Genomic DNA, 72,089 nt, shown 5'->3' with positions numbered 1-72,089 from the left:
TATGATAAATACTAACGAACTAATATTAAATAAAAGGACTTTCTAACTGGAGTTACTTACAGTGGGTTCAATTAATGTCTCCTCATCTTAATATTATTTAATATTTACATGATTTTTTTCCTCCAGAGAGGTTTTTTCATACTTCTTCGTCTTTGCACAGCTGTTTCCTCTATTTAGAATGGTCCTTCCCACTTAGTAAATTACTCAACCTTCAAAATCCAGCATAAATGAATGTCCCAACCCCTCCAAAGCCACCTTTGCTTGCCTCTTTCTGGCCTTGCTCTCCTGGCCCAGGAGAATAGCTGGCTTCCTTTTTATCCACAGCGTCTTGTGGCACCTCCACTGTGGCCCTTGTCCAACTGCGCTTCAGAGTTTTCCTCAAGTGCCTGTTTCCCTCACTGGTCTGAGAGCTCCCTGAAGGCAGGTACCATGTCTTTATCATCTTCAAATCCCCAAACCAGCCCATCCCTGTCACACAGCAGGCTTGAGGAATGATGAATTTTATTAGGTTAGACCATGTGAAATTGCCATTTTTATAGGTCACAAATAATCAAATACCAGCAATTTCATATGATTTGACCTATTCTTGTAAGTATTTTTGGTGTCTTTCTCTATGAAGCTCATTGTGTAATTAATCCTAGGGAAATTCCTGCAGGATACTATGAGAAATCATGATAATCATTTTATAGGTGGTTCAGTAGGTCAGTGACAGAAGTGGAGCTGGAACTAGATGTTCTTAAGGTCATATCCCTCATCTTAGGGTCCACAGTACTAGACTCATGGAATTCTAGAGTGAGAAGTAAATTCAGAGGGTCACCTGCCTGGCAGCTCCAGGCAGTGGGACACATAAATCACCCTTAAATGGTTCTCTGTCTTTCCTATCATTTGTGCAAAGTTGAAGATGATATGCTCTCTTGCAATAATAATTTAATATTTCCCTCTCACACCCTCGCCAGGCAGTCCATTTCTAACCCATCTTTCTCTTGCTGCAATATGTCAATTTCCGACTTTACAGAGATAAAAGCAGCTTCAATGTACCCAGCTTATAATAACCCTCCTACTACTTATTACAGCCACTTGTCCTCCCCTCAGTTTTATTTTACTTCTGAAAAAAGTCCCTTCTCTTCTAAACTCTATTCATAGGCTCTTCACATCATTTTAATCAAAAGATTTCAGGATCTTCTAAAACAATATTTCCTAGTTTCATTAGACCATGTTAAAAATGGAATATCCATTAACATCCTCCTGACCTAATGTTCAGTGGAGTGAAATTTGGGAAACAGGGCTCTGTGATGTTCACACATTCCTTTTTAAATGTTAAGATGAAAAATTAGATGTGACTTCCTAGTAAAGACGTCACTTGTATCACCTACAGTACAAAGATGATTTCCCAGCCTTTGCAAGGTCATAATTCTGTTTACATACTTATTATTGCAATAGTCTCTTAAACTGCAGGCTCATAATGTCACCTCATACTTAGAACATACTTGTGCTTTTATAGTCTTGAGTAATAATTGAGCTTTCATTCCCTGTCTTGCATAATGACTAAGTTTGGATTTTATTTATTGCATATGCTATCTTGATTGGGTTCTATCATCTATTTTTTTCTCTAAATTGTTCTCATCATTTAAAAATTCCATCCATCTGAAGTCTTAGCAACCACCTCTGTCTTGTCACCTGCACTCCCCCAACCCTCAGAATTGAAATGTTTGTACCTTTTTGTCTTTGCACAGCTGTTTCCTCTGTCTAAAGTAGTCCTTTTCATTGTGCAAATTGTATTACGTTGCTTTCAAATATACCACCTTTGAAGTTTTTTATTTTATTTAGAAATATTAAATAGCTTGGGAGGGAAGTTCCCTGATAAATTTCAGCAGGCATTTAATCATACTCGCTACCTGATTAACCCTGTGCTAGGTACTGTGACAGCTTTCAAAGCTCATGGTTATCTCATCTTGGTGAAGGGGTAGTTCATACTTATAAGTAGTTCACTAACATTGGAAGGTATTATACAATCAAACGCCTAGAGGAATAATAAAAAAGTAAGTGTCATGCAGGTCATAAGAAAAAAGCTATCAAGTTTAGACTTGATCTATGAGATGAAAGATTAGGAGGATTTAGGCGTTCAAAAAGAATGAAGAGGTGATGAGATGAAGTGCAGAAGTAACAGCAGGTGCAAATATCATCTATCTCTATTGTCCATATGGATGGGTAAACAATTGGCACATAGGTCAGTTACAGCCCCTATTACTCTATACTTGTACTAGCTGTATGTAAGTCTGGCATCCTCACTGCTTTATGACTACAATGATGGCAGAGACCATAATGTCCTTATCTACCTAGTGATTTTAAGGGTGCCTGGCCTGTAGTACATGCTCAGTAAACATATGTTTAAATTTTTAAAGGAAAATTGGTTTGAATGAAAAAGCAAGTTAATATAGGGAATAGTGAGTGAATTCAGATTATTGAGGCCTCTGAAAGGCACCTGGGCAATTTCAGCTTCCTTGGGTGGGAGCCACTGGAGTCCCGCATGGGAGTGACAAGATAATGGGATATTTGGGGAATTTATCTGGCAATAGTGTTCAGAACGAATTAAAAGAGAAAGGGAAAAATGAAGGAATAAAGGCATTGTCTAATCCTCCACCCATCACTCTATCTCTCACCCTCCCATCTCATGCTTCTAGAAAGATCTTTGGCATTTTGTTATCTTCATATCCCATTCACTCCTCAGCTCCTTCAAAATTCTCTGCTGTTCCCACTTCACAGCATTTAACTACTCAATCTCTGCAGTATTTAACATCATTAACATTTATCCTTTAAAAATAGTTCTTTTTTATTACATAATTATTGTAACAAATTTAAACAATACTTAAAATGCAAAGAAGCAAGTAAAACGTACCCAAATCTCCTCTTCCAAAGATAATCACCATTAACACTTTGGTGAACATTCTTCCAAACATCTCTCTAGTCTATGCATACATGCACAAGCAGATGGCTCTGTGCATAGAGATTTACATAAATTGCATCATATAATACTCATTTCTTGCAGTAACTTGCATTGCTTTTCCTAAACAATAAATATAAATGTCAATAAGCATAAGCCTGTGTAACTTTTGATAGGGGCATTGTGCTCTAATGAGTCCATAGCATTATTTATATTACAAGTTCTCCAGAGGATGAATGTTAAAAGTTTGTTTCCAGTTTTTACTATTCTAAACAATATTTCAGGAAACACTTTTATGCATTTATCCTTTTGCCATCTGTATTGTATTATTATTATTATTGAGACAGAGTCTTGCTCTGTGGTCCAGGCTAGAATGCAATGGCATGATCTTGGCTCACTGAGACCTCTGACTCCCGAGTTCAAGTGATTCTCCTGCCTCGGCCTCCTGAGTAGCTGGGATTACAAGCGTGTGCCACCATGCCTGGCTAATTTTTGTATTTTTAGTAAAGGCAGGGTTTCACCATGTTGGCCAGGCTGGTCTCGAACTCCCGACCTTGTGATCCGCCAGCCTTGACCTCCCAAAGTGCTGGGATTACAGGTGTGAGTCACTGCACTCGGCCGTATTGTATTATTTTTAATAAGCCCACTTCTTCTTTAAATTCTGTTATACACTACACATTCTTATAACCTGTCTCTGTTTTGTCCATTGGCTCTAATTTTTCCTGGTCCTCCCACCTCTCTGAGGTTTCTTCTCAGATTTCTTCATGGATTCTTTCCCTGGCCCTGGCTTACCCTTTAAACATTCATATGTAATTGATTATCCTTTGCACATTCTTGCCCTTGTTCTATGTCCTTTTCCCAAACAATCTCATTTACTCTCATAGTTTAACAACTGCATCTAGATGGATAACTACCATTTCCATTTCAGGTAAGATGTCAGGATCTTCATTGCTGACAGCTTTCCTGAAATTCAGATAGATATCTGCTAGCTGCTGCACCCAGATATCCCAGGTAAATCAGTGTATTTGGTGGATTTACTCTTCTCTCAAACCTACTCCAATCCCTGTACACTCAGCCATTTAGATGTCTCATACAAAAGCTTGGGGTTCATTTCTTATTCCTTCTTCTCTCATTGCTCTATGTCCAATCAATCATCAAGTTTGTGAATTCTCTCTCCTAAAAATATTATGAAATGTCTTAAGATTTTCTCAGGAAGCTACTGGAAGATGTGCTGTACCAAAACAAGGGGGTAAACCAAAGAAAGGAAGACATGGTAACCAGGATACAGGGACACCCAAGACAGGAAGCAGAAGAAAGAAACACCCAAGATGACAGGGAAGAAAGTTCCAAGGCAACAGGTGCTCAGCCAGCCCAGGCAGGAACCTGTCTAGGTGGAGCAGGATGATAGAGGACTCTTGGAGGGATGTTGTCAAAAAGAAGGTGTAAGGTGTTTGAATGTACTGGGAGATGTTATTACAGTTTGGCAAAATTTGGGGGATTAAGTGGTGCTTTATAGAAAAATATATATATATACATGGCTCAACTCTGACTAATAATTCCATAATCATAATTATGATACTGTCAACATGGAATATTGACTTAATTGACAACATAGATATAACTATACTGGAATGATGGAATTTTTAAAAAGTGTTTTGTGTATGTGGGGGCGGGGGGAGGCAAGGTTTCTAAGGGGGGCTAATTCCCATCTTCTATTTTAGGATATGAGCTTTTTTATGTTTCATTTTCTAAAAATGAAAAATAAAGAAATGGGACTTAAAGAAAATAATCAAAAGAGTAGACTAGCGTTGCATCAAAGAAGAGGGGAACGGGTGAGAAGAAATGGGAGGGGCAACTCTTGTTTCTCATCATAAGCCCAGTAGTACTATTTTATTTGCTTTCTTAAAGTATGTACAGTTGGCCCTCCATATCAGCAGGTTCCACGTTCGTGAATTCAACCAACTGCAGACCGCAAATATTTGGGAAAAAAGTTATACCGAACATACACAGACTTTTTCCTTATCATTATTTTCTAAACAATATAATATAAAAATTATTTACATAGGATTGATATTATATTGCATATTATAAGTAATCTAGAGTTGATTTAAAACATATGGGGGGATGTGCAAAAGTTATATGCAAATACTATGCCATTTATATCAGGGACTTGAGCATCTGTAAATTTTTGTATTTAAGTGAGGTCCTGGAAACACTTCTCCACAGATACCTAGGGACGACTATATATACATTACTTTGATTTTAAAAAACAAAAAGAAAGAAAAGTTGAGGCTGGGTATGGTGGTTCACACCTGTAATCCCAGCACTTTGGGAGGCCGAGGCGGGTGCATCACTTGGGGTCAGGAGTTCGAGACCAGCCTGGCCAACATGATAAAACCCTGTCTCTACTAAAAATATAAATATTAGCTGGGCGTGGTGGCAGGCGCCTGTAATCCCAGCTACTCAAGAGACTGAAGCAAGAGAATCCCTTGAATCCGGGAGGTGGAGGTTGCAGTGAGCCAAGATCATGCCATTGCAGGCCAGCCTGGGCCACAAGAGTGAAACTCCATCTCACAAAAAAAAACAAAAAGAAAGAAAGAGAAAGAAAAGAAAAGTTGAGAAGAACCCAAATATCCAGCAATAAACAGACAAAAAATATGTCCTTCAAACAATGGAATATAGGTCACTGTTTAAAAAACAAGGTAGATATGTGGAAAAAATAGAAAATTGTCCAAAATATATTGAAAAATTAAAAAAACAAAGTCCCAAAAGGTAATAACATTACTTTCAAAATAAATCAAATTAGAATAGTAACAAAACCATTATGATTTATGCAAAATTTCACGTTTCATGTTACATAGTTTAGTAATGTTAGAATTTTTTATAAAGAAAAGTTTTTTTTTTCTGGTTACAAAATGATAATAAACGGATATTTCTCATATGTACCACGTCCCCTTCATTCCTAATACTTCTGCCTTTTTTAAAGCCCTTACTTAAGTGGCTTATTGACAGCCCCAGAATAAAGTCCAAGCTCATTAGGATGGTATTTAAGACTTTCCAGGAAGGGCTCCTTACTGTCATGTCTGGTCTGGGCCTTGGCCGCTTTCTACCTCACCCTCAGGAGCTTCTTGCACACTCACTGTGTGTCACTCTTGTGCTCTCCCTACCCTGCCCAGGTGACCCTTTTCTGCACCATCGTCCCTCCACAGACCCCTCCCTCCACCCTCCGCCTCCACCAGAGTCTAAGTATCAACTGGAGGCAGTCTAGGTATCCTCTGCTTCAGGAAGCTTCCCCTTCCCCCTGAGCTGGGTTGGAGTCCCACCTCCAAACTCCCCAAAAGCAGTTTGTGAATGACCTATCATAAGACTTACTACATTGTTCAGATGTGATTATTGTTTGCACTAGCCTCCTGTCACTAAACTGTTAACTCCAAAAGCATGGAGGCTGTGATTTACTCATTGCTACATCATCAGAGCCTAGCATAGAGTCTAGCACTAATGAACGTTCAATATATGCTTAAGTTAACTGAATGATTCAGGCACAAGTTGATTAGAATTTGTTTTGTACCCACTAGGGTTAAACATTACTATCAATCTCTGCTTTAAGTAATGTGATATTTCGAAAAATGTCTGTGCACTGGCCATCTCTAATCCAGGATATGGAAGAATGGAAAAAGAGCAGGTACCACTGTCTTCCTGCCAACCTTTGTGTGAATGTAGCAGCAATCACGCACCAAATGGTGGAGAGTGTGTGAGCAGGCCACTCGTGACAGCAAGTGACAATGCTCCCTGCTCATTGCCTATCACTTTCCTGAGTCTGAGACCCTCTCCTTATGTCATCTTTGCCACACAGGCGTGCCTCAGAAGGCTGACTTTACCTGTCTGTCAAGCTGATCGTTTAACCAGTTCTGAGTCAACTCCATGGCATTCAGATTCAGCACTGATAGATTTAACATGTGGTAGAGCCAACATCCTTGCTGAAGTCGAAGCAGATTTCATCTATAACCATAGTTCTTCAAACCCCACAAGTCTGGACTCATATGGGGTTTCATCAATAGTAATGATCCCAGTTTTACCAGGCAAAATCCGAGTTCCTCTTACGATCTGCCCCTACCAACCTCATCTCATACAGGTCTCTCCCTTTCTCACTCTTCTGCATCCATATCAGCCTCTCTCCTTGTTTCACAGTGATTGCTAGAACCACATCCTAGAGCTTTGATATTTATAAATATCAAATATCCTACTTTTGAGAATATTTCTCATGTTGTATCTTCTTGATAGAAATAGAATGTACTCATTCAGTAAAATAAGTAAGCACTAGGTTTAAAGTAAACCATTAATAAAAATGAATACCTGTAAGTCACTCCAAAATAATGAGGATAGAAGTTAGACTTTAAAAAATCGACCCTGCTTTGTTGATTTGATTTTTGAACCATGTAAATATTTTAGGTAATTATAAAACAAATTTTAAAACCCCGATTCCCATAAATAAAAGTAAACCATACAGACAGGAAATTGTCCAAGTAGTTTTGAACACAGTAACTTTGTCATATACATCCTTAGTGAAACATACCCTACTGACAAAAATAATTCCAGAAATAAAATATGAAACTGTTTCCAGTATTCTTATTATTGGCACTAGAGTTAGTATTCCTATTCTGAAACTGTTATATGTGTATTGTGGGGTTTGGTTTTTTTTTAAGAGTAATTATACTGGTATAATTGAGAACAAAAATTTTTTTTTTCTGGTAAAGGAAATACAGATATAAGATTCATGAGGTTGGGCTGGGCGCGGTGGCTCACGCCTGTAATCCCAGCACTTTGGGAGGCCGAGGCGGGTGGATCACTTGAGGTCAGGAGTTCGAGACCAGCCTGGCTAACATAGTGAAACCCCTTCTCTACTAAAAATATAAAAATTAGCCGTGTGGTGGTGGGCACCTGTAATCCCAGCTAATTGGGAGGCTGAGGCAGGAGAATCACATGAACCTGGGAGGTGGAGGTTGCAGTGAGCCAGGATTGTACCACTGCACTCTAGCCTAGGTGACAGAGTGAGACTCTGTCTCAAAAAAAAAAAAAAATTTCATGAGGTTAAGTGAAAACACTATGGTTCTAAATTGAATTGCAAGTACCAATACAAATTCATGATATATTTTATCTTTAAAACGAAAAACACATTTCCTAGCCCTGTCACACTAAAAAGACCTAGAAACTACAGTAATCCAGTGGCAATGAGCTCCCTGAGTAATCAGATTGTGGTCTTTAAATGCCATCTCCCAGTAAGGGAATCACAGTTCTTTGCAGAAATGACTGAAACCAAGCCTGGGATTAAAAAGTACAGGATGAGTCTAAAGTATTTTGTCAGAAGAGATAGCTCAGAATCTATCAATGGCTATCAGGGTCATGTCAAAGCAGCCAACCTCAATAAGAAAATAAGTGCAATGAATTCAAATACATCATGTGCATTTTAAATCATTGAGTTCATGTTATACCGAAAGAAGAAAAATCTTATTATTCACTTTTGGAGGATGCTCAGGAGCCAACTCATTGCTTTGAAAACTGGTAGATAAATAAAAATAATTAAGCATTGATCCTACTTTTCTATAAGAACTATACCTCAGGAAAATTAAATAATTGAGAAAGTACTGTTGTTATGGAACTATTTTAGCTTATAAAGAAGAAATGTTAGTATTAGAATATTCCCATTTTGCAACATCAAGTGAATTGATCTAGTTTATAATAATCATAAAAAGAAGCAACCAGATATTATGTATCATCATATGGAAAAACACAACATTAGTTAGTCCTGCCAAAAGAAAAAATTGAATCTAAATCTGATCAAGTATCTAAATCTAACTACCAATTGATAAGAATTTAGGGAGCAGAGGTCAATGTTATATAAACCACAGGGAAACAATAAGCAAAATCCAAAGTTTGGGAAACTCTACAAAAAATTGTTTTACATCTTCTTTAAGGAAATTTCCAGGAAAAGGAAAAGGAGTTAGAGGAGAAACCTATAGATTAAAGAAGACCCAAGAGACACATAAACTAATCTGTACACTTAAAATCACAATGTATGGATTTTATTTGGATTCCAATCCAAACAAAACTATTTAAAAATTGTTAAGACAATTGGAATACTCTGAACACTATGTAGGTATTGATAACAAGGAACCATTGTTAAATTTTTAAATGTGGAAATATATTATCCTTTGTCTTTTAAAATTATTATCCTTTATCTCTTTTAGAGATACATTGCAAAATATTAGCAGATGAAATTATACGATGTATGGAGCTTGCTTCAAAATAATCCAGAGTAGACATTACGATTAGGGATGTAGGTGCAATACGACTGTAAGCTCCAAGTTGATAACTGTTGAAGCTGAGTGACAGGTATTCTGAAGTTCATTATCCTATTCTCTCTACTTTTTCACACATTTGAAATTTTCCATGATGAAAGCTTTTTTAAAAATAGATAAGTATGTGTCATCAAAAAGGATGAGTCTGGTCTGGAAAAGACATTTTACACCCATGTTCAGAGCAGCATTTTCTTCACAACAGCCAAAGAATGGAAGCAACCCAAATGTCCATCAACAGATGAATAGGTCAACAAAATATGACATATCCTTACAGTAGAATATTAGTCTTAAAAGGAAGGAAATTCTGCCACATGCCTAAACATGGATGAACCCACAGGACATTACGCCAAGTGAAATAAGCCAGACACTGAAGGACAAATATTGTCTGATTCCACCCAGATGAGGTATCTAAAAGAGTCAAACTTGTAGAAACAGAAAGTTGAATATTGGTTGTCAGAAACCAGGAGGAGTGGGCTGAGAGTTATTGTTTAATGGGTACAGGATTTTGGTTTTGCAGGATAAAAAGAGTTCTGGAGATTGGTTGCACAACATTGTGAATGTACTTAATACTACTGAACTGTATACTTAAAAACGGTTAGAATGCTAAATATTACGTTATGTGTATTTTACAATTTAAAATCCCTAATTTTTTAAGTATGTCTGGATCAGCAAGATTCTAGGAGAACGGGTATGATCAAAGGAAGACATTATACAGATAAGGTAGTCTTGGTATCACAAAACAGAGAAATAAACTTAGATGGAGTTGGATATTAAGGGAGAGGATAAACATTGGAAACCCATGGAAATGCAGTTGAGTTAAGGGAGAAAAAAGGATGATAAGGAACCACTGGTCTCCAGAAGAGCCTGGATCCTATAGATGCCTGTGCTGGTGTGTATGAATACCAGAGTACATGAGCCATCCATATCCCAGGCTCCATATTGCCTCCCTGTATCGATAGTGTATTGCCTGGACAGAGCTCATTCTCCTAAGGCCCTTTGTAGGTTGACATGAACTTGTGGTCACTGAGGCAGCATGATACCTTGATTCTTCTCCCAGTCTCTCACTTTCATTCCCAAGTGTCCAGACTCCCCAGAAAGTAGACTAGGAAAGACAAGACGTTAAAAATTGCCTTTAAAGCTGATGGGTTAATTTTGACATCTTCACTTGGAGAGGTACATGAACTTTAAGACTTAAATTTACCCCAGAAACTGATAAATAAAGCTTTATACATAAATACTTTAGTATCTTTTCAAAACATCAAGCATTCTGCTAAAATATAATAAAGTATTAAGGCCAGGAAAGGGGTACTTTATATAATTGGGAAAAGCAGACTATTATGAAACACCCATTAACATTTTTAAGATTGATGCATAGTAAATTTTTATACAATGTAATTAAACAGAAAAAATAATGCAGATTAAGCATTAGTACTAAAAAGGATGTCAGCACTCTTTGCAAAAACATTATGGTGTACTCTCTGTTCAGAACAAGTATTTAAAACTAATGAACAAATATGCATTCAAAAAGATTTGGTAGCAAAGAAAATTAAAAATGGATTCTGAATTATTTCTATTCTAGATCATCTGTTCCAGCACCCTAATGAAGTTAAATAGTGCAACTAAAATTGTAATTCTAGTTAGATCACTGAATTTTTTTTAAGTATACCTATGCTGCCATAGTAGTTAATTGGGCTGAAAAAGAAGGGGTTGACTAAGGAATGCTGAGAAATGAACAGAATTACAAAAAAAAAAAATACTGTCTTACGTAGCCTTTTCCAGGCTATGTCTGCATATTCTTAATATGTTTTTAATGAAATATCTTTATTATCATTAGTTCATCTTTAGCCCAAATCTCTACATCTAAGGTATTTTATTGTCGGTTCCAGGACTATGAGAGGCTACAGAATGGTAAAGACCATTCAAGGGGCTGGCTAGAGGTGGGGCAGGGGGCACAGGATGGGCCTAGGATAGGGACAAATTCTAATATCAAAGCAGAGTCAAGGGTGTGAATATATTCTATCAATGCAAGTGACAGCAGAGGATCAGGAACCACTTTCAGGGTCCCTTCTTTGTATTCCCCTGGCACCCTTAACAAACCTCAAACATTGCCCTAGTAGATGCTTTATCACAATGATTAATTTATTTCTCTATTGTCTTCTAAATGCTTCTTTAAAATTGCCCGTCTTGACTTTTTTGACTTTGCTATGCAAGCCCCGGATGGTGTCTAATATGAAGTAGGTATTTAATAATTGCTCTTAGGTATCTAGTTAAAAGATGGAATTAATAGTACGTAGTTATCTTCCAAGTCTATTGTCTTAGTCTTGATTTTTATCGTGAACTCAAGATCCATATTTCCAGTTGGGTGTTGGACAGCCCTGCTTGCATACCCCAAAGAGATTTTAAACAGATCCAAAGTCATTCACCATCCTCTCTCCCCACCCCCAGGACCTGGCAAACCTGTTCTTTCTCCCATTCTTCCTATTCCTTTGCTGAAGCAAGTGTTTAGGATTAAACAAATCAGAGAAGTTTACAGCAGATAGCAGATGCTCATGAAAGAAATGTATTTTTCTGGCCTTCAATCTGAACACTTTTAATACTGAAGTGATGGAGACCTCAACAATAATCTCAAACATCGCTAAGAAAATGAGGTGGGTATGTGTGGATTTGCTCCCTTGGCATTCCTTTCCACAGGGACCTGCCCTATCCAAGCCCTCTGAGGTTCTATAGGGGCTGCCAGTTGCAGATCTTCACTCCTCTTGATCGCATTGCCCATTCAGAATCTCGCTTCCTGGAACCAGCACATTGAGCAGAGACAGTAGGCGGTTGGAGCCAAGTCACTCAATAACGAAGTATTTCTCTCAAATTCCAAGAGCTGGCCTGAGTACTGCTCTTTCCAAGGTCACGGGTATCCTTCCTCCTTAAATCTGTGAACCCTCAGGGATTCTTTCAATCAACACTTTTTTATTGTGTCAGAGTCTGTTTCTATAACCTAAAATCAAAGAATTCTGATACAAAGGAAAACATACTCAAATATGTGCACTGATATTTTAAATTGTTTTCCAAATAGCTAAAGAAAGAGAGATGTGGAAGTTTTATAATGAAACCCAGGATTTGAGACTCTAAAAGGAAATAGCAGGTCTTAGAAAGAGAGGAGGATTCAAGGGAGTAAAATCCTGCCTTCATTCTCATTATCTCTCTCTCTCTCTCTCTCTCTCTCTCTCTCTCGCATGCACACATGCACACACTCTAGATGAGAAGGAAAGAGAAATATCTGTTGTAACCATTGTGGATATCAAAGAGTTTGGGAGGAGTCCTTATTTTTAAAAGACATGCAAAAACTAGAAGAAGGGACTCAGAATCAAGGCTAAACACAAAAGATCCTGTGTGAATAGAATTTCAAAGCTCAGATCAAGGTGAAGCTTGTGAAAAATGCTGATATTTGTAGTTGTACATGGAAGATGGGAACAGGAGAAAGTTAAAGAAGAAAAAATACTAACATTTTTGAGCACTTACTGTATGTAAGCTCCGTCCTAGGTCTTTTACATAGAATGACTCAATTGTGAAAAAAAGAAAAAAAGAAGGATACGGCTACAGATGGTCAAGTCCTTTGTTTGAGGTTATTGGTATAACCTTTATAAAGGGAATCTTCTTCCTCTAAACTAGAGAAATTGTAATGTTTTGTCTGACACTTATAGGCTGAGTACAATATAAATGGAGGCCACGTAACCATATGTCTAAATATTTGGAAGTTATAAGTCAAGCTTGGCGCATGCCTAGCTCATGTTTCCAACCAAGGCCCCACAGCCATCCCAGGGGATTACCCTTGAAATGCAAAGGCTAAAAGAGCCATGCTCTTTCCTGGATGGGCGCATAGATATGCTAGGATAAGGGCAAGATGGAACTTTCCCCTGGGCCCAGGAGCCCAGGGCAGGCACTATGATAGGAACAAGCCTGGTCATCTGGTCATCACCATGGCTAATTCCCTTGGCTGCCTCACTTTTCCAACTGAAGCAGTTCAAAAGGTTTCCCAAAATTACTCCTCAAAAAAGTGCAGTCAACTGAGAAACCCAGTCTGCCCCAACACCTACTCTGGAGTATTTGGGATGGCCAACATTAAACACAGCAGCCCAGCCCTTTGCCAGGTTTCTAGACAGAGGCCATGATTTTCTTCTAACTGCTACCCCATCTTACTGAAATGGGGGAGTTTCCTTATCTCCCTTGCAGGGCATGCAATAGGGGTGTGCCTCGCTTCCTGCCTGGCTGCTCAAACCCTAGGGGTAGCATGCAGATGGGCAGGTGCAGAGACCGCAGAGAGTGCTTTGGTGCTCTGGCCCCACAGCAGCATCTAGGACTCCTGAAACCCAAGTGGGCATGTGTTACAGTATGCTCTTTCGGCTATGCCATCTGCAGACGGCTTGTGTTAGTCAGCTTAATAGACTCTCTGCCTTATCACAAGGACAGGCGGCCAGTATGACAGCCTCAGTTCTTGCCCAGTGTACCAGAAGAATCAGATCACATGTGGGCTGAAAGTTTGAGTGCAAGATTTTATTGCGTAGTGGAGGTGGCAGGTAGATGGGGAGATAGATGGGGAGCTGGAAGGGATATGGAGTGGGAAGTTGGTCTTCCCCTGGAGTTGTGCCACCCAGTGGCCAGACTTCTCCAACCACCCCTGGCCTAACTCCCTTGGGCATCTGTGTTGTTCCACTGTTGCTGGTCTGTCAGTGTCTGCTGGTGTCTGTCTGCTGGTGTGTTCCTCTGCTCTTCTTAATGTCCAGCTGCTGTGTCTGTGCCCACTGAAGGTCTCAGGTTTATATGAGCACAGGATGGAGGGCATGGCAGGCCAAAAAGCAACTTTTTGAGCACAAAAACAGAAATGCTTGTCCTCATTTAGATCCATGGGCACAGGCCCACGGATGGAGCCCTTACCAGGGCTCTCTACCCAGCACTTCCCTGACACCCCCCATACCATTACCCACTAACTACCCCATCATGTGCTCAGCCCAGCATCCTCCATCCTCCTGTGAGGCTGGAGTAGAGTCTAGTTCCCACATGTGTCCCTTTACCAAGATTTCCATTTGATCAATCAGTTATCAAATTTTCAAGAAAAAATCTATAAAACATAAAGAAAAAAAGTATTTCTGTATCAATGTTTGTCATATGTAGAGCCCTCTAAAACCTGTGACCAGGGCAGATGCCCCTATTGCTAGATGTAATAGTGGTAGCATTTTTATCTATACACCTCTTAAAATGTAGAATGCAAAGTTGAAACCAGCATATAAATATAACTTGACCAAGGCAGAATATATTGGGGCTATTACTTTCCATGATCTCGGCACTGTTCTAGCTGTGTAGCCCAAGATTATTAGCTTTTTAAACAGTCACATCACATTGTTGGTTCATATTAAATTAAGAATTAATTTAAACTCTTAGTTTGCTTTCACAGGAGCTTCTACCAAGCCAATTCTCTCCTATTCTGTAATTGATGGTTTTGAATCTAAATGCAGGATTTTACATATATTACTATTACATCTTCGCTTACTAGTTTTGAAATTTTTTATGTCATTTGTAGTGTTTGCCATCACTCCTATACTTCTATCATGGGAAAATCAGTAAGTCATTCTGTATCTTCATTCAGGTATTTGATTAAAGTGGTAAGCAGGGAAAACAGCAGGTATAGAATCAATGAGGGAAGCTTAGAGACAGCAGGTTTCAACCGAGCTGTTTTGAAATGTTATTTCTAACAATCAGTTTTCTATCAATGGAATGGACTTTTTGGGAAGATGTGAGAAGAATTCAAGCAAAAGTCAAATGAGGCTCAGTAGAGGTTATAGAAAGAATTTTTGGATGTGTAGACTTCTAAGGACACTTCCAATTCGAAGATTCCACAATTTGATGATTCTAAGTTCCAGAGTTATGAGAGAATAGCTTGGCATTCCTCAAGCTCATGTTGGATTCCTATAGGAAACCTTTCAGTGCCCACAAACTAATGCAATGATTCCTTTTTAAGATCCCTGCTCCACTCTGTCCCTGTCAGTGTTCTTACCATAGCCTACCTTTTTCTATACAGTAGTTGTTGGCCTAAGGGCCTCATTTCATGGTAAGCTCATTGCATTCAAGAACTACATTTTATTTATCTTTATTTCTCTTGTACCTATAGAACCCAATTTGTACTTAGTGGGTATAATATTAAATTGCAGGTAGGAAACAAGGGAGTGGGTCGGAGTTTGAATCCAGGAGACAGATAGAGCTCCAGGTGCAAAGAGATCTTAGCACTCCCTGAGTAGGTGCTCCAGGAAGGCAGAGGCCATGCCCATCTTGTCCTACTCCTCAGCAACCAGCAGAGTGCTTCACATGGTACACACTCAGTGAAATGTTTGTAGAACGAAGGTTGAGTCGACAAGTTTTCTGAGAAGTAATTCACTTTAATTCATTTTCTGAGTAAGTGCTATAGGAGTTGAGAAGAAATTATTTAAGCAGATAGTGAGGATAAGGAAGTCCTCAGTAAGGTTTTCCTTTTATTGAAAAGCAGCCCCGAAATCATTTTGTTTTCTAACAAAGAGCAGCCTGTAAAATCGAGCTGCACTTGCAGGGGTGAATGCAAGCAGTTGTGCTAATAGGAAAGGGCTACCTGGGGGCCAGGCATGTCCAGCATGGTGGCTCCATCTTCCCCTTTCTTTGTCAACCACATGCAAGGTAAGGAGCTGGCAACATAGCAAAGTAGAGACTCCATTTGCATAATAAAAGATTAGGGTGGGGTGGCCAGCTTCCTTGTGCACTATGTAAATGTCATACCTGGTCCAGCCAATCTTTGGGCCCTATGTAAATCAGACACTGCCTCCTCAAGCCTGTCTATGCACTCGCCATGGGCCAGAAGCCTGTGCACTCGCCATGGGCCAGAAGTCCCACTCAGGCACCCCTCTCTCTCAAGGAGAGAGAGCTGTTCTCCTTCCTCTTTCTTTTGCCTGTTAAACCTCTGCTCTTAACCTCACTCCACGTGTGTCCATGTCCTTGATTTCCTTGGCATGAGGCAACAAACCTCGGGTATTTGCCCCAGACAACGAGGCCACTTCAGTAGGGCAGGAAGAAGCGAGAGAACACAAGAAGAACTGAATCTGACATCCATTTAAAAGCACAGACTGGACAGCAAGGCCTCAGTTGTCCTAATTGTTCTAGGAACTCACCCCCAAACCTGCCTTAAGACTTTCCACCTGAGAATAATTCTCTGATCTGAGAGCCTCCTGGTGTCTAACATCTTCCACCTATCACGTTTTGAGTCAAACTTCTGTTTTAGAGTACGCTTGCCAGATTTAGCCAACAAACAAACATCGAGGATACCCAGTTAAATTTGGATTCTAGGTGAACAAAAATAATTTTTTCAAGGTAACTGTGTTTTACGCCATCTCTGAGGCATGCTTATCTTATACGAAAAATAAAAATCTGTTGTTATGTGAAATTCAAATTTAACTGGGTGACCTGTATTTTATCTGGCAATCCTATTTGGGAGGCACACTCTGCAGTTGCTTTTCATAGAAATTGCCTTTTCTTAAACTGTCACTGGGCCCACATCCTCAGTCTCATCCCCTTGCACAGCATTAAACGCAGGCTGCGGATTATCATGGAAGTAACATCAAATGTCGAAGTGCCATTCATTAGCCATCACACTGTATGTCACAAAACTTGTGATCCAATTTAGTACTTGCCCACCATGTTAGAGGGCTGACAGAAAGAAATTGAGTTCCTTTCCTCAGTTTTCACAGCAAGTCATTGTCAGAGCCAGAATTATAATCTAAGATTCTGAATTTGGAGGTTCTCTAAATTATATTGTCTCTCTGTGGGAAACTATATTCTTTTTTGCAGTTCTTCCTCTCTTAAAAGTCTTAAAATTGGGCCAGGCGTGGTGGCTCATGCCTGTAATCCCAGCACTTTGGGAGGCCTCAGGTGGGTGGATCACCTGAGGACAGGAGTTCCAGACCAGCCTGACCAACATGATGAAACCCCGTCTCTACTAAAAATACAAAAATTAGCCAGGCATGGTGGCACGCACCTGTAATCCCAGCTACTCAAGAAACTGAGGCAGGAGAATTATTTGAACCTGGGAGGCAGAGGTTGCAGTGAGCCCAGATAGCACCACTGCACTCCAGCCTGGGCAACAGAGAGAGACTGCATCTCAAAAAACAAAACAAAACAAAAAAGTCTTGAAATTTCTTGACAATCCCCTAGGTATATAGCTAAGGGGTCGGGGGAGGGAAGAGCAATGGCATTTGAAAAAGGAAAGCATCTGTTACACATGAGCTTTCCAGAAGGCCACTGCTGTGACCTAAGGCACCTAAATACAGTTGGAGTCCACTTTGGCGTCAGAAGGCTAACTCCAAAATGCTCCTTTAAACAGCACCTGAGGCAAAAGAACAAATACAAGTCACTTCCTCGTGGCCTGTTTGTGCATATTTCTGTGTTGTTCAAGGCCTGAAAAGATTACAAAGGGGGGAAAAAGAAAAGAAGGAACAACAAGCTGGCTGGCTTATTTTTTTTAACCTTTAAGTCCCTTAAACATTTTAAGGGACATTCACAAATGGCTTAATTTTTGAAAGTTGTTTTCGTGCTGAAAGATTAAATGTTTGATGCCTCAACCCTGTGGCTCTCCCTCCAGCCCAGCCAGGATTCAAAACATCTTTCAGTAAAACCATCTGTTATTTAAAACATTCTTGTGTCTTAAAATATACAAAACTCAAGACCTAACTGCTCATCGAAACCCCAAACACATTCTTTTGGGGCAGGGTTCCTCACAGAGAGGGATTCATAAAACCTTGCTTATTATTTGGAAACAGGTCTGAAGTTGGTCCAATTTTATCCTTTTCGTGGTTCATCATCCTAAAATACTTTGGTGTGGTAACAGGTTATTAACTTCTTAAGCTTCTAGCTATAATATTGTGCAGAATCCATTTTATTTCATAGCAAAGCAGGAGAGACTTAACTTCCAGATGAAGGAAATAGCCATGCACATTATAGAATTGAACCAGTTTTTCTTTGTCAAAAACTGTGCCACAATTATCTGAACTGTAATCCTGCTTGAAACCTGTTGGAGACCCAGGACACAAAAAATGTCTAGGAATTTTACCAAAAGATGAAGCCATGAGCACACATCTTCTGTGTTATTAAGTATTTGACAACAGGTACCAACCATAGTGACAAGCCTCAAAAGTGCATTATTTTTAGGGTGAAATATTTTAATGACTTTGGAATAGACTGGTCTGGAAATGCCTTTTTCCTATAACTGCCAAGGTACACTGACAAACTTAATATCATGGTATAATGATGACAGCAGCATTTTAAAGCCTTGGCTAACATCTTCGCTTTCCACCAGGCAGGCAGCCTGGATGAGAGAAGCTTCACTTCCCAGTTGAGAGCCCCTCTGTGATCAGAGATGCTTTGGGTCAAGGTCCTGCTAGTGTTTGTGTCTTTAAGCTCAAGAACTAAATAACCATTTCTAAACAGCCTTAGATCTTATTCTATTTTGGAAATAAATTAGCAATGTTTAATATTAATGAGGAAAAACTAAGACACTCTTAATATAGGAGATGCATGTAGCCTTGGATGCAAACAATGTAGTTTCTAAAAGTTCTGATGAAAACAAGGTGGTAGGCAGAGAATAACATGATGTTTGCAAATGAGCCCAACTAGATGAAGAATTCCTGTTCAACAGGGTGTCGGGGCTGTGGTGCAGGAGAAACAGCATGATAAGCTCCATATTGCTTTTTTGCATTCTCAGGAGGTAGAAGAGTACAAGATGGGGCTGCCGAGAGGCTGCCATGGTTTTCAAAGAATGAGCTCAAACTGGACTGGACTCTCTGGTGACAGCTCTGTCAAAGAAGAAGGATCAGATACACTGAAAAATGAGCATCGTCATTTATATTTTTGTGGCTGTGGCCAAATCTGTCCTGTTTCTTTTTTTTTTTTTCTTTTTTTTTTTTTTTGAGACGGAGTCTCGCTCTGTCTCCCAAGTTGGAGTGCAGTGGCGCGATCTCGGCTGACTGCAAGCTCCACCTTCCGAGTTTTACGCCATTCTCCTGCCTCAGTCTCCCGAGTAGCTGGGACTACAGGCGTGCACCACCTACGCCTGGCTAATTTTTTTGTATTTTTAGTAGAGACAGGGTTTCACTGTGTTAGCCAGGATGGTCTCGATCTCCTGACCTCGTGATCCGCCTGCCTCGGCCTCCCAAAGTGCTGGGATTACAGGTGTGAGCCACCGCGACCAGCTGTCTGTCCTGTTTCTGCCTATGGATCAGCATACTGAGGCAGGGACCTTAGGATCACAAGCAATTTTGTTTTTGAAAAGCACCAGCCCAGTGGAGGTGGATTTGCATGTGCGTGCAGGTGCCATCTAATAAAAGCTACTCACCAGTCGGATCGTGAGAACTGAAAACAGAATAATACAGATGTGGAGCTGAGGAGCGGCTGGGTAGAGCCTGACTCTGGCATCACCTCTAGGAAGGACAATGTGGGCAGCATTCCTCAGGGCTTTATGCTCTTACAACTCAGCTAGGGGATATTGATTTTTTGGTAGTTACACCAAGCACTTCAGGGAACTAAAAATCCACATGGCACAAAAATCCCTTTCTAGGTAGGATGTTTTAGTTTGCAAATCACCACGAGACAAGCTCAAGTAGAACAGAATCTTACGTTATAGGGGCTTCCAAACCACTCTGCCTCTTTCTCCTTCTAAATACCAACTCCAAAGAAAGCTGGAGAAATGTCTGCCTGCCGAGGCACTGCAGCCTGGCAGGAGGCGGTCAAAGGCAGGATCAACATCTGTGGACAGCACTTTCTGTATTTGTTTGTGTGAGATGCTCGCGTTCAGCTTGGGGTCTGTTCTGAACGGAAGGTGACTTCCCTCACACTGCCATCCTGTCTTAGCCAAGACAAATGCTGAATTGTTTGTTCTCTCAGAATGATCTCCTGAGTGCCAAAAACTCAAAGATGAAAATGAATCCCCCACGTTACGGATTCAGTTCCAACATAGCAAGTTGCACAATCTCTTGGGACCACTACCCTTGCCAGCCAAAAATTAAAACCAATTTGGCTACATAATAAGAAGCTACAAACATAATTCTTTTTTCTTCATTTGCCAAGAATTTGATGTTCCTGCAAGGATGAAAGTGAGGCATTCAGAGCTGTTTTAAGAGAAAAGAAATTGAGGCTGAAAACATGTTATTCCATTTTCTTTTTTTGCTGAAGAATTGAAACACTTGATTCAGACCCACAGCAGAAAAGATTCATGGAGTGAGAAGGTATACAAGTTGTACTTTATGCTACCAAAAGCACACACCCATGGTGTTGAATTAGGAAAAGAAAACATTTCTGTGGAACTGAGTAGACACAGAGGCCCTACATCACAGAGTCTGTCTGAAATATTGAGTTTATAAACTAATTTTTATTGCTGCATGCTTTTAAAAAGGCCTCAGAGGGACAAAAGAGAAAAGAAAAAAGGAAGAAAAACAAGAATCTACAATAAAGATGACTAAAAATGAATGTCAAATGCTAGAGACTTAGGTAGTTATTTTTTATGTGTACTGAATGCCTGCTACATGCCACATCTGCTCTAGGTACTTTGCATGTATTGGTATATTCTTAATCCCATTTTACAGATACAGAAACTAAGAAACAGAGAGGCCATGTAACTTGCCCAAGGTCACACAGCCAGCAAGAGGCAAAGCCAAAATTTAATGTAGTCTAGCACAAAACTTGTGTTTTTCTTTCTTTTCTTTTTTTCTTTTTTTCTTTTTTACTTTAAGTTCTGGGATACATGTGCAGAACGTGCCGGCTTGTTACATAGGTGTACACGTGCCATGGTGGTTTGCTGCATCCATCAACCCGTCATCTACATTAGGTAGTTCTCCTGATGCTATCCCTCTCCTAGACCCGACCCCTCAACAGGCCCTGGTATGTGATGTCCCCCTCCTGTGTCCATGTGTTGCTGTTCAACTCCCACTTATGTGTAAGAACATGCGGTGTTTGGTTTTCGTTCCTGTCCTTGTGTTCTTAATTAGCTGACTTTGCTGCACCTTGGGATCCTTTAATCTTTTTTTTCCCACTCTGATAGATATGATGTGATGAGCTAAGTGTAATAAACACAGCTTTTGGGATATCCTCAATTTTTGACACAATTTAATGGTAAAGCAATTAGGGCCACACATTTTTTTTTTTAATATGGCATCTATTAACATGCTTTTATATGAATAATAAAATCAGTCATCTAAAGGCATCCAATAATACAGACGGCTAATCTAACTGTTTAACTGAACATTTTTAAAGACAATTTTTTTCTAGACCTCCACTCCAAAGTTAACATTGATAAAGTCAGTGAATATCAGTAAAGAACAAATATAAAGAAATTTTGTATTTCAGTTGTTAAACACAGAAAGTAAAATATAAATTTTAATCTTATTAATATGAATAATATTGCAATTTTTACTTGTATCATGCAAGTAAAATCTTCTTTTGATTCTATGACCATAACTGTTGTGTTATTAACAGATAAGTGCACAGCATTATTCTTACTCTCATGCAATGCAAATATAGATATATTTTACATATGCCTTTTATCTACCCTTGCCTTAAAAATTTATTCATGGGTAAAATTAAAAAATAAACAGAAGTAGCTATGATCACAAGTTGCACATTTTTAATCACAACTATAAGAAACATCGGTAACTATCAAAAGAAATCATATCAGAATGGAAAAACATGAAGCAACATCACTATAGATATAACCTTGAATCAGTTCTGATTTCTTTAAAAAAAAGGGAACTTCAGAACCGTGTTTTAGAATTATTAACCAACTAATTGCTATATATTTTATAACTCATCATAACACATCACTGTCTCTCGATATTATGATTAAGAGCAGGTGAACTGGATGGATTTTGCCACAGCCCAGTTCAGCTACTCATTCATTTATTCATTCATTCAGCAAATAGTGAATACTTCCCATGTGTCAAGGTCTGTTTGCCCCTGGGTGGCATATCCATCAGAAATTGAGTTCTCTATACCTCATGCCCAATAAGAATATTCAGTGTATCGAATACTATAGTATTTATTAAATACTCTGGGCTTTTCTGCCTTTTTTCAGTTCTCTTTCCTGGCAGCCTCTCATCCAAATGAGGGGCCCTGCTTTCTCTAGAAGAGCACAGTGGAAGTTAAAGACCTTTCATCCTAGTCCAAAGCACCCTACACAAATTTCATTTCACTCCCGAGTAAATTGGAGCTTAATAATTCCAAACTCTCAGTGACAAACTACCTGAAGGCTGCTGCTCATTGTCACCTGTCTCTGGCTGTTTGTCATCAGCGTGTCTGAAAGCCCCCGCTATCTTGTCTGTCATTGTTGGGAGGCAGATGGAGCAAAAATGAGCTGGGATGGTCGCAGTTGGTGGAAGAAATCAACATTCCTCCTGAAAGGCAGACTACTTAAGGAATGATTCATGGGCTTTCACTAAAAAAATAAATAAATAAATAGTAAACGGCTGTTGACTCCTGACTCTAAAGTTGATTTGGGCTATAGGGAAGTCAAAGTCAATAGCAGAGAGAAAAGTCAAGGTGGTAAACCTTGAGGGGAAAAAAAAAAAAAATCATGACTGTATTCTAAGTGCCATAATTAGAAACCTCTGAAAACCTCTCTCTCTCAGCTCTGAATTTCAAAAATATGATGGATTTTTCTGCTTGAAAATAATAGTCTTAAGGATAAAGGACCCTTGGGAAATCCAAGAGGAGGCAATTACCCGACCTCTACAAGGCAATTAGCAGTCAATCAAAGTACTGTTTATTTGCTTTTTATTTAAAAAAAAAAAAAAAAAAAAAACTTCATTGTTTACACGACTGCATTGAATTTTTATGAAGCCCATAATAGAAACTTACTGACTCATCGACAGAGCTTGAGTTGATTCAGAAAATGCTGTGCTAAAAATCTCAATTTGGTATTTTGGGCTTTCTTATAAAGGAGAGGGTTTTAGCAGCTCTTTAAACCAAATCCTGGCCTGGCACAGCGGCTCACGCTTGTAATCCCAGCACTCCGGGAGGCCGAGGCAGCCAGATCACAAAGCCAGGAGATCAAGACTATCCTGACCAATATGGTGAAACCCCACCTCTACTAAAAATACAAAAATTAGCTGGATGTAGTGGTGCACACCTGTAGTCCCAGCTACTCGGGAGGCTGAGGCAGGACCATCACTTGAACCCAGGAGGCAGAGGCTGCAGTGAGCCAAGATCACGCCACTGCACGCCAGCCTGGTGATACAGTGAGACTCTGTCTCAAAAAAAAAAAAAAAAAAAAAAAAAAAAATCCTGAAAACACAGTTCATCACTCGAGACATTTTTCAGGTTGTCGTGTGTGTGTGTGTGTTTGTGTGTGTTTAGCAATCCTGTGTCTAGGTTTCTTTTCCTGTATTTAATCCTTCAGTGGCATTCTTTGTTCCACCTTGAAATTACAAACAAACAATACACATAACAACTGCAAAATTCATTTAACAACACAGTAGAGCAAATGAATCACAGGACTTTTGGGAGATGGATTTTTAACTTGTTATGGAAGCACAAAACAAGATGTATCTAAGTCAGCAGGCTTTTTGCTTCCTGAGCAGATGTGAAATGTGTTCTCTTCCACTGGTGATGAGCCACAAGAGGTTGGAGGAACTGGTCTGATTTAATTCAAAGTCACCTGAAGCCTTGTTTGAAGTTGATTAAGGCAATTCAATTCAATTCAATACACATTTGCAGAGCTACCTCGTGCAAGGAGGTAAGTGTGCTAAGGGCTACGGAAGCCACAGAGATCCTTGAGAAAAGCCAGCCCCTCCTAACTCAGAAGACTGACATCCCAGCAACATCATTATACAACCTTCTTAATTGCTTCTAGTGATCCTATAAAATACACTAGGCATAGAGCTACCTTGAAAACGAAAGCAAGCCTAAACAGCCTATTTCCTAGAACTTTTGGAACCTACATGTTCTAGATCAAAAGCAAGAAAGCAGAAGTCAAATATTTAATGCACCATTCACTTTGGAAACCCTTTTTTTCACATAATTGGTTTTTATAGCTATGCGATTTTTATGCTAATATATTTTCTCTGTGATAATAATTTACTAAGTTTTATTAAACTTATTTAGACTTAAAGTATAATTTCATTTTTTATTCTAAGAGTTCTAAATTTTAATTTAATTTTTAATTATTAAGCTTTGAGAGAAATGATAAGGGAGATAGATAATTAAATATTAAAACTTTCAAGTTTAATTCTCTATCTCCCCTATCATTTCTTTTAAAGCCTGATAATAGTAGCTAACATTTATTACGCTTGCTCAAAACCAATAACCATATGAAGTACCTGAATATATTACCTCATCTAATCCTTACTCTATTTCTATGAAGTGGACATAATTACTATTCCACTTTTACAGATGATGAAATTGAGATTTCATGAAATTAAGTAACTTGTCCAAGTCACATTGAGGTTTGAATGCTGGCTTATTTTCTTCCTCTCTGATCCACTCCTTCCATATTACTCAGCTATCACAATCTCCAGGCTTTCAGCTTTGTATTTATTTGCTTCCTTTACTCTATTGGCTTCACATGAACCAGATAGCAGAGCCATTCCCTAGACTTTGTGAGTCTCAAGCTTCTGCCCCAACTCTGAGGTCTCCATCCTCGCTCCAGGCCACATATCATCAATGTCTACCTCAGCGGTTCTCAACTAGGGGTGACTGTGCTGCCCAGGGAACATTTGGCAGTGTCTGGAGACATTTTGGCATCTCAGCTGGAGGTGGCTGGGGGTAGGGATGCTCCTGGCACCTGGTGGGTAAAGGCCAGGGATGCTGCTGAACAGTTTAACAATGCACAAGAAATATCATTCCAAAATGTCAATAGTGCTAAGGCTGGAAAATCCTGACCTACATTATCTACTTGATCTTTAACATAGGCTCTGTGACACTGTGAATTGTATGTTTCTCTGACTCGGTTACCCATGGGACCTAATGTAACACTTCCGTATCCCCAGTGACCTAGCACAACACCTTATCCAGAACAGGTGCTTAATAAATATGTCAGTAATGATGAGTCATTCATCTCTTTTTCAACACTTCCTTCGCTATTCCACAGATTATTACCGAATATCTTTTTGGGGTGGTACCAAGTTGGACCCTGGGGATAACGTGTAAGCAATAGAGACATGCCCCTGCCTTTAAGAAGCTTATAGTCTAGAGGAGACCAAGTGATAAGTGCCAGGGAGGAGATCTGTGGGATCTATGGGTCTAGGGGTAGGAAAAGCATAGTAGGGATAAATAATGGGGGGCAGTAGGGGTGGGAGGGCATGATGGTGAGAGAGGCTTCCTGGAGGAAGAGACAATTAAGAGACAGACACCTGAAAGATGACAAAGAGTTAAACAAAGGAAGAAAAAGAAATATTTAGCCTGGCGTGGTGGTTCACGCCTATAATCCCAGCATTTTGGGAGACCAAGGCGGGCAGATCACCTAAGGTCAAGAGTTCAAGATCAGCCTGGCCAACATGGCGAAACCCCATCTCTACTAAAAATACAAAATTAGGCAGGTGTGGTGGCGGGAACCTGCCATCCCAGCTACTCAGGAGGCTGAGGCAGGGAAATTCCTTGAACCAGGGAGGCAGAGGTTGCAGTGAGCCGAGATCGTGCCACTACACTCCAGCCTACGTAACAGGGTGAGACTCTGCCGAAGAAGAAGAAGGAGGAGGAGGAGGAGGAGGAGGAGAAGGAGGAGAAGGAGAAGGAGAAGAAGGAAAATAAGGAGGAGGAGGAGGAGGAGGAGGAGGATTCTAGGCATGAAAATATTATGTACAAAGGCCAAGAGATAAGAAAATAACACAAATATGAGGCCTATGGTCAGGCTGCGAGGGGCAAGTTAAAGGAAATGAAGGGCCTGTAGGCCACATGCAAGTGTTTAAATTTTATACCAAGGATAACAGGAGGCCATTGAATGACTTTAAAGAAAAGAGTGACAGAATCTGATTTTGTTTTTAAAACATCACTCTGGACAGGGAAATGTAAATCAAAACTACAATATCACGTCGTAGATGTTGGGATGACTATTACCAAAAAACAAAAGATAAGTGTTGGCAAGGCTGTAGAGGAATTGGAACCTTTGTACACTGTTGGTGGAAATGTAAAATGCTGCAGTCACTGTGAAAAACAATATAGCGGTTTTACAAAAAATTAAAAATAGAGTTACCATATGACCCAGCAATCTCACCTCTGGGTATATACCCAAAAAAACTGAAATCACTAAGAACTAAGATCTTGAAGAGATTTATGCACTCCCATGTTTAATGCAGCATTATTCACAATAGCTGAAAGATGGAAGCATCCTAAATGTCCATTGAAGGGTGGATGGATAAGAAAATGTGGTATATACATACAATGGAATATTATTTAGCCTTAAAAAAGAAGGAAATCCTGCCATACGAAACACCATGGATGAACTTGGATGATGGTATGCCAAGTAAATATCAGCCACAGAAGGACAGATACTGCATGATTCTACCTATATGAGGTATCTAAAATAATCAAACACATAGAAGCAGAAAGTAGACTGATGGCTCCCAATCTCCCCGCAACTCCCACCAGAAAGGGGTTGTGGGGAGATTGGGAGCTTTTCGATGGGGATAAAGTTTCAGTTACACAAGATCAATGAGTTCTAGAGATCTCCTGCATAATGTAAGTGTCTACAGTTAACAGTACTGTATTATGCACTTAAAATTTTTGTTAAAAGGGGTCCATCCCTTAAATTTTTGTTACAGCGTTAAGTGTTTGGTTCCCAAACTAAACTTGGGTCGGCCCACCTGGTACAGCAAAACCAAACTTTGTAGAGAATAGTAGAATTTGCAGTGAGAGAGTGAGACATTTATTGCAGGACACCAAGCAAGGAGAATTGGGCAGAACTTTCCAGTGGCTTAGGGGTAAGGGTTTTTAGAAGTGGGGAGACAGAGGTTACAGGCAAAGTTATAAATCAATACACGGAGGCCATACATTCATTTGACCTGAAAAGGCAGGACATCTCAAAGCAGGGACCCACAGGTGGATTCAAAGATTTTCTGATTTGTGATTGGTTAAGGAGACAAAGTTTTGTGTAAAAACATGGGTCAGCAGAAAGAAATGTTGAGCTCTGGCATGTGGACGCGACTTCCTCCAGGCCCCTGGGGAAGAAATTTTGATCAAAGAGGCAGTCAGAGTTCAGTCCTCAGCTCCCTCTTATCTGAGGTCTATGTACCAGCAGATGGCATCTTCCATTTGGTAAGAGTTGGGGTTTCTGAAAAACAACTCAGGGACACATGTTAAGATGTTGTCTTTCTCTAGGGGACCAAACATTTTATGGCTCTAACTTCTTTGACTATTGTTTTAAGGTATTATTACCTTCTTACCTATTGGGTTACTCATTTACTTCTCAAGGCTAGTTAAGTGCCTGCAATTTTCCTTAATGAAACTCAAGGTTTTTCTCTATTTCCATGCTTGGGGAGCCCAGCAGGCCCCTACAAAAAGTTCCTATTCCATCACAGTTCTTACCACAAAGTGGGGTGAGGCACAAAGAAACTTTTGGAGGTGATGGATATGTTTATTACCTTGATTATGGTGATAATTTCATGGGTATATGCATATATTCAAACTCATCAAATGTTATGCAATAAATACTATATGTGCAGTCTTTGGTATATCAATTATACTTAAATAAAGCTGGTTTAAAAATTAAAAAAAAAAAACTTTTTAAAAGAGTTTTGGCTTAAAAGACAAGAAAGTCACCCTGGGCGCTGTGTGTAGTCTGGGCTGGGAAGTTGATGGTTTTAACAACCACAGGGAGGAATTTCTTCAGGGCAACAAAGTACCCCTACAATTTGATATTATGGTTTTGAAATGTGTAAGGGATGGCTGAGTCCTTTAAATCCTAATCAAGGAAGGTAATTGCAAAACACAAAAGTTTAAATATTTTCCATTTTATTACACTCAGTCTGAAGAAAGAGTGCATTGCTATAAGGGCATGTCAGCCTAGGGCCAAAACGCTAGGAACAGAAACTGAAGATTTTAGCAGTGTGTCTTCAGCACTAGTGTCCAGACTTGTAGGTGCAGCCTAATGGTATAAATAAGCATATTAGTCTACTGTAACTTGATGGCACCAGCTGTTAATTTCATCCTGCCTAGTAGACATTCAATTAATATTTGTTTGCTGTGAATTGTATTAAATTGGATTCCATGCTCACCAAACAACTTTCTGATAACAATTTGGCTTCCTCTGAATTTTGTCTATAAGCATAAAATGCACTGATTAGCTGACACAAACTTTTGAGTCTGGTTGACATTTCTATTTTTGCCATGATTAAGTTGGCACTATCATTGACAGATCCATATCCATTGTGTTTGGTCAGGATAGCCAACACTTGTGGTTGTTTATCTAACATCCATCTGCCCCGTCCCCCTCCCGTCAGTGAAACGTTTTCCAATCAGTTACCTGTCGTTCACCATGCAGTCCTTGTGCTTTTAGGCTAACTGACCCCACCTCCAGCTCCAGGCAGCCCCTGATTGTTTTTAGCCAATAATCACATTACACCACAACCACAGGGATTGACTCAGATTTTGGCACATGACCTAACCCAATCTAATCTGAGTGAAACTCAAGAGTCTTGCCTAGGAAACTGGAACAGAAACGATCTCTATTCCTGAGGATGAAGGAAGTAGCATGTCACTCCTGGATATCACGGGAAGCCAGTTAGCTCTTTTGATGCTTAACTTTATGTGTCAACTTCACTAGGCTATAATGCTCCATTGTTTGGTCAAATACCAGTCTAGATGCTGCTAAGGGGTTTTTAAATATTTGATTTACTTTGAGTAAAGCAGATTACTCTCCATAATATGGGTGGGCCTCATCCAATCAGTTGAAGGCCAGAAGAGAAAAAGAGTGGGTTTCACTGAGGAAGAGGGACACCGGCTTGCAGGTGGCCTCCAGACAAGACTGCAGCATAAACTCTTCCCTGGATCTCAACCTACTAGTCTGCCATGCAGATTTTGAACTTGCTAGCCCTCTATGATTTCATAAGCCAGTTCCTTAAAATAAATATATATCTCTCTCTTACTCTCTCTCATCCCCCCACCCTCTCTCTCCTCTTGGTTCTGCTTCTCCGGAGAACCTTGACTAACACAGCTACCACTAATACACCTACTTCAGTCTGAGAATGAAGCAGACACACAGAGGAGAGCAGAGTGAGACAATGATAGGGGTCACAAACCAGAACCTGGACCAAACCCAGGCCAAAGCCCACGTGTATCAACCAGGATGATCTCAGCAGCAGGGGACAGAAAACCTAACTACCTTCAACGTGTAGAAATGAATGCCTTGCAAAGTAGAAATTCCAATGGTAGAACAGGCTTCAGGTCAATTGATTCAGCAACTCAGTGATGTCATCAGAAGGCAGGTTCTTTGCTTTGCTCTACTGTCCAGAGCGCCTCATCCCAACTCTGACACCCTTGTACTTATTAGCTAACATTGACAACAATCAGGGCTACTCACTTCCTCCATCATATTCAATGGAAGGAACTGGATTTCCATGGTTCTGTTTCTCAAAAATGAGTGTGATTCTTCATATTGCATTAGCCCAGATTGACACAGGTTCACTCATCCCTGAAACAGTCACTGTCAAAGGGGCAGGAAAAGCAGGGATATTATCATGATTGATTTAAATTAGTCAAGACCAACCCTCAGAGCCTTAACCTACACTGCAGCTACACAATGAGAATGGATGGACTGGACAGTAGGCAGGCACAATAAGGTCTCCTGCAGACACCAACTGCTGCATTTTCAGATGTATCAGCTAATAACATTGCCTGTTCAAACAGTTTTAAATTAGGTTTTTAGTGATTTACTATCAACTGCTATAGCAGCCAGTGAACCCATCCTCAAGGTCTGATGGCCACTGGGTACCTTGACAAAATCAAGTTCCTGGCCCTTCGGAATTGAAGACCATACCCAGACCCTATTTATTTTTTATTTTATTTCTTTGAGACAGGGTCATGCTCTTTTACCCAGGCTGGAGTGCAGCAGTGCGAACATGACTCACTGCAGCCTCGATCTCTCAGACCAGCCCCTAAATCATGATGAGCTCCTAGGCCGCATCGCCCTGTGAGGTCTTGTTTCCCTAGTCCATGTGTATGCATTACCTCCACCCTCCTGCTACCCATACCACCTGTAAAACTCTCTGGATCGGTCGCTCACCCAGCTCATTAGCACCCTCTGAGCCCTTGACTCCATAATTAACCACCACAGGGCATCCCCTTCTCCCTGACCCATGGCCCCTGACTTTCTGTCATGTCCTGTGCACGGGTCATCAACCCAGGATTACACCCATTGCATGCTTGCTTTGCTGCTACTACTGGGCTCCCAGAGGGAGGAAAAAGTATTTATCTGTTAGCTTACTCAGCACCAGGTGAGATGATTTCTAATTTAATCTCATAATAACTTTAAGGAAAGGGTATCAGAATCATTATTTCACAAATGAGGAAACTGTGGCCCAGGAAGGTTAAACAATTTGACTAGGGTCATGCTGCTAGGAAGGGACTCAAATGTTGGTTGATCTCCTCCCAATCCTGCACTCTTTCTGTTGTACCATGAAAAATCATGCTGGCCTAGCCCACTATAAAATCCTGTGGCCCAGTTTCCATTTGAAAGTTATGTGTACACTAGACTATAGTCTATTAAGTGTGCAAGAGCATTATGTCTTTTAAAAACAATGTACAAAAAGCAGTATCATAGTGTGCACGTTATACAGCAAATTGTTCTCACTTGATAATAATGTCCTTCAATGATGTACCTGATTCTTTTTTAATACTTGCATAACTGTCCTTTCTAATTCAATAGTGCCTTATAGATAATTGCTTATCCCTCCTGTTTTTCTCTATGCTTCAATGAACGTTCTTTCAGATATATCCAGTGGTGTGATGGCAAATGTTTAACAGTTGACCATTTAAATTAAAAAAAAAAAAAAAAATGCAGCCCAGGCGCAGTTGCTCATGCCTCATGCCTGTAATCCTAGCACTTTGGGAGGCTGAGAAGGGAGGATTGCTTGAGCCCAGGAGGTAGAGGCCACAGTGAGCTGTAATCATGCCACTGCACCCCAGCCTGGGCAACAGAGCAAGATCCTGTCTCAAAAAAAAAAAAAAAAAAAGGCAGCCCTGATGTGATTACTGATTTCCATGGTGTAAATACTCCCATTGCTGGAGATTTCAAGCTACCCATATGACACCATAGGAGGTAGAGACAGAAAAAGATGTACACAATCATTTCACCCTAGCCCATCAAGTCAGCTCCAGCACGCTGAAGTTGTTATCACGTATATTCTTTTGAGTTTACAACATGGGAAGAAAAATACTAAAAGGCAATTATCACTTGTCAGGCAGGGGAAACATAACTAGCTTATTAGCTATAATAAAGCTGAGCTATTAATTAAATGCATTCCTTTTGGATTCTAAAGGACGTTCTCTATCTGCTCCCTTAAATAGATTCTGTTTAAAAGCCAAGGAAATTTCAAAGCCTTTCTTTTCATTTTTCCACCGGAGAAAATTATTTAGACTTGATGTAGGACTAAAATATGTTTTAAAGATTCTAGAGATTTGCTATGAAATTCACAAATTAGTATATTCAGACACAGACACACACATGATGAAAGAATGCCAACCTTTATTCTTTAGGATACTCGTATCACCCAGGCTGAATGTAGGTGCACAAAAGAACCACCTCAAACTTGTGGATGTATCAGAATCACCTGGAGGGCTCATTAAACAACTTATTGCTGGGTCCACCCACACAGTGTCTGATTCCAAAGGCCTAGGGTGAGGCCAAGAATGCGCATTTCTCTCAAGTTCCTAGGTAATGCTGATGCTGCTAGTCTGGGGAACTACCACTCTTCATAAACTCTGAACCCAAAGCTCAGAGAATCTTCTTCCAGACTCTTCTATTATGTAAAATTCTATCACAGATCAGTTTCTCTCAGCTACAGACTTTCCTTCCGTTGAACCTCAGAGAAATTTAGAAATACGGTAAATTCTTACTAATCAAAGTATTTGAGGACAGGTGTGATAGGGAAAGTGGCTCCAATATGTTGTTATAGAGGAAATCATACTGAGGTTTTGTTCTCTGAGAAGGAAGGGGATGGCTTATGATCACTATTAATGCTCACGGAACAGGTAAAGTTTTAAAGTAATATCAGTTAAGGAGCTCAAATTTCTCATTTACAGTGTTGGTGGACACACCAACAACATCTGGGTCTGCCAATTAACTGTGCAACTTTAAGCAACTTACTTAACCTGTCAGTGCCTCAGTGTCCTCATTTGTAAAATGAAAATGATAATAGTAATAGTTACCTTATAGAGTTATTAAGAGGATGTGGTAGGTATAGCATCCGATTTGTGGAAAGGACTTCATGAGCGCTTGTATTATCGATTAGAACTCCAGTTTTGTATTAAGAAGAAAGCATTTGGCTGGGAGCAGTAGCTCACACCTGTAAACTCAGCATTTTGGGAAGCTGAGGTGGGTGGATCACTTAAGGTCAGGAGTTCAAGGCCAGCCTGGCCAACATTGGTGAAACCCAGTCTCAACTAAAAATACAAAAATTAGCAGGGTGTGGCTGGGCTTGGTGGCTCATGCCTGTAATCCCAGCACTTTGGGAGGCCGAAGCGGGTGGATCACCTGAGATCAGGAGTTCGAGACCAGCCTGGCCAACATGGTGAACCCCCGTCTCTACTAAAACTACAAAAATTAGCTGGGCATGGTGGTGGATGCCTGTAATCCCAGCTACTCGGGAGGCTGAGACAGGAGAATCGCTTGAACTCTGGAGGCGGAGGTTGCAGTGAGCCAAGATTGCACCATTGCACTCCAGCCTAGGCAACAAGAGCAAAACTCTATCAAAAAAAAAAGTTTTTTTAATATTGTGGAACTAGTGTTTTATTTCTAAGCTTGCAGATATTTCTAGAATTCCACTTACTGTTACATCTAAATGTATGCTGATTTTTCGTTAAATAATAAGCAGGTCTGTAACCATTTTCTTTTCTAACCTCTTTCCATATTTATATGAGTATAGGAAAACTATGGTTATGAATATTTTTTACTTTTTGATAGCTTTTAAAAACTATCAGATGTGTGATAATCAGAGATAGATTTCAAGTTCACTTACAATGTAAATTAGGAAAATTTTTATAAAGATTCTATCCAGTATTGATCCAAAGTATAAATTGTATGTCTTTTTAAGCAGCAGTTTGGCAATGGCAATCAAATTGATACTATGTAAAAGTTTTGAAATCTTATAGCTGGCTACTGGGGTTTTATCTATTCCAATTCTTGAAAATTTACCAAATACAGGTTGGTCACAAAATCACAACTATCCGAGGTATCTGTCAATAAATCAAAGATTGCAATGATTATTGCTTATTTCACATGAATGTAATTCTAACACTAAAAAATTTCTATATGGAATATGTTTTGTAGTCCTAAATTGATATTTTATATCATTTTTCAGTGAATAACTAGTTGTTTACAGAGGTCTGTGCATATGTCTCTAGTTTTTCTAACTGAAATATTAACAGTTAATTATAAAAACATGAATTACACGTGGGGCTTGTCATTCTGACATTTAATACTTTAGTGTTGTGATAATGGTGATTATTTAAATATACTGTTTGAAATTGTAACACATGAGTTAAAATCAAAAGATTGTATATGTGCATATTTGTATACTGCTACGTGACAAAAGTCCAGAAAGAACATGATTCACATGAAAATTGTTTGGAAGGACGTGACAAAGTTTTAACAGTCCTGTGTAGTGAAAGGAGAATAGAAGGACTACTTCTACTTCCTGTATCTGAAATTTTCAAAAGTTATTTCAAAATGAACATTTAAACAACACGAAATTTTAGAGACGACCACTTTGTGCCTGTCTTCATCTTTGACGTTCAACATCCTAGGAAAAATGGGCTGTTGTATTCAACTTCTTATTCCCAACAGCCATTATAAATGGTTTTTGATTGATCTCACAAAGAGCATGTGATTTAGACATTAATGCAGCGACTACCATGAAACAGAGTATTGGATTACCTAAGGAAAGAAGCAGAAGATGGAATCTGAGGCAATCAGAATGAGTGAAACACTTATTTGCAGCTAAACTGCAAATGGAATCATCAGGAACATCCCTTTCCTTTGGAGTCTTTTGATTTACAAGTTAACTGCAAACATAGGAGATGATAGTTCCAAGAAGGAACATTTTATCGTCTTTATTTTTAATCTCAAGAATGGTACGTACCATCAGTGAATGACCTGTTGCAGTGCTTTAATTGAAGCGTTCCTCATTCCCTCAGCAATGTGATTGTGATGACTGAAAAAGGGAAACTGTGCCACTATTTGTACCACCATCTTCACCAAAATCAAAAAATGCTTTTTACGATGTGTGGAGACACTCTTCATGTGTGTTTCAGTAGACACTCTTTGCAGATATAAAAAACTAAGAAAGCTCATTTTTGGAAGGTCACCTAAAGAGTGTCATTGAAGTGAATTTTAAGTAGGCACTATGATTGTTTTCATGGTTGCTGTTGGATCATATCTCAGGAGCTGGAATGACAGACATTATTGAACAAAGATATCAGGATAGTGGAACTTGAAGGGCTTCATCTCAGTGCTTTTGTAAGTATGAAGTGCATATATTTATAATTTTCACTAAACACAGGAATATTTCCTGTCAACACTTGCATTTTTTTCTATCAATTGACGCTTACAATTATTTTTGCAAGTTGGAAAAAATGCAGTATTAATTTCATTTGCAATAAATTTAATAGATTAATTAGGAGAGAATAGATATCTTTAAAATGGAGTGTTCTATCCAACTGTAAGTTATAGCTGAGGTGGTACCAGTTTAAGAAGTGAGAACTTCTTCACTGACTGAAATTTGCATATCAATCCAAATCATTGTGCTTGTTTACTATTTTTGTAGACGTCATTCTTCAAAAGTGCTGCATCTTTCATAGTCAAGGAGGACAAAGACATCTTTCCTGCAGGTGGTGACCACGTGGAGGATTATAGACAAATGGTGGTTCCATCTGCAGCATCACCAAAATGCTGTTGTTATTGCTTCTCTCTGGGATCTTCTTGCATCTTTGCTTCTCAAGGGGCACAACTTTTATAGAAGCTTGGCACCTAGTTCATTGAAACACAGCCAACAAGAATGAATTCAGAATCGCAAGAATCACACAAAGCAACCTGATTTACGCTTCACCCAGATTGACTTTTTATTCTGCATCGTTGTGTTCTCCGCCTGCTTCCTCTTCTCGCTCTCTCTTCCCTTCATGTGTTTATACATAGCATTATCATTTTATGTACTATTTGTGAATGATTTGCCGACATTATCTTCCTGTAACCAAAAACACTTCAACATTTACTTTCTAAGAGCCTGAGCATCTTATATTGACTTTGGTAAAAATTTCAAAATCATGAAATGTGTCGATAGTATAAAAGTATAATAATACACAGTCCATATTCACATTTAAAAAAATTAGCAGGGTGCAGTGGCATGCATCTGTAGTCTCAGTTACTCAAGATTGTGCCACTGGAAGGGGAAAAAAAAGCATTCTTTAAGTAAGTGAACTTGAGAAATACTGAGTTAAACAATGTAAAGTGTCTTTTTTTTGTAGGACTTCTCAGTACTCTCAGTACTTTTTCTGTGCCATGTACACTGTGAATCCTCTAAAGGAGGATATAAAACTTACTGTTCCCAGGGATTATTTATGTAGACACAGAACTTTTGTTGCAAGTAGCATTTTGAGGATAACAATTTTTAGAATATTGTTACAATTATGGTAAAAGACTGGTATTTCTTGACTTAAATATACACTTGATAGAAATCAGCCTATGGCTCCAAACTAAGACATGGGGACAGGATTGGGGTAAATTAAAAATGTTCTCCTTACCCATAAGAATTTCCTACAGTCCTTCCGAAGTGGAAACATTTCCTTCGTTCACTTCTTCATTCTTGCCGACATTCAGTATTACCAACAAATATTTTTTGAGTGTGTTTAAATAACAGGCACTGTAGATACTGGGGATTAAAATACTGAATAAAATACACAAAGTTCCTGTTCTCATGGAATTTGTCTTGTAGCAAACAGATGATATACAAATAAGCAAGTAAATATATAGTATGTCAGATGGTGACAAGTACTAGGGAAGAAATGAGGTGAGACAAAGGGCTGAAGAAGAGAGGTGTAGGGCAGTGAGCCATTTAAGCAGAGACCTGGAAGAAATGACGGGGCAAGCTGCAGGGACACCCAAGAGGGAATTCAGAGCTGGAAAAGGTAAGTACAAACAAATATCTTAAAGTGGGAGCAAGCCTGATGGCAGAAGCCAAGAAAGTAAATGAGGGAAAGAGAGAAAAAAGAGAAAGTTGGAGGCCAGAGAGGACCCCACTATGGGGAAGATGATGCTAGCTGTCCAACTGCAGAGCAAATCACCCCAAACTTTGTGGCTTAGAAGAACGATAACTATTTATTTCCTCCCTCAACTGTTTCCGTATGTGAGGAATTTGGGAGTGGTCTAGCTGGGCAATTCTGACTTGGAGTTCTTCATGAGATTCAGTCAGGTGTCAGGTGGGACTGCAAACATCTGAAGCCTGGATGAGGCTGGAAGAGGTTCATCATACAGCCAAAGAGTTGGTGTCAGCTGGTGCCCAGGACACTCCATTCCTCTCTATGTGGTCTCTCCACAGAGCTGCTTGAGGGTTCTGCTGTATAGGCCCAGTGGGTTCTTCTTGCCTGCTACACAGACAAAACTGTTATTACTCAAATCAGTCTCCCCAAGAACTCAGAGGCTAGAGTTTTTTGGGGTAAGCAGGGGGCTAGGGAGTGGGTGCTGCTGTTCTTTGGGATGAACTCATAGAGGTGTGCAAAAGCATCCTCATGAGCTGAGTCTGCCTCTTGTTGGGGGGCCACAGGACCAGCTGAGTCATGAATCCCAGGTCTGGGTGGAATAGGTTGGTTGCAAGAATGCAAAAGTCTGAAAAGCATCTCAAAAGAGCAATTTTAGGTTTTATAATAGTGATGCTATCTACAGGAGCAACTGGGAAAGTCACAAATGTTATGACCTCTGGCCACATGACTTCTGATCAGCAAGAGATTATAGAAAAGCAAGCTAGGAGACAATAGCTGGTTACTGTTTCGCTACACCTACATCTTAGCAGAATTCAAGCCCCTCCCACAATTCTAATCTCAATGCCCTACATTCATCTTACAAAGGCAGTTTGGGACCCCAGACAAGGAGGAGACTGGTTTTAGGGAGAGACTATTATTAACCTCGCTTTAAAATTTAGCTGTAAACTAAATTCCTCCCATAGTTAGCTTGGCCTATACCCAGGAATGAGCAAGGACAGCCAGCCTGTGAGGCTAGAAGCAAGGTGGAATCAGTCATGCGGGACTTCTCTTGTGGTCATAATCTTTGAAAGGTGGTTTCACTGCATAGTCTCTGGCTTCCCCCACAGAAAATAATCCAAGAGATTGACGCAGAAGCTGCAATGCCTTTTGTGACCTAACTGGAAGTCACACACCGATTCCTGATTCTGCATAGAAGGGATCCTCAGGGTAGGAACACCACGATGTGAGGATCACCGAAAGCATTTTAGAGATGGGTTACCACACCATTGCAAAGTCGTTAGCTTTTACTCTGAGTAAGAGGGAAGGTTTGGGATAGAAGAGTAATTCGATCTGCCGTATGTTTCAGAAGCACTCCTCTGAGTGCTGTGTTGAGAATAGACCATGAAGGGGTGGATTGCAAGAGTGGGAACAAGGAGAACAGCGATGAGGCAATCTCAAGAATCCAGGTGAGAGGTTCTGGTGGCTTGGACATTATGGTAGTGGTAAGGATGGTAAGAAGTAGATGGATCCTTCTGGCTATTCTTTGAAGTTAGAGGCAACAGAATTCCTGATGGATTAAAAGTATGGGCTGTGGAAAAAGAAGAGTAAAAAATGACTCCAAGGCTCTTGATCTTGGAGCAGCCTGATTGAATAGCCATCGCCCTCTTCTATATCCTAGCACCAGGCCCATCCATTGCCATGGAAACTCTTGGAATTAGGAGGGGAGCTGCCAGGGTATTGATAGAATATTACCCACAGTCTGTCTAAGTGGCACTAATTTAACACCCTGGCATTTTGCACAAAAGAATCCAAGTGTCATTTCAAATAAAATATAGAAACCAAAATTGTTGTAAGTCATTAAGATATTTTAAGGCACAGATATTCCCAAAACTATGGCTAGGTTAATTATAATCTCTCTGCCCAATTCCCCTTACCTGGCAGTTTTTAGATGACAAAATATTGCTTTTCATTTTTTTTGTTTTAATTCCACATTAACAGAAAGAATCCTGGAATCTGTCAGCTGTAGAACATGTTCAACCATTACACAATTTTAAATAATCTTTCTTTCCTTTACAGTAAAAGCAATATTTATGTAAAACTTTTAACTTTTCCAAGCATTAAAAAATTGCTCCTTTGATCGGATGTCAGAAACTTTATGCTGAATATTCCAAATCATTGTAGAGATCAGTATTCTACAGAACAATGTCAGAGTATACTTACAGCTTAATTGCCTGGGAACTAATCTACTCTAAAATAAAAATGTCTTTTCTTAGGTCCTGAGTTTTGAGACCCTTGCAAATTGGCAACACAATTTTATTCAAATCTTCTGAGACTCCACATTTAATTCTAAGACTGGGTCTTTGAAAGGATTGTCATTCATTCACTCACTTACTCAATATTGTTGACTCCATAATTACATTTGAGTCTTGTTCTCCGTGCTGGTGATTCACAAGTGGACAAATCCTTGACCTCAAGGAGCTTACACTATATTGGGAAAGACAGGTGAGAAAACTGACGAGGTGCTACTATAGAGTAAAAGCAGGGGACTACAGGAACACATAGGAAGGGCCACCAGCCCAGTCATGAAGAATCAAAGAAGTGAGGTTATCAAGCCCAGACCTGAAGCTCAGGGATGAGTGCAAGGGTGCTTCAAGAAAGAGGGAACCTGGCACAAGAGAGTGTGAGGGATACTCAATGAGCAGCAAGCCAATTCAATAAGGCTGAAGTTTAAAGTGGATGGTAGAAAGTGAAAAGACGTCTAGAGAGGTAAGCTGGTGCCAATCCAGGAAAAGCTCAACTTAAATTTCAAGGTGTTTAGCCAGATGGTAATGGGTAATCACTGAACAGTTTCCAGCAGGGCACCATTAGAATTAGTTGGTGTTTTGGAAAGATCACTTTGGCTATAGTTCAGAGCAAGGATTCGAGGGAATCCAACCTTTGCTCCACCTCTTCGTCCTACCATTATATGCAAGTAACTGTCATTTCTTTCTGGTACCATTGTATCAGTCTCTCAAAGAGTCCCTCAATCCATTTCTCATAAGTCAACTAAAAATGCAAATCAGATCAGGTTACTCCATTGCTCAAACAATGATTTGGTATCCCATTGCCCTTACAAAGAGGCAAAACATCTTAATAGGATTCACAAATTATGGCTCAATCTAGTCCAAGGAACCCTCCAATCAACCCCATCTCTACTTCTTTGGCTCTTTCTTATCGGGGGGGGGGATAGGGTCTCACTCTGTTGCCCAGGCTGGAGTACAGTGGCACAATCACAGCTCACTGCAGCCTCAACCTCCTATACTCAAGTGAGCATCCCACCTCAGCCTCCTCAGTAGCTGGGACTACAGGTACACACAACCATGTCCAGCTAATTTTTTGTATTCTTTGTAGAGACAGGGTTTTGCTATGTTGCCCAGGCTGGTCTCAAACTCCTGGGCTCAAGTGATCCTCTCTCCTAAGCTTCTCGAGTATTTGGGACTATAGGTGCACACCACCACACCCAGCTAATTTTTTTGTTTGTTTGTTTTTTAGTAGAGACAAGATCTCTCTATGTTGCCTAGGCTAGTCTTGGACTCCTGACTTCAAACAATCCTCCTGCCTTAACCTCCCAAAGTGCTGGGATTACAGGCAAGAGCCACTGCTCCCGGCCTTCCATGGTTCTTTCTATTCCACTGATGATGAGTTTTCTTCCAGTACCTCCAAGGGACTAAGTTCTCATTTCCACTTCTCAGGAACCCCAAATGGGTTGTTTTCTCTGCCTAGAATATTGGACTCATCTGTCTGTGACTTTTAATGCCTTTCATTCAGATCTCAGCCTAACCTTCACTTTCTCAGAGGCGGGATCTCTTGATTAAATGATGCCCCTCACCCCTACCCACTACACTCTAGACCCTCTTATTACACCAGTGTCCCCATCACCTAGCACAATACTGGTCTGTGTATTACCCAATCATACATATTGAATAAATGAATGATGATAAGAAGAGAGTTAGGAGGCGTTGCCTAAACTGAAGGATTAGAGAGAAAGGATTTGAGTTTTGAGTGGTAAGAGTGACTAGACTTGAAAATTAACTGGAAATGGGAAAAATAATTGGGAAAAAAAGGTAGGCTCTTGTATTAGTCCATTCTCATGCTGCTATAAAGAACTGCCTAAGACTGGATAATTTATAAAGGAAAGAGGTTTAATTGACTCACAGTTCCACATGGCTGGGGAGGCCTCAGGACACTTAACAATCATGGCAGAAGGAGAAGCAAACATGTCTTTCATCACTAGGCAACAGGAGAGGGAAATGCCAAGCAAGGAGGAAAGCCCCCTATAAAACCATCAGATCTCGTGAGAATTTACTATCATGAGAACAGCAGCAATGGGGTAACTACCCCCGTGGTTCAATTAATTCCCACCAGGCCCCTCCCACGACACATGGGGATTATGAGAACTGCAGTTCGATATGAGATTTGGGTGGGGACACAGCCAAACCATATCAGCTCTTATGTGTCAGGTTCCCTCACTGTATTGTATGAGCCTTGAGCAGTACCCGGGACATGGTAGAATACTCAACAAACATTTGTGTCAAATGCATGAGTCTGGATAAGTGGAGACCATCACCCGGGCTTCTCGTGTGGGTTAGTGAGCAGCTCCATTCCCTAAAAGAGGGAAAATGTGAGCAGAAGTGCTTGTAGAGAAAGTGCCTCAAACAGTACTACGCAGCTATTTGCTCTTGAAAAGATGATACAGTACTCAAAATGACATTCTATCAATAGAAAGGAAAACAAATCATGACTATGTATGAAGTATTATTGGGTTATATTCAATATTATGTGTTTACATTAGTATTATAATACTTGGAATTTTAACCAGATTTTTTTTTAGAATAATTTTATCTAGTTGACTTCAATTTCTGGCAAAGACAAACAAGTTGCGATTTCAGATGGGCTGCTCCTGAAACTTGTGACTGACAATTGCAAAAAATTACTTCCTTCCTCTTAGAGGGGAAAAATTACAGAGATTCTCTAAAAACATCTCTACTGTGACCAGCTATACATCTTTGAATTTCAAAAAATGAAACACGCAGCGTTTCCATTTGGAATAATGAAAAATTTCTGGAACTAGACAGTGGTGATGGTTGCACAACATTTTGAATGTAATAAATACCACTGAAACATATACCTTAAAATGTTTACAATGGCAAATTTTATGTTATGTGTACTTTACTGTAAAAAAAATTTACAAAAACATGTGTTCAGCAAAATTAAAAGTTTGACCACCTTAGGCAACTTAGTTAGATATTTTAGAAATGTGAGAAGCTTCACTCTGTTTGTGAGATGCTTTTGAAAATCACAGCAGCACAATACTGTGTAGGATTTTTTCTGGCAACAAGATTTGGAGCCCAACATCTGAGAAAGGAATGGAATTCAGGTTGTGTGTAACATGCCTTTGAAAGTAAGAAAAAGACGATCTAAGTAATAACAGAAAACAATCACTTCCCAAGCCTAAAGAAAAGGGCTGTCCTTGGTTCTCTCTCCATCTAATTCTATTTGCTTCTAGAGTTGTATTCTTAGAGAATTTGGATTCCCAATGCAATTCTGTACTTAAGAAAAGGATATGGTATATACAGTAGTTTTCAGCTTTGACCAACTAGAACACATTTATTTATTATTTTTCCTTCAGGGATTGCATGTTTTTATAAGGTAATGTCTATTAAACAATATCAAAGTATACTCATTAAATAAAAATTAACTCATTTTCCATTTTTGACTTCTTAGTTATATTATACACATATGGCCACTTATCTGGGTCACTGATTAACATTCTGTAGCCAGTAATACCACACTCAGTTGCTATAACTTCAGGTAAAAGCAAATAATTGACTTTCTGGTTAACTGTCAGTTTTTTCATCTAAAGGTATTCATCTAAATGCCTTTAGACATTTTAATGAAAATTTATTAGGTTTCTAAAATACTGAAAGTAGCCTTGGGCACCTCCATTGCTACCTTTCAGGATCCCTAAATAAAGATTCACCAGTCTAATAATTAGTGTTTATATCAGTTTATCTCAATGGAGAAGGCGTCTGCCTTTAAAGGGCTTATCAAAATCACCTCAGGGACTTTTGCAAGCTACCGTGTATTTCCTTGAGCTCCTGCAGAGAAACTGATATGCCCTCCATAGAAACAGGGAAGACGGAATCTTTTTCTTTTTCTTTCTTGAGAATTACTGCCATAACAAGCCTCTCTTACTGAAGAGAGTGTATTGTACCTTTCAAGGGTATTAGGACCAAGTAAAGGGTGAGAATCACACTGATTTATATAACTCTTTATGTGAGGCTTTCAGGGCAAAACAAATTTCTAATAGCAAGTCATTGTCTCGCGGCCTATACTGAATAACATGGGCCAAGAAACAACACATAAAGTGCTCCAATAAATTGATGAGAAAAGTATTTAATGTCTATGAAAAAAATGAGCAACAAAAATAGAGGGGAAACTAAAGTTACTGACACATATGGGGGCAAATGTTTCCACCTCACCAAAAACTGAAAAAGGTCAAATATAAACTGCACCATGAGTTTGGTTTGCTCTGGCTAAGATGAATAACAATGTTAAGATTTACCCTCCCTGCCTGAAGCAACTGAAAAATGGACAAACTGTAGGAAACAATGATTTGCGAGACACTGGATATCAGTCAGTGAAGCACAATGATCCCTGAGAGATAGAGGCAAACAAGGCAATGTCACTGCATTGAGAGAATTTCCAGGTCACAACTCCTGGAGAGAGATTCGGGCAGAGTCTAGCAGACTCCTGAGTTGAAAGATGGAGCAGAAAGTCCAGGGAGACCAAGGCATCTAGAACCTACAGGATGGAATAATGAGAAGGAGAAAGCTGAACAGAGAGAGAACCCCAGAAATGTGCAGGAGGCTCTCTGTCAGTCTTTAGCTGAGTATTAATCAGCAAATGCACAGGAGGAGACCACCAGAGGCCAGGGGAAGACTATCCTGAAAGGATTGAGGTAAACAGTGCCTGGTGTTCAAGTAGCACCTGAATCACTGGCCAGACTGGAGAAGCTCATGATTCATGGGACATTACATAATGTATTCAGAAGGGACTTAGCTTGGTGGTAGAAAATTAGTCCTTAACTGAAACAATGCGCCAGTCCCATCTAACGAACCTTAAAAGCAAGACCCCAAAGCATCAAACTGTTTCCAAGTAATCTAACTGAATCCTGGAATAAAGCTCAAGACCATCATGTGAATACAAAAATATTCAGTACCCAACAAGGTAAAATTCACAATGTCTAAAATGCAACCAAAAATTAAACAAGTGCACAAGGAAGAAAGAAAAATACTCACAATGAGGTGATAACTTCTTTCAGCTTTTTTATCTCTTGCCTGTCCAAAATAATCTTTAATTGGCTTTCAATTTTGAAAGATACTTCTCTGGGTATAGAATTCCAGGCTAATAGTGTTTTTCTTTCAGTATTTTAAAAATCTTGCTCTTTTCTCACTTGAATTTGTTCCTAGCGACATAGCTGCTGTCATCCTTACTTTTTTTCTTCTACATGTAGCATATCTTTTTTTCCTCTGACTGATTTTAAGATTTTTTTTCTTTATCACTGGTTTTGAACAATTCCATTATAATATGCCTTGCTGTCATTTTTCTCGTGTTTCCTATACTCAGGGTTAATTGGGATTAATACAGGTGATTAATCTAACACAAATGTTAGAATTAGGAACTAAAAGCAATAAGGCAAGTATTATAACAATATTCCATATATTTAAAAAGTTAAAGACATAGAGGACATAAAAAAGACACAATATCAAATTTGTAGAGATGATACTACAGTGTGTGAGATGAAAAACACACTGGATGGGATTAACAGCAGGGCACACATTACAGTAGAACCATATTAGTGAACTTGAAGACACAGCAAGAGAAACTTCAAATGCAATGAGAGAAAGAGAGTGAGAAAAACAAACAGACTATCAGGGGTCTGTGGGACAACATCAAGGAGCTGAATGCACCTGAAATTGGGGTCACCATGGGTGCAGGGTCAGAGGAAAAACAGTAGAAACATTATTTTTATGTGGAACAATGGTTCAAACTTTTTCAAATTTGATGACAACTATAAACCCACATATCTAAGAATCCTAACTATCCCTGAGCACAGGAAACATGAGAAAAATGACAGCAAGGCATATTCTAATAGAATTGTTCAAAACCAGTGATAAGGGAAAAAAAATCTTAAAATCTGCTGGAGGAAAAAAAGATATGCTATGTGTAGGAAAAAAAATAAGATGACAGCAGCTATGTCACTGGGAAAAAATTCAAGTGAGAAGAGAAAAGAGCGAGATATTGAAAGAAAAGCACTATTAACCTGGAATTCTATACCCAGAGAAAATATCTTTCAAAATTGAAAGCCTATTAAAGACCTTTAGACAGGCAACAGATGCAAAAGCTGAAGGAATTGATTATCAGCAGGTCCACACTACAAGAAATGCTAAGAAAGTCTTCCTACACAAAAGAAATGACATAAGATTGAAATACAAAGAAATGATGAGATTAAAAATGGAACTCTGTGGGTAGATTAATCTTTTTCATCACTTAAATCTCTTTAAAAGATGTAGGCTGTTTAAGTAAAAATAATGACAATGGACTGTGGGCTTTCTGCCATTTGCACGGGTGAAATATATGACAATAATAACACAAAAGTCAAATGAAAAGAAATCGAATTTGTTTCTTATCCTATATCTGAAGTAGTAAAATATCACTTGAATGTTGACTGATACATTTTTAAAAATCAGTAAGAATATGGAATATTTGAACGATACTATTAGCCAACTTGACCTTGTTGACATTTACAGAATACTCTATGCAACAAGAGCAGAATACACATTCTTCTCAAGTACACACAATGTTTAACACGGTAGGCTATTTTCTGGGTATAAAGCAAATCTCAGTAAATTCAAAAGGATTCAAGTCATAGTGAGTATGTTCTCTGACCACAGTGGAAATGAGTAAGAAGACATAAACATCTTTGGAAAAGTTTTAAAATATATGGAAACTAAATAGCCCACTTCTGAACAACCCATGGATGAAAAAAGAAATTTAAAAAAATTAGAATATATATTCAACTGAATGACAATGAAAATGCAAAATGCCAGAATTTGTGTGCTACTGTTAAAATTGTATTTAAAGAGGAATTAATAACAATTATTGCAGTTTTTAGAGGATAGTTTAGGTCTATATTAGAAAAGAATAAATATCTCAAATCAGTTATCTCAGCTTCAACCTTAAGTGACAGGAAAAAGAAGGGTAAGTTAAACCCAAAATAAAAGAAAATAAATAATAAAGATCAGAGCAAGAATTAATGAAATAGAAAATGAAAAAACAATAAAGTCAATACAATAAAAAAAGCTTAGTTGTTTGATATCAATCAAATTGATTAACCACTAGCCAGATTAATTAGTCAAAAAAGAAAGAAGTTACAAATTACCCATATCTGGAATGTGGGAGGTGGCATAACTGCAAATTCTACAAATACTAAAGGATAACAGTTGAAGATTAGGAACAATTTTAAGCCAATAAATTCAACAACTTACATTAAATAGACAAATTCCTCAATAGACACAAACTATCAAAACTCACTCAGGAAGAAATAGATACCTGAATTGCCCTATAACTATTAAAGATATTGAAATTGTAGTTGAAAAATATTTTGACAAAGAAAACTCTAGGCCCACATGGCTTCTTTGGTGAAATTCACCAAAAAAGTAAGGAAGAAATAATATTAATTCTATACAAACTTTTCCAGAAAACATTGCATTAATACCAAAACCAAAGACATAAGAAACTTATGGATCTGTCAGGTACAGTGGCTTGCACCTGTAATCCTAGCACTTTGGGAGGCTGAGGTGGGCACGTGGCTTGAGCCCAGGAGTTCGAGATGAGCCTGAGCAACTTAGTGAAACCGTGTCTCTACAGAAAATACAAAAATTGGCCAGGCAGGGTGGCGCACACCTGTGGTTATAATCGCTTGAACCCGGGAAGGGGAGGGTGCAGTGAGCTGAGATCATGCCACTGCATTTCAGTCTGGGTGACAGAGCAAGACCCTGCTTCAAAAACAAAAAAACTATAGATCAATATCCCTCATAAACATAAAGGCAAAAGGTTAGCAAATTGAACACAACAATATTTTTTAAAAGGATAATACATCATAGCCAACTGAGGTTTATCCCAGTATGCACATTTGGCTTAATATTAAAAAATTTTTAATGTAATTGACTATATTAGCAAACTTTGAAAAAAAAAAACCTTTATCTCAAAAGATGCAGAGCAAACATACAGATAAAATTCAATACCCATTTCCAATAAAAATGCTCAGCAAATTGGCAGTAGAAGAGGACTTCTTCAGCCTGATAAAGAGCAAATAGAAAAAACCTATAGATAAATACCATACTTAATGGTAAAGAATGAATCTTTCCCACTAAGATCAGGAAAAAGACAAGGATGTCCATTCTCACTTCTTCTATGCAATATTTTACTAGAGGTCCCAGCCAGTACACTATGGCAAGAAAAAGAAATAAAGTACCCAGATTTGAAAGGAAGAAGCAAAACTGTCTATATTTGCAGACAACATGATTATCTATGGAGAAAATGTGGTGGAATCTACAAAAAAAATTTAAAAACTAGTAGAACTAAAATGTGATTTCAGTAAGGTTACAGGATTCCAGGTCAATATACAAAGTCTAGTATATTCCTATATACCAGCAACAAACAATCAGAAATTGAAATTTTAAAAAATATTTACGGTAGCATCAAAAAATATTAAATACTTAAGAGTAAATATGGCAAAAGATGTGCAAGTCTTGTACACTGAAAACTACACAACATTTCTGTGGGAAATTAAAGAAGACCTAAGTAAATGTAAAAATATATCTAGTGCTTGCGTCAGAAGACTCAATACTGGTAATATATCAACTCTTCCCAAATTAAACCATAAATTCAACATGATCCAGGCAAAAATCTCAGTAGGCTTTTTTTTTTCTTAAATTGAAAAAAACTCACTCTAAAATCACTTGGAAATGGAAAGGGCTCACAATAGTCAAAACAACTTGGAAAAAAACAAAATTGGAGGGCCAACAGTACATTATTTCAAGATCTGTGTTAAAGCTGCACTAATCAAGACAATCTGGTATTACTGTAAAAACAAAGATAGATGACAGAGAGAGAAACATACAGAGTCCACAAATAGAACTACATATAGTGGCAACTAACTTTTAACAAAGTGCAAAAGCAATTCAGCAGAAAAATACTTTTTTGACAAAATTTGATAATTTTAAACTAATAAAAATATAAAACTTCATGAAGAAAACATAGATGCTAACTTATCTGACTTTGGATTATGCAAAAATTTTTAAAACATGACTTGAAAAGCATAATCTATAAATGAACAAATTTAAAAATTGGACTTCTTCAACCTATAAATGAACAAATAAAAAAATTACACTTGTTCCTCAAAAGATACTGTTAAGGAATAAATAGACAAGTCATGCACTGAGAAATGTCTTTGCAAAACAGACAGTCCTATACCTGATATAGGACTTCTATATTGAATATAAATAGAATTCTCAAAATATAATACTTAAAAAGAAATAATCCAATAAAAACTAGGTAAAAGACTTTAACAGACACTTCACCAAAGAAAATATACAAATGGCAAGTAAACACATGACAGGATGTTCAATATCATTTGTCTTCAGGAAAATAAAATTAGAACTACAATGAAATACCACTACACACCTATTAGACTGTCTAAAACTAAGTACTGGTAAGGATAACAAATTAAATATTGGTATGAATATGGAGAAACTAAAGTCTCACACGCTAGAAAGAATATAAAATGACCCAACTACCTTAGAAAAACAATTTAATAGTTTCTTAAAAGCTTAAACTAACACCTATCCTATGATCCAGCCATTTTACTCCTAGGTATTTGACAAAGAAAAATGAAAACATATATATACATGATTTCATATATATGTGCATGTATATACACATATACATATGTACATGTGTATATACAAATATATATTAGTCCATTTTTATGCTGCTGATAAAGATAAACTTGAAACTGGGAAGAAAAAGAGGTTTAATTGAACTTAGAGTTCCACATCTCTGGAGAGGCTTCAGAATCATGGCAGGAGGTAAAAGGCACTTCTTACATGGTGGCAGCAAGAGAAAAAATGAGGAGGAAGCAAACCTGAAACCCCTGATAAACCCACCAGATCTCGTGAGACTTATTCACTATTATAAGAATAGCACAGGAAAGACTGGCCCCTATGATTCAATTACCTCCCCCTGGGTCCCTCCCACAACACGTGGGAATTCTGGGAGATACAATTCAAGCTGCGATTTGGGTAGCAACACAGTCAAACTATATCAACATATATATGCATATGAATATATATACACACACATACACACACAAAATCTTGTATACAAATAAAAGTTATAGCAGTTTTATTTGTAATAGTCAAAATCTAGAAAAAAAACAAATGTCCACCAACAGGTGAATGAATATACAAATGATAGTATATCCACACAATGGATTACCCACTCATCAACAGAAAGGAAAGAATTATTGACACGTGCTACGACACAGAAGTATGTCTGTGTATGTCAATATAATTATGCTTAATGAAATAAGCAAGATTAAAAAGTGCATACTTTATTATTTCATCCACATAGATTTCCAGGAAATGTGAAGTAAGGAATAATGACAGAAGCAGATCAGTGGTTGCCAGGGAATGGTATAGGGAGAGCAAAGCAAGGACCAGCAGGAGGGAGACATTACAAAGGAGTGTGAGGAAACTTGGGTACGATGGATATACTTATTATCCTGATTATGGTGATGGTTTCACAGGTGATACAGATCTTTAATGCATAAAATTGTATGTGTCTAATTTTAAATTTAGACAGTTTATTGTATGTCAATTATATCTCAATAAAGGTATCAAAAGCTGCACTGTGATATTTTCGTTTAAGGAAAGAGCAATTATTATTAAAATAATTGTACTCAATGCAGGTAAGCATGCAATGCGAAGGACACGCTTATATATAACTGTTTTGAGCAACATTGGTATAACCTTTCTGTAGGGAATTTGGCAAATATAAAAGCAAGTGTAAATGAGTTCATATGTGATATCTCAGTAACATCATTTTCTAGGAGTTCATATCTGAAAACATGAACAAAAATAACTAAAAACATGTTATGCTGTTATTTATAATTTTAAATTTTTAAAATAAGAAAGTCACAAATCATCACAAAGTCATTCAAGAGAATGTTACTCAAACATTAAAACTATACTAAGAGTTTAATAATATGGGAAACTAAAATAAATTTTGAAACTAGGATATAGAACTACATATAAAGTTTAATGTTACACATACATACACACACACACACACATATGTATATTTTTTTAATGTGGGTAGGAAATGTTTCCTAGTATGAAAATAAATATACCAAAAGGTAAATAGTGATTGTTTCTGAAAGGTGATTTCAAATTCTTTTTTCATACATTTCCATATTTTCTATAGTAAGCAAGTATTACTTTTATAAATTAAAACAAACATTCTTCTTTAAAAGAGGTAAGAAGGTAGTTTCTTAAATAACGGCAGAATAGGCATCTGATATTCATCTTACCATTATCTTTGCTGCTAATGCTGCCATTTGTAAAACAACTATTCCCCAAAATGAAGGAAGTTTTAACTATTATAAATAAAATATATTAACTTATGATTGGATCATTAGTGACTCATTCCTGATTGATATAATCTCCTGTTTCAGAACGTTCAAACAACTATTTTCATTTTCAAGCTTTTTTTTTCTTTTTTCTTTTTCTTTTTTTTTTTTTTTTTTGAGACAGAGTCTTGCTCTGTCACCCAGGCTGGAGTGCAGTGGCGCGATCTCGGCTCACTGCAACTTTAATCTCCCCGGTTCAAGCCATTCTCCTGCCTCAGCCTCCGGAGTAGCTGGGACTACAGGCGTGTGCCAGCACACCCGGCTAATATTTGTATTTTTAGTAAAGACAAGGTCTCGCCAAGCTTTTATTAAAATCCCATCTTTCAGTCCCAGTAAATCTTCTCCAAGATGGAGGATAGAGCATAGAAACATAAAGAATAAAACTAGCAGAAATGTTTGTATTACAAATTAATATATACACAACTAGTTATCACTAAATAATAAGAAACATTGCCTCTATCAAAGAAAGTGAGCAAAGGAATAAAATAGGTTTGCAGAACTATAAACAGTCAACAAGTATATTAAAGGAGTCTATCTTAATTAATAATCAAACAAAAGCAAATTTAAACATCAGTGAGTGTCATTTTTCAATCCGTCAAGTTGGCAAAGTTTAAAAAATCCAATCCTCAAAATTGGCAAAGGTGCAGTGAGGTAAGCACATCAGTGCTGTCTTTGTCCATCCAGGCTGCTATAACAGAATACTGCAAACAATAAAAACTCATCTCTCACAGTTCTGGGGGGGGAGAAGTTCAAGATCAAGGAGCCTGCAGATTTGGTGTTTGATGAGGGACAACTTTCTGGTTCATAGACGGTGCCTACTTTCTGTGTCCTCACATGATAAAAGGAGTGAAGGGGTCTCTCTGCAGGCCACTTTTATAAGGGCACTAATGTGTTTCATGAGGACTCCACCCCATGCCTAGTCACCTCCCAAAGGCCCACCTCCTAATATCATTACCTTGGGGGTTAGGATTTCAGCATAGGAATTTCAGGGGGACACAAACATTCAGACCATAGCAAATACCATTGGGAGTGTGTTAAAACAGTACACATTTTCTTGAAAACAATAATTCAAAGATTTGTGCAAGAAAATATGTTTATCAAAGTGTCATTTGTAACAAAAAGATCAGAAACAACCTAAATACCCAATAATAGGGATAATTAAAATAATTATGGTGCATTCATGCCATAGAACATTTATAAGGCTGTTAAAAATCAGGTATTTAAAGAATAATTAGAAACAAGGAAAATTGCTTATGAAACAGTGCTGAATTTGAAAAGAACTAAATAAACACATGCCCCAACTGTGTTCAATATGGAGGGAGAGAGAGAAAGAGAGAGAAACTGGGGAGCGGAAGGGAATAAAACCAGAAGGAAATATTCACATGTATTATCAATGATTAACCTCTGCTGAGGGGAGGGAGAATATAATTAGCAATTTATTTCTATATATATATATATACTTATCTATGTCTCCAAATTTTCTTTCTTTTATTATTAGAAAGGTTAATGTTACTGAATTTTAAGAAAAAAATAAAAAATAGGGGAGTGAAAAAAGTAGAGAAGCTTAATGACTTTCAGTGTGTATCTTCAGACTTATCCCTCGAACCTAGCCATTATTCACAACTAAGCATACCCTCTCAGATGTCCACAGATATTTAAATTAAGAAGCACACAATTAAGCGCCTCATCTTTTCCCACAAATTTGTACTTCTTGTTATTCTTCATCTTATTTAATAAGATCCTCCATTCATTCATTTATTTATTTGACAAACATACATTGAATGTGCACTATGTGGCAGGCACAGTAACAGGCAGTGCAGGGGGTGGAGTGCAACAATCAATAATGAATAAGATGTGGACCTTTCCTTCAAGAATCTTCTGGTATTGTGATTAAGATAGACAATCATGCTATGTCATACAATGTAACGTAAGTGTTATGTAATGGGAATTTGAACAAGGTGCCACAAAAGTACAGAGGAAAGACAACTAAACTAGCCTCAGATGCTTATAAAAGTCTTTCTACAGCAAATGAGATGTAAACTGAGTCCCAAAGAATGAGAAGAGTCATTTAAGAAGGGGCCTGATCATAAAAATCCTTGAAAACCATTAAGGAATTGGGATGTTATTCTGTATCAATGAGATACTGTAAAAGGGTTTTCACTAGCGCTAAGTACTCGTATATCCATGCAGTTACAGATTCTGAGAAACAGAACTTCCTCTCCCCCACATACCCAAGTCCACTCAGTGGACTCAGAGTCATGGCTGAGCCACATGGCTGCTAAATGAGAGCAGATATCATTTGCTCTTGTGACCATGACTGGCCTCTGCCATATTGCAGCTTCACCATGGTGGCTGGTAACTGTGCCAAAGATCTGTGAATGTTGCCATCTGAGTTGGGGCACACATTCGTCTTTGCAATCACACTAGCCTTTGATGCATTCAATCCTTATAATGCCTCGCCTGCTGGTCAGTCTATTGTGAAATAAAAGAGAAAAGTTCTCCTTTCTGTGGTTATGCTTTGTGGGGATAGGGTCAGAAGGAGGGATGGTGTCCCACAACAGGGTGGCCTGGGCAGAGATATCACAGAGTTTAGTATCACTGTTCTATTGTTTGCACACCTAGCCATTTTGTCCTTGGGGAGCATGCCTACCAGAGTGGTTGGATCAGAAGTGTCAAGTAATAACTACCAAGATGTCCCCTAGATTAGTCTCTGCCCTCCAACACTTAAAACCTATTGCATAATCTGGATATTTATACCAAATTCTTTCTTCCATCAGGTGGCTTGCTCTCAGGAGGACTTCAGTCACATATTTTGATTTGGCTTGTTTAAGACATCCCAGAGTCTGCCACATGCCATGTGTCTGAATGCCACTTGTAGAAACCCTTTGAGTTCTTTTCTAGCAGTTTCTAAAGCCCCGTTGCATCAACAGGGCTAAATGGATAGCAGAAATTTGTGGTGAAGCAGAATCTCCCGGTTCCATTTACCAGCTGTATCTCAGTTATGGACCAAACAAGACATAAATTCATCCTTACACAGTGAAAAGTTTGAAGGCTACAGACCAGATGGGAAGTGGAATTTAAGATGCTTTTTCCCTCTAGTTTCTTATTTTCATTTCCTAAGTTTTTTCTCAGAAACCATAGTAACTTGTACAAAATGTTCATAAAAATAAATAAGCACTACTATGATGAAAAAACAAAAAGAATAGGGTGGGTGTTGTAAGGGATTTGGGAAACAGGCATTCTCAAATAACTTGGAAGGGAGTGAATTGCCTTTGAAGGTCATTTGGCAATACCCATCAAAACTTTGCTACATTCTATGCCCATCAATCTATCCCACAGGTATATTCTTTTAAAGCTACACAAATAGATGCATAAGGATGTGCAAGGCAGCGTAAGTTGTAGTAGCAAAAAACCACAAATATCCTAAAAGTTCATCACCAGGGGAATGATTAAGTATATTCTGGTGTATTCATACCAAGGATGTGGCGCTAAATATGAGCAAAAGATTTCTGTCTTAGTCCATTTTCTGTTGCTTATAGCATAATATCTGAAACTGGGTAACTTACAAGGAAGAGGAATTTAATTCTTATGGAGGCTGAGAAGACCATGATTAGAGGGACACATCTGGTGAGGAACTTCTAGCTGATGGGGACTCTGCAGAATCCAGAGGTAGTGCTACCTCAGGTCTCTCCTCTTCTCTTCACCAGACCCCTACCCGCTGTCTTACGGTGCTGATCTTCCTCTTCTTATAAAGCCACCAGTCCCACTCTCTTGATAACCCATTAACCCATTAATCCACGCATGGATTAATTCATTCATGAGGGCTCCACCCACTGCTAGACTTACTTTCTGCCTTTTACTTCAAAACACCATTTACTTCCCCTTTCCTAAAATTCATTAGAATTATCATTGACAATTGTCTCTCTGCTACTGCACTATAAGTTCAATGATAAAAGGGATCTTTTGCAAATATAGCCCTGCCCGACATAAAGACACTTTGGTCAATGACAGACTGCATATATGACAGTCTATAAGATTAAAATGGAACTTTTATATCATATTTTTACTGTACTATTTCTATGTTTAGATAGGTTTATTTTTTTCCAAATTTTATTTTAGGCTCAGGAGGTACACATACAAGTTTTCTTACACAGGTAAATTGTGTGTCATGGGATTTTGGTATACAAATGATTTCATCAACCAGGTAATAAGCATAGTCCCCAATAGGCAGATTTTTTATCCTCTCCCTCCTCCCACCCTTCACCTGCAAGTAGGCCCTCATGTCTATTGTTTCCTTCTTTGTGTCCATGTGTACTCAATGTTTAGCTCCCACTTATAAGAGAGAACATGCAGTATTTGTTTATTTCATCCTGCATTAATTCACTTACGATCTAGGTGTAGAATCATATCATCTGCAAAGAAAGACAGTTTGACTTCCTCTCCTCATATTTGGATGCCTTTTCTTCCTTCCTTCCTTCCTTCCTTCCTTCCTTCCTTCCTTCCTTCCTTCCTTCCTACCTTCCTTCCTTTCTTTCTGTCCTTCCTTCCTTCCTTCCTTCGTTTCTTTCTTTCCTTCCTTCCTTCCTTCTTTCTTTCTTTCTTTCTTTCTTTCTTTCTTTCTTTCTTTCTTTCTTTCTTTCTTTCTTTCTTTCTTTCTTTCTTTCTTTCCTTCTTTCTTTCTTTCTTTCTTTCTTTCCTTCCTTCCTTCCTTCCTTCCTTCCCTCCTTCCTTCCTTCCTTCCTTCCTTCTTTTGCTTGATCGCTCTGGCCAGGACTTCCAGTACTATGTTGAACAGGAGCAGTCAGAGTGAGCACACTTGTCTTGTTCCAGTTCTTAAGGGGAATGCTTCCAGATTTTGCTTTGAGTATGATGTTGGCTGTGTGTTTGTCACAGGTGGCCCTATTTTCAGATATGTTCCTTCAATGCATAGTTTGTTGAGGGTTTTTAACATGAAGGCATGTTGAATTTTGTCAAAAGCCTTTTCTGTGACTGTGGAGATGATCATGAGGTTTTTTATTTTAGTTCTGTTTATGTGATGAATCACATTTATGGATTTGTGTATGTTGAACCAACCTTGCATCCTATTTAAGGGATAAAGCCTATTTAATTATGATGAATTAGCTTTTCGGTGTGCTGCTGGATCTGGTTTGCCAGTATTTTGTTGAGGATTTTTGGATCTATTTTCACCAAGGATATTGGCCTGAAGTTTTTTTGTTGTTGTTGTGTCTCTGCTAGGTTTGGTATCAGAATGATACTGGTCTCATTGAATGATTTGAGGAGGAGTCCTTCCTTGTCAATTTTTTGGAATCGTTTCAGTAGGATTGGTACTAGTTCTTCTTAACACATCTGGTACAATTCAGCTGTGAATCTGTCTGGTCCAGGGCTTTTTCTAGTTGGTAGGTATTTTATTGCTGATTTAATTTTGTAACTTGATATTGTTCTGCACAGGGTTTCAATTTCTTCCTGGTTCAATCTTGGGAGGTTGTATGTTTTCAGGAATTTACCCATTTCTCCTAGATTTTCTAGTTTGTGTGCATGGAGGTGTTTGTAGTAGTCTCTGAGGGTTTTTTGTATTTCTGTGGGGTTTGTTGTAATGTCCCCTTTGTCATTTCTGATTGTGTTTATTTGCATCATCTATCTTTTTTTCTTTATTAGTATAGCCAGCAATCTATCAATCTTATTTATTCTTTTAAAAACCCAGCTTTTGGTTTTGTTGACCTTTTGGATGGTTTTTTTGTGTCTCAATTTCATTCAGTGTAGCTCTGATTTTATTCCTTTTCTTTTGCTAGCTTTGAGATTCATTTGCTCTTGTTTTTTCTAGTTCCTGTAGGTGTGATGTTAGGTTATTAATTTGAGATCTTTAAAACTTTTTGATGTGGGCGTTTAGCACCATAAACTTTCCTCTTAATGCTGCTTTAGCTGTGTCTCAGATATTCTAGTATACTGTATCTTCTTTCCCATTAGTTTCAAAGAATTTCTTTACTTCTGACTTAATTTCATTGTTTACCCAAAATTCATTCAGGAGCAGATTATTTAATTTTCATGTAACTGTATGGTTTTGAGAGATTTTCCTGATATTGATTTCTATTTTTATTGTGCTGTGGTCCAAGAGTGTGATTGGCATGATTTTGTTTTTTTTTAATTGTTGAAAATTGCTTTAAAGTCACTGAGTATATGGTCAATTTTAGAGTATATGGCAGGTGCAGATGAGAAGAATGTACAGTCTGTTGTTGTTGGGTGGAGTGTCCTGAAGATATCTGCTAAGTCTATTTGGTCAAGTGTTGGGTCTAAGTTCCAAATATCTTTGTTAGTTTTCTGCCTTGATGATTTGTCTAATACTGTGAGTGGGGTGTTGAAGTCTACCTCTATTATTTTGTGGTTATCTAAGTCTCTCTACAAGTCTCTAAGAACTAGTTTTATGAACCTGGGTGCTCCAGTGTTGGATGCATATATATTTAGGATGGTTAAGACTTCTAATTGAATTGAACCTTTTATCATTATGTTATGCCCTTCTTTGTCCTTTTTGATTGCTGTTGGTTTAAAGTCCATTTTGTCTGATATAAGAATAGCAACCCCTGCTCTTTGTTGTTTTCCATTTGCTTGTCTATCTATGATTTGCATTGTATTCAAGATATATTAAGAAAAAGAAGTTTGCAAAATAGGTATATATAGTGTGATACCATTTGAGGAGAAAGATAGATGCATGGATATATAGATTGATAGATGATTAGCTAGCTACCTAGAAGATTAGATAGATAGATAGATAGATAGATAGATAGATAGATAGATGATAGGAGAGAAAGAGATAGATAGATATGAATATGCATAGAAAATATCTGGAAAAATTTGGTGGTCTACTGTGACATTTCACTTATCATTATGTAATATTATATTTTTCACTGTAAATTCATTTGCACTCATCCCATGTTTCCTGTGCTCAGGCCGATAGTCCCCAGAACACCAGGCCTCTTTAGGAACTCTGACACTTGCTATCTTTTTCTCCCTTCCTTTCCCTCCTTCATCTCACAAACTCCTTTTTTTCTAGTAAGGTTTCCAACTCAGGGATACTTCCTCAGTGATGTTGTCCTCAGGGCTCATGTTCTGTTTTCATTATCTGTTGGCACTTTCCACGTGTTATTGTCAGATCTATTGATAGGTAGGTAGATTTTTTTTTAACATGCATACCTTCCTCACTAAAAGGTAAGCTTCTCCAAACAGGAAAACCATAACTTGAAGTCTTTGTATCTCAGAATCTAAAGCCATGCCAGGTACCTAATGAATACCTGCTAAATGTTTGCTATTGAAAAAATAAATGACCTTTATAATTATGAAAGTGTACCTCCTAGAATAAAGGAATTAGCATAACATCCTAATCTATTTATAAATCTGGAGTTTCTTTTTAAATAAATGCCCATTGAAAACAAAAACCTGCGGGGCAGGAAGATATTGAGACCCCATATTATTAAAATAAGGTTGCAAGCTAAATGGATGCTTTGAAATGTGAATATCTTGAGTAGATGATCAGTCTTAGTCATGACTTTAAAGAATTATTCTGCATTAAACCTTAAAAATCATTTACCATTTCAACTAATTTTCCAACTTTTCTTTATACGAGGAAAAGATACAAATGACTGGATTTTATTCGCATTTTTTAGTCCTAATTATATATCTTATTTTAAAAAGAAGCAAATGATCACGGCATTGGTTAAAGGTCATATATTCTGCGATCTTTTTTTTTTAATATTAGGACTTCTATTCTTGTCTTGTTCTTTTACTGTAGTTCAGATATGAAAAAAGGGTAATAAGGAAAGAAGCGCAATTTGACTGACAGCAAATGCTAATGGTAACCAACTCTCCCCAAAGAGACTACAGTGGAGTGTGAATAATGATATAAATCATAATAGAAAGCAAAAATCAGTTCATTTCCACATATAGCATGTGTTATATGATTTTATGAATGCAGGAGGCATATGGATGATTGATGGATATCGTGTTGTATGGATAAAAGTGGTGTGTCTCAGAGTCACCTCTGCCTTTAGCGAATGAAAACGGAGCTTTTGTAATACTAATAATGTTGAAACCTGGTGAATGCAATGATACAGATAAATGACAATATAACCTAAAATTTCCATGGACAGTTGTGAGTTCAAATATTTTATTCTATTGTCCCATGAATCTACTTTTTATGCCATATGCCCCAGCATTTATTTCTATAAACATTGACTACTGGAATTGCAGTCTAACTGTTAGGAAGAATATTGTTTCGTTTGGGAAGATAAGATTAGATCTGTCTATTAAGTCTTCAAAATAAACTGTAAATGAATTTTTCTGTAGTAAAGACTGACTTCTATCAAAAAAAAATGGGCCATCTACAAATGATTGTTGCTCCTCATCAAGATGTATAGATAAAAAGATATAGATAGATATGTGCTAGCTTCGGCAGCACATATACTAAAATTGGAACAATACGGAGAAGATTAGCATAGCCCCTGCACAAGGATGACACGCGAATTCGTGAAGCATTCCATAGTTTTCAAAACAACACGGTACAGGTACCAAAACAGACATATAGACCAATGGAACAGAACAGAGCCCTCAGAAATAATACCACACATCTACAACCATCTGATCTTTGAAAAACCTGACAAAAACAAGAAATGGGGAAAGGATTCCCTATTTAATAAATAGTGCTGGGAAAACTGGCTAGCCATATGTAGAAAACTGAAACTGGATCCCTTCCTTACACCTTATACAAAAATTAATTCAAGATGGATTAAAGACTTAAATGTTAGACCTAAAACCACAAAAACCCTAGAAGAAAACCTAGGCAATACCATTCAGGACATAGGCATGGGCAAGGACTTCATGACTAAAACACCAAAAGCAATGGCAACAAAAGCCAAAATAGACAAATGAGATCTAATTAAACTAAAGAGCTTCTGCACAGCAAAAGAAACTACTGTCAGAGTGAACAGGCAACCTACAGAATGGGAGAAAACTTTTACGATCTACTCATCTGACAAAGAGCTAATTTCCAGAATCTACCAAGAACTTAAATTTACGAGAAAAAATCAAACAACCTCATCAAAAAGTGGGCAAAGGATATGAACAGACCCTTCTCAAAAGAAGACATTTATGCAGCCAGCAGATACATGAAAAAATGCTCATCATCACTGGCCATCAGAGAAATGCAAATCAAAACCACAATGAGATACCATCTCACACCAGTTAGAATGGCGATCATTAAAAAGTCAGGAAACAACAGGTGCTAGAGAGGATGTGGAGAAATAGGAACACTTCTACACTGTTGGTGGGAGTGTAAACTAGTTCAACCATTGTGGAAAACGGTGTGGCGATTCCTCAAGGATCTAGTACTAGAAATACCATTTGACCCAGCCATCCCATTACTGGGTAGATATCCAAAGGATTATAAATCATGCTGCTATAAAGACACATGTACACGTATGTTTATTGTGGCACTGTTCACAATAGCAAAGACTTGGAACCAACCGAAATGCCCATCAATGATAGACTGGATTAAGAAAATGTGGCACATATAAACCATGGAATACTATGCAGCCATAAAAAAGGATGAGTTCATGTCCTTTGTAGAGACATGGATGAAGCTGGAAACCATCATTCTGAGCAAACTATCGCAAAGACAGAAAACCAAACACCACATGTTCTCAGTCACAGGTGGGAACCGAACAATTAGAAAACTAGGACACAGGGTGGGGAACATCACACACTGGGGCCTGTCGTGGAGTGGGGTGAGCAGGGAGGGATAGCATTAGGAGATATACCTAATGTAAATAACGAGTTAATGGGTGCAGCAAACCAACATAGCACATGTATACATATGTAACACACCTGCACGTTGTGCACATGTATCCTAGAACTTAAAGTATAATTTAAAAAACTTTAAAAAATGATATAGATAGATAGATAGATAGATAGATAGATAGATAGATAGAAACATATAAAGATCTCAGTACTTAGTGCCAGTCCTTACACAAAATAGAATGCCAATAAACTCTTGTTGAGTTAAAGACTGGAATTAAGAAAAAATGTCTTTAGGCCACTCAGAGAAATCAATCATCTCTTTTTCTAATACTAACCTAATTTTACATTTGCCTAGTGTTGGTAATTCTTGGGAATGTTGTCACACATTCTCTAGGACTTAGGATTGGGGTCCTGCTCTTTAGAAGTCAACAGAGAAGCGCCTGAATTTTCAGCATACCAACACCCACAAACTCTGCCATCCACTGCCCACCCTACTCACTCAGCCTCAAAAAATTTCTTTGGTACTCCATTTGTTTGCTTTTGTGACATTTGTCCTAGAAATTTAAAAAGTATCTTTGTTCGTGTTTTTATTGAATTTCAAATTTCAAATGTTTGGAATGAGGAAAAATATCACTGAAAAACAAACTTTCTATGCTTTGTCCCTGAATGATCCAGTGATTAAATAGGATCAGTTGAATATGGCATTTTACTTGTCATTTCTAATAAAGAAGTTGTAAGCTTCATCTGAGTTTTCAAAATTAAGAAAATTTTGAAGTGAAAACATATAATTTAATTTCTTTTTAAAAAATATTTCTGTTATGACATGCATATTTGAAAAGTTTTTCAAAACAGTCACAGAGATCTCTTTAAATATCTGATTACTATGCTCCACGCTTAAAACTTTCAATGGCTTCGCACTGACCCTACAACAAGGTCTGAACTTCTCACCCCAGGCTAAAGGCCTTGCCTGTCCCATCCACATCTAATTCACCAGTCTTATCTCACACCCTTTCTCCTCAGTCCTCACACTCAGCTGCATGAGCTTCTTTCTGCTAGATTTCCCTCTGCTGGGACCTTCTCCCGTGCTCTTCTCCAGCCTGCCATACTCTTCTCTATAGGCACTGCCATCTTGACCACACCTGTAACCACCTTCACATCTTCACCTGGGTTTCAGCATAAAATTTACCTCCTCACATTCATGCTTTGGTTTCCACAGGTTAGCAGTTCCATAGCATCTAACATTTTTCCTTCACAATTATTTCCATAATGTCTGTCATCCACGCTGAGTTGGACATTCTCTGAGAATGGGGATTGTGGCTAACCTTGGCACTAGTGTATCTTTAGCTCAAGCACCGTATGGTACCTAACAATGAGCGACATGATATTGTTGAATATGAAATATTAGAAATTATCAGGGTTCAAATGTAATACATTCATTTTTAATCTAGATCTAAATGGTGGACAAACACTACATAATGTTTTCTACTGCCCAAAATTCCATGCCTAGAGTGATACTGGACTGGAAACGGCTGAAGGCCTTCAGCTGTGAAGAAAACAAGCCAGAATAAAATTCGTCTTTTTCAAATATTTTATCCATTGTCCTCCTGCTGAGAACCCATAGAGTTCACCATGGCTTTTTAGGTTTTTTGTTTTTTTTTTTTTTTTTTTTTTTAAGGCTTATTATGAGTTTAGGCACCTTAAATATTTCAACATTTTAGGGATGAAAGAGAGAAGCAGGGAAGTAAGACACCTCAAAGAGAATGTTGAATCTGACTCACTTTTAACTGGAGACCTTTAGCTGAGGTCTGTTGGGGAACACTAGCCACTGGTCTCTCTGTTGGAGACAGCTTGACTCATAGCTCCTACAGAGAGGCAAGAAGCTACCCACCAACATGCGAACTCCTAGGGGTAGGAAGAGTCAGGGACTTTGGTCTTTGTATCCAAGTGCCTGCACAGCAAGCACGCTGGAAATGTTTGGGGAACACTTTTACTATATTTCCTGTATATCAGTTTTTTCAATATAAAAGTATATATATACATACGTATATACTTTATGTAAGTAGTAAAGTATATATAGCATACATATATATTTATGTAAGTGTGCATACCTTATATAACTAGTAGCTTTGAAATATAATTCACATACTATACAATTCATTCATTTAATGTATTCAATTCAAAGATTCTTAGTATATTAACAGAGTTGTGCAACCTTCACCGCAATCAATTTTTTTTTTTTTTTTTTTTGAGACAGAGTCTCACTCTTGCCCAGGCTGGAGTGCAGTGGCACGATCTCGGCTCACTGCAGCCTCAACCTCCTGGGCTCAAGTGATCCTCATAACTCAGCCCCCTAAGTGGCTGGGGCTACAGGGGCGCACCACCATACCTGGCTAATTTTTGTATTTTTTTGTAGAGACGGGGTTTTGCCATGTTGCCCAGGCTGGTCTCAAACTTCTGGGCTGAAGCCATCCACCTGTCTCAGCCTCCCGAAGTGCTGGGATTACAAACATGAGCCTTTGCGCCCAGCCACAATCAATTTAATAACATTTTCATCACCCTATAAAGAAATTCTGTACAGATTACTGGTCACTTCCCGTTAACCTCCAATCCCCCAGCACTAGCCAATTATTAATTGACTTTCTGTCTCTCTAGATTTGTCTATTCTGGACATTTTGTATCAATGGAATAATATAATATGTGGGCTGGGGTTTTTTTGGTGACTGGCTTCTTTTTTTATCTAATATTTCAAGATTTATCCATGTGGTAGCATCTCTCAGTACTTTATTTTTTGTAGCAAAATAATGCTACATTATGTTTATCTATTCATCAGTTTACAGATGTTTGATTGTCCCACTCCTTAACTATTATGAATAATGTTGCTGTGAACATTCATGTGCAACTTCTTGTGTGGATATATTCTTTAATGTCTTGGATATACACCTAGGAGTGGAATTGCTGAGTGGTACAGTGATTCAATGCTTAATCATTCCCTCCAGCAGTGAATCAGGGTTCAAATTTTCTGGATCCTCACCACCACTGGTTATTTCCTATGTAACCATCCTAGACAATGTGAAGTGGTATATCATTGTGATTTTGGTTACTTTTTTTCCTGATGGCTAATGATATTGAGCATCCTTTGATGTGCCTACTGAACATTTGTATATCTTCTTTGGAGAAATGTCTATTAAGATTCACTGCTTTTTTTTTAAATAGGGTAATCTTTCTACTACTGACATGTATATATTCTGGATACAAGTTCCTTGTCAGCTTTATCATTTGCAAGTATTTTCACCAATTCTTTTCCCTTTCTTGATGGTCTTTTTCGAAATGCAAACGTTTTTGGTTTTGGTTTTTGTTGAGACAGGGTCTCACTCTGTCATCCAGGCTGTAGTACAGTGGTGCAAGCATGGCTCACTACAGCCCCAACCTCCCAGGCTTAAGTGATCCTCCCACCACAGCCTCCCAGGTAGTTGGAACTATGGACACACATCACCATGCCTGGCTAATTTTTTATTTTTATTTTTGTAGAGATGAATTTTTTCTTCTCACTATTTGTCCAAGTTGGTCTCGAACTCCTGGGGTCAAGTGATCCTCACACTGGGATTACAGGTGTGAGCCACCATGCCTGACCAAGTTTTTAAATTTGATGAAGTCCAGTTTATCTACTTTTTCTTTTGTCACTTGTGCTTTTAGTAATATCATATCTAAGACTACTTTGCCTGACCCAAGGTCGCAAAGTTTTACCCCTAGATTTTATTCTAAGAGTTTTATAGTTCTACCCTTACATTTACTTATTTGACCCATTTGAGTTAATTTTTGTGTATGGTGTAAGGAAGGGGTACAATTTTATCATTTTATATGTGGATATTCAGTTTTTTCAGTGTCATTTCTTGAAAAGTTTGTTTTTATCATTGAGTTGTCTTGGCATTTTGTTGAAAATGAACTGTCCATAAATGTGAGATTTATTTTTGGTCTCTCAGTTCTCATCTGTTGGTCTGTCTTTCCTTATGCCAGTACCAAAGTGTCTTGATTACTGTAGCTTTATAGCATGTTTTGAAATCAGGAATTATGAGTCCTATTTTGTTCTCCTCTTTCAAGATTGTTTTGGTTATTTTGAGTCCCTTGCATTTGCGTGTGAATTTTAGGATCAGCTTGTCAATTGCTGCAAGAAGTTTCTCCAGGATTTTAAGAGGAGTTATATTTAATCTGTGGATCAGTTAGGGAATATTTCTATCTTAACAACATTAAGTCTTCTGGTCTATGAACATGAAATGCCTTTCTATTTATTTAGACCTTCTTTAATTGCTTTCTACAATGTTTTGTAGTTTTCAGGATGTAAGTTGTATACTTCTTTTATTAAGTTTATTTCTAAGTATTTTATTATTTTTGATGCTATTGTAAAGGGGATAAATGAATCTCCTAAGCAAATTAGCAAATATTTATATTATATAATATAATTTAGATGACTGTAGGAATATGGAGCTGTTTCCTTGGGTATTAGAAATTATATTGTATGATTTAGGCAGTAGTCTACCTTGCCTTCTCCAAAGCATGTTCTTTGCTTTTTTGTAAGCATGTTTCTATTATTATTGTTATACACATAAAATGTCTAACTCAGTGCTTGAATGATTATTGCTTTCCAATAAGTAATTGCTATTTTAATATTATTATCATCATTAATATTAATTCAAAATCCTCAGATCCAAACAGCTTCAAAATCTTTTTTTTTTTTTTTTTTTTTTTTTTGATAACACACATGCAGTGATCTGACCTGAAGTCTTTTAACTTTTATTTTAAGTTCAAGGACACATGTGCAGGTTTGTTACATAGTTAACATCTGTCATGGGGGTTTGTTGTACGGATTGTTTCATCACCCAGGTATTAAACATAGTACACATTAGTTATTTTTCCTGATCTTTTCCTTCCTCCTACCCTCCACCCTCCCCTAGACCCCAGTGTGTGATGTTCCCCTCTATGTGTCCGTGTGTTCTCATCATTTAGCTCCCACTTATAAGTGAGAACATGTGGTATTTGGTTTTCTGCTCCTGTGTTAGTTTGCTAAAAATGATGACCTCCAGTTCCATCCATGTCCGTGCAAAGGACATGAACTCATTCTTTTAATGGCTTTATGGTATTCCATTGTGTATATGTACCATGTTTTGTTTGTCCTTTCCATCATCGATGGGCATTTATGTTGATTCCATGTCTTTGCTATTGTGAACAGTGCTGCGATGAATATATGCGTGCATGTGACTTTACAACGGAACGATTTATATTCCTTTGGGTACATACCCTGTAATGAGATTGCTGCATTGAATGGTATTTGTGTACTTAGGTCTTTTGGTAGCAAAATCTTATCTGAACTGACTGAGAAGTTGTTCATGTCTTTATTTACTCTGTAAATAACCATATGTTTTGCTCTCTAAATATTAATGTATTTATAGTGAGAAAAGATACTTGGTTCAACTTCCTGAACTAGGTTTGCCTATTTCTTGGTCTGAACTCCAAAGGATATTCTGAATAGAAATACAGTCAGGTGTCAAGTTAGACACCACAGATATTTAAATGCTAAAATAGGCAATAAGGGAAGGAGATTATACATACAGACACACACAATTGTATATAAGGAATATATTACACACACATATACATATGTATATCACACAAAACACATAAGTATCTTCCATTATTCATGAAAATAATATTTATAGAGTGTCTACTATATGCCAGGCACTATTGCCAACCCCGAGGGTATAGCAGTAAGCAAAACAGAGATGTCTGGCCAAGCAAGATGGCTCATGCCTATAATCCCAAAACTTTGGGAGGCCAAGATAGCAGGATCTCTTGAAGCCAGGAGTTCAAGACAAAACAGAGATGTTCCATTTTCATGGGACTACTATGTTAGATTACTTTGTATTGGCCACAGCAACTGACACAATGAGAAGCACACAGGATATGCTTAAACCTGATTATCATGGGAACAATATCTGCATCAGTCAGGGCTTGGTCAGAGGGGCACAGTTCCCTGAGAGTTATGGAAGAAGGGGCTTCTGTGTGAAATTGACCTGTGAGAGTTGCAGGAGAACCTGGGGAAAGATCTAGGGAAGGAGTCGCTAACCTATCCATCTGAAAAACCAAGATATCCAGCCACAGCAGAGGGGCTTAGGGGAGGGTGATAGGAGCCACAGCTTTCATGTTGCTGTTGCTTCTGAAGGTCTTCAGTCAGTCTCTAGGGTAGGCTGGGGCAGCTGTTGACCAACAGTTGAGAAGAGAAGCTGGATAGGAAACAGAGGAGAGCAGGACCCACTGACACCGGCTGGGCATTTCTGCGTCTGTCCATCACTGCTCTGACTGTGCCAACCATCAGAGATTAATGGTCACTCCACCTGCCATCCAATCTCGTGCATGTTCTTCAGTGACAAGATTTTCCCAGCATAACTGGGTCGACACAGTACAAAACACCACACCTGCCATCAAGACAACAATATGTTGTGTGGACAGACCCTAGGGTGGTCCTCGTAATTCCTGTCTCCTGATGTCAGCATCTTTGATTAATTCCTTCCTCTTGAGAGCAGGTGGAACCTGTGGCTTTCTTCTAATCAATAGAATGCAGCAAAGGTAATGGAAGTCATTCCTGTGATTATGTTGCATTATATAAGACATTCTTAGCAGATTGGGCAAGCAAGACTCTCCTGGCTTAAAGAAGCAAACAACCATGTTGTGAACTGCTAGAAAGAAGGTCATAGACAGCTCTGTGATCTGTGAAGGAGCAGCATACTGAGAAACACAAATCAATCACAGAAATCACACATTCTCACTTCCAGCTTCTAAATATACTATTTCTTTTTCCATCCTAGTACAGAGTTTCATTAACATTTTGGGCCAGATAATTTTTTGAAGGGGACTTTCTTGTGCATTGTAGGAGATGTAGCATCATCCCTGGTGTCTTCCCTCTAAATGCTCACCACTCTCCCTCCATTGTGACAACCAAAGATGTCTCCAGACATTGCCAAATGTACACTAAGAGGTAAAAATGCTCTGGTTGAAAACCACTGTTCTCATATATAAGAGCTACTGCAGCACTATGTTCTTTGCAGCCAAAGGGAAATCTTAAAAAAGAGAAAGATAAGCCTTGGGCACAGTTAATTTGCACACTAGAAAATCTATTTTCTGGCCAGGCACGGTGGCTCACACCTGTAATTCCAGCACTTTGGGAGGCCAACGCGGGTTGATTACGAGGTCAGGAGTTCAAGACCAGCCTGGCCACGTTGGTGAAACCCTGTCTCTACTAAAAATACAAAAAAAAAAAAAAAAAAAAATTAGCCGGGCACGGTGGTGGGCGCCTGTAGTCCCCACTACTCGGGAGGCTGAGGCAGGAGAATTGCTCGAACCCAGGAGGCGGAGGTTGCAGTGAGCCGAGACCGCGCCACTGTACTCCAGCCTGGCAACAGAGCTAGACTCTGTCTCAAAAAAGAAAAAAAAAAAAAAAAGAAAATATATTTTCTAACTCTACATCCCCATTTCAAAGCTGGTGTTTGCAGCCCTAGGTCCAGTGGTTTTTTTCACTTTGCTCACTAGTTGATAATGAACAAAGTGCTCAGGTGAACACAGTATAGGTGGTACAAATTGTATGAAAAAAAAACTATATTTTTAACAATACATGTGGAAGAATTTGCCTTAACCATTGAATAACACTGTGTAGATGTGAGCCCTGTTCAAACAGCTCCCGTTCTGTAGGAGAATGCATGAAAAGACAGACCTTGGGAGCTTCTGTACAAACAACTAAGTATACAGAGGGTCTTTCTGAAATATTTGCCTGGGATTTCAGAATATTTTCTCATCATATTTCAGCATACGCTGCTGTGTTGTATAAAGTGTTGTGACCCAGGTGATATTTTGGGATACTAATGCTGATACGAAATCCTATAAGTAGCACCAATTAGGCACAGAATTATTTTGAAGCAGATGCCCTACATATAGTTCTGCTAGCAAAACCAGTCCTTTGGTAACAGAGATATTTTAAAATAAAATCTGTCAGGATAAGAATTAATGTGTGGATACATTCATTTTTGCAACCAGTCTTTATTAAGAAATGACTGCACATCAGGCTCTCTTGTTGTTGTCAGAGACACACTAGGTAAAGGCAAAGATTTAATGGCTAGGGCTATGAACATGACAGGCTCCTTGTCTAATGGGAGAGACAAAAGAGTAAATGGATAAATAGGTGAAGTAAGTACTATGATAGGCCACGCACAAGGCACTGTAGGAGCTGATAGAGAAAGCACCTAACTCGGCATGGAGACCAGTGGCGCTTCCCATGAAAAGTGAAGGATTTGTTTGTTATCAGTCAAGTGAAGAAGCTGGAGAAGTTGTGTGCCAAACAGAAAGACTGATAGAAACCTGATTCAGGTAAGACTGAAGAAGAGACCAGGTGTATCCAAGTAGGAAGGAAATGAGGCTGGGTGTGCCGGATGGGCCAAGAGATAATGATGATGCCTTTTATGACATTCTCAAAATGTTTAAGTGCATCCTGAAGGTGACGGGAACCACTCTGGATTTCATGCAGGGCTGTGACATGACTGAATTTGCATTTCTGGAAGAGCTGACCTCTATATGGAGGATGGACTGGGCCCAGGCAAATCCTGAGGCAGGAAGGCTATTAGGAGAGTGAGGCTCAAGTAGCGCAGAAGATATTCATCAAAGCAGGAATGGAGAGGAGAGGACCAAAAGTTTCAGCAAGCTCTCACCTCCTCAGTGCTGGTCTGTAGAAGCAACAGAGAGGAATGAGTTCCTTTTCAGAGACCTTTATTTTTTGGGAAAAGAACGGGGTGGGTAAGTGCTTCACTGGCAGGACTCTGTGCCCCATAAAAAGAACCATTTAGATATGGACAAGCCACTGACACAGACCTTCAGAGCCTTCCTCTCTTGAAAAGAGAAGAAAGGCAGAAAGAATTAACCTACTTGAATTCTGGAGGAAGGAAATACAACTTCCTAAATGTCTTATATAATTACTTTTATTATAGAGAAAAATACATTTACTCCCCCTGTAAGAAAAGATGTTGTTTGGAACACATATTAATTAAAAAGGAATTATCATATTGTACTTCACAAAGTCAATCTGTCTACTATTGTCAAATAATGCCCTTACTATCTCTGAGGAAAATCACCAATATAGCCCTGCATGTAAACCACATGTCTTTTTTCTCCCTTAGGCCTAGTCTGTAGACATCACTCAGTGTAGCAAATAATAAGTAATCTATTTTATACATTTGTGCTGAAGAAAAACTGCTGGATTCAATTATATTTCAAGCGGCAGAGCCATAACCTATAAACATGGAAAGTAGCAAGATGTTCAAACTAGGTACTTAAACAGTTTTGGGGCATGTATTTATTGTGGATGTCAAGGTGTTTTTCTGCTATAATAAGAATTTTTAGGTGTATCATATTGCTGACTTGGCACCTGTTTGTAATTTTAAGCAAAGACTTATTCTTCACCCATTCCAGACCCAACAAATGCGCTAATTTTAAAATGATGGGAAGAACAGATAGAATGTGATAAACTTACTTATATAAATATAGCCCTGAAAGACTCAAGAATTTACGGTTGATTTGTCCAGAAACCACTAGACCTATACTTACCATTGCCTACATCATTTAAAATGGAATGCACTCTAGATCAAACCTGAACTGGCAGAACTGCTCCAATTGTTTCTATTTTCAAGTTATCTAGGCTGATCTAAAGTTTAAATACATTTTGAAGCTTAATTAAATGAAATGCTTAAATTATACAAGCATTTAATACTTAGTTGGAAATTGAAAAACAGATACCATGAAATCCCTAGGTAAAAAGAAAAATCCAGCAACATCTGCTAGTTCCATTTCTCTATCACATGGGATGGATGTGTTTATAAAGACTCAAATCTTTAAATAACCAAATGCCTCTGAAATGATTAAAAAAAAAACAAAAACAAAACCTTTTTGCTCAGTAGTGCTGGTCGAAGGAAAGGCCTGGAGATCCTTACAGAGCTGTTCCCTGGGGATGTTTTAGAAAGCATCAGGATGAGACAGCACCCACCACAGGTGTCTGATCATCACTTGTTGAAACTTAGAAACTCTGGAAAAGGTAGGATAGAACCTAACTCCTGGTCAAGGCTGTGCCAGAAATCAAAGAGTGCTTACAATTTTGGTATGGATTTTACAGTGATCCACTTATGGAGGTTTTTCTACCTGACATTTAGCAGTACTTTTTTATAGTGGTGAAAAGGGAAAGTGATTTAATAAGTTATGGGGCAATTACAGGACAGTGCCATACACATACTCAATAAATATTGCTTTAATGAGTTAATAATCAGCAAGAGCACCACTTCTTACAAAATAAAGCATAAGAAACAATTTGAAAACTGTAAGAAGTTTTGGCATCGATCTTGGCATCTTGTGGCACCACACACATCCAATTTTAGAGATGCATAAACCAAGACCCAGGGAGGTTAAATAATTTGCCCAAGATCCTGCAGTTAGTAGTGAGAACTAGACATGTAACACAAAGGAGAGGAAATTATTCGTTTATTTGCTCACTCCCTAGTGAATCAGCTGACTTCTTTATGTGTAATAGGACCTCCCTTTAAAAGCCTGTAATGTGAGTGAAATTAATTATCTGGCATGTCATTTATTTACTCATTTATTCACTCATTCATTCAGATCATCCGTATCTAAATACCTTGCCTTTGCCAGGTATCAATTATATCATCATTTGGATCTTCTTCTCCTTCCAAATAAAATATACTAAACCAAATACATATGTTCATTTCTTGAGCAAGAATTAAAATTCCTATTTGAAATCATGTCATTAGCCTGTCTAGTACTATACTCTGCCTCCAACACAATTCTCTAGCTGGGATCTTGTGGGAAAGTTGAATCTCCCCATCCCAAAGCCCACGTGGCTTATTATGCAATGCTTTGCATCACCACGGGGTCCTCAACTGAATGACTACCTCAGGTTTCAGTTAATGCTCTGCTTCATGAGATTTGACTACCCTTCTTATGGTAGTTTACATAACGGCAAATGTTCCCTGGTAACTGCAAAAGAATTCAGCTCTTTCAAAATAGCTCTGTCAACCCCATGAACAACTCGCTGAATTCCATGGTAAGCATAATATAGAATGCTTCTGTTTACCTTTATGTTATTTATGGCATATGTCCTTTAATTTTATTAATTTTTAAAAGTAATGATCTACCTTAACTTTTTAACCTGTAAGTTTTCAGCCCAGTCTAGTTTTAACCTTTCAAAAATCAGATGAGCCGAGCTTAGCACATTATCATACATATTCTTGCTTAATTGAACAGTTTTTATTTCAAACATTACTAAATATTTTTTGTAATTGTAGCATTCCATACTACATCCTTGTGTGCTTACTATAAGCAAAAAGGTATTCTATTTCATCCTGGGTCATATGCATTATACAGATTAGCTTGCTGTGTCAAACATAATTTAACACATTCTGAAAAGAAATCTAGATCGGTCAAAATTACAATCACTACACTTTCATCTTCTATTAACCAGGAGTTCTCAAACTTAAATGTATATGAGGATCACCTGAAGGATTTGTTAAACCACAGATTGGCAGGTGGAAGCAATCCAGTATCCACTGATGGGTGAATGGATAAACAAAATGTGGTGAATATAGACAACAGAACATTCATCAACCTTAAAAATGAAGGAAATTTGGCTGGGTGTGGTGGCTCATGCCTGTAATCCCAGCACTTTGGGAGGCCAAGACGGGTG

At 38.3% G+C, this 72,089-nt stretch overlaps 1 non-coding gene across 1 annotated transcript; it reads left to right on the top strand.

Moving 5' to 3' along the window:
- The first annotated feature begins 58,951 nt into the window (after nt 1-58,951).
- Nucleotides 58,952-59,058, top strand: LOC119626366 (U6 spliceosomal RNA). The gene has a single exon (XR_005242535.2). It is a non-coding gene; the product is annotated as a U6 spliceosomal RNA (small nuclear RNA).
- Nucleotides 59,059-72,089: the final 13,031 nt, after the last annotated feature.

This window comes from Chlorocebus sabaeus, chromosome 21 (genome assembly GCF_047675955.1).
Source record: "Chlorocebus sabaeus isolate Y175 chromosome 21, mChlSab1.0.hap1, whole genome shotgun sequence".
Lineage (NCBI taxonomy): Eukaryota > Metazoa > Chordata > Mammalia > Primates > Cercopithecidae > Chlorocebus > Chlorocebus sabaeus.
The sequence above is the reverse complement of the archived record's forward strand: the minus strand, read 5'-3'. Positions and strand labels throughout refer to the sequence as shown.